A 72,089-nucleotide genomic window follows, 5' to 3' on the forward strand; every position below is an offset into this window, starting at 1 on the left:
GAAGGAGTAACAAAAGTTTGTTTTACAATGATCTTGAACGCTGCCTTCAGGTATGACATGGAAAGGACACATGGTTCAGCACACCTGGGGAAAAACACATTTGGTGAATGTGGAGGTTGGCTTCTCTTGTATTTTCTCTTAACAGACAGTTAAGATAAAATACTGTATGAGTGAAATTTAAGAAAACATGAGGCCCAATTATGTTTCTTATTCCTTTATTGATATTGTGACATTCCATTCAAACCAAGAAAATTAAAGCCAAAATCTAACATCTGAACTTCAAACCATTCATGATCAGTGACGTCAATTGGGTACGGCAAGGTAGGGCAGGTGCCATAACTTGTCTCCAAAAAATAAAAAGATTATTAAAAAATACATATTTATTTATTTTAAAGTGTGAATAGTAGCCTAATGCAGGTGTAAGACCATTGTGTTATATGTATACTACATGTCTGACATGTTCCTCCAATAAAGTGTTTTTAAATAAATGATATAATTCAAAATCTATATTTAATAGAAGCTGATTCCACTTTTAAAACCATTCTCACATACAGTAAACACAATACTTAGTGAAGGTTTTGTTTTTGCCACCCGTATGTCCTGATCATCAACAACTGCCAAATAAATGAGTCCACAAGCTTCATCATCATCATCACTTGTCCACGGAGCTGTTAACTAGGTTAATGAGTGAAGTTCAGCCAATATGAACGGATAGAAACAACAGTGGAGCTGAAAAACGGAAAGATAAACAATGCTGACCAAGGAATATCTAAACTGTCTCAATTAGACACATATTGTGCGTGTGTGTGTGTGTGTGTGTGTGTGTGTGTGTGTGTGTGTGTGTGTGTGTGTGTGTGTGTGTGTGTGTGTGTGTAGTGCTGTGTTGTCTATTTTAACTCATCAACATTAAATCAGATAAACAGACAAACCTAAATGTTGTAAATATCATTAACTCCGTGTGTCCTGACCCCCTGCAGAGGTCATCTGACTGTTTAGTTTAGATGTCTCAAATCATTTGAATTCAAATACATTTATTGGACTGTTTATGTTTAGTTATGCTGCAGGACCACATTGTAAACAAGTGTTTCATTACGCTTCAATGTGTTATCCTGGGTTTAAGTTGTATTGTGATTTTGCTTGTATATCTTTTACCAAAATCTAATCAAATCAAATCTCAAATGATTTGAATTAAGCAAGGGATAATGCATGGGGAGGTGGTCATTATTGAAATTTGAAGCCTGACAGTGCCTAACCACCCTGAAGGGCTTTAAATTTCAATAATGACCACCTCCCCATGCATTATCCCGCTTATTACACGGCTACTTAATAAATACATACATACAGTACATTTACCCAAAAGTAACAACAAAACGAAATATTTCCTTGCTTACAGCAATGACAGTATTCCATAAGTATTGGGCTGGGCGGACAAGTTCGCCTCGGAAAACAAATGACAGTATTCCACAAGGTAACCGGAAAACTCACCCCAAAACACACTCGCCAGTCGCCCCCCATTCTATATACCGGCGATTTGCCTGTAATACTGCCGGATTTTCCCCGGGGCGACTGTGTTTTGGGGTGAGCGTTTTGGTATTCCCCCGTTGTTGTGCCACGATAAACAATGAAGTGGATCAAATAGAATCACTTTTCGGTTATAGCATCGTCTATTTCTCACTTCAAATGTTTTCAAAAGCATTCTTGAGAGCAACGTTTAGTTGTAAATGACATTGGTTGTTTGTTTACATGGCTGTCATGTTGGATAAAGCATAAAACAAAGCAGTGCAGGTTGCCACAAGCAGGTGCTCTGAGTCTCTGATTACACAGCGGTCCTGCTCATGATTACATATAAATCATTACTTAATATACATGATTGCATGTCATCAGTGTTTCCATTAATTTCCTAGACTGTGGCGGCCCGACATTGTCTAATTTAGGTGGACCCAGCCCCTCAGACAACCCTAGGGGGTTTAGGTCCACCCATCACCTCAGACCCCCATAGAGGGTTTAGGTCCACCCATCACCTCAGACCCCCATAGAGGGTTTAGGTCCACCCATCACCTCAGACCACCCTAGAGGGTTTAGGACCTAAACCCTCTAGGGGGGTCTGAGGTGATGGGTGGACCTAAACTTTAGGTCCACCCATCACCTCAGACCCCCCTAGAGGGTTTAGGTCCACCCATCACCTCAGACCCCCATAGAGGGTTTAGGTCCACCCATCACCTCAGACCCCCCATAGAGGGTTTAGGTCCACCCATCACCTCAGACCCATAGAGGGTTTAGGTCCACCCATCACCTCAGACCACCCTAGAGAGTCTAGGTCCACCCATCACCTCAGTCCACCCTAGAGGGTCCAGGTCACCCATCACAGGGAAACTGTGATCATAACACATTGATTATCACACATTATAAATGATTACATAATAAATGACTTATGGTCAATTATAAAATAATAAAAAACCTTTTTCACAAACATGGCTGACTGACTTCCATTCAGATGGATATTAATATTAATGTTATGAAGATCTCTGATTGTGTGTGTGATCATTTATTTAATGTTTCAATATAGTGTAGAACTGAACTATTATATTTGTGTTTTCTGACGACAGAAACTATACAAAGACACTTGATGAACCGCCCACACGAATTGGGACTCCCTCTTCCTTTGGTGTGTCGCCCAGGTGGCGCCTAAACCCTGACCTTTAACCTCACAAACACTATGGCCCATTTATCATCGCGGTGTAGACCAAATAATGGGCGTACGGCGAGATCACAGCAACTTTCAGCATTTATCAATATATCCTGACTTTCATTTCAGCGTACCGCACGCTCAGATCTCACGTCAGGTCGGAGGCAGTTGTTGACTTTGGCTACAACCGTTTGTTCCATTGTAGACATGCGGATCAGCATTGTCTCACCATCTGACAGGCATCTGAACACATGTATCCACTCCAAAATGTATAATCTAACACACTAATAAATAATCCCTGTGAAAATATAACATTTTATAAACGGATTTAAACAAACAGCTTTAACAGTCATTCAGATAAGATTGCAGATCTGGCTGCATTGGCTGTTTGAAAATAGCAGATTTACAAGCTCACGACGCGTCAATGCGACGCGTTGTGAGCTTGTAGATCTGCTATACAAAATATGCAAGCACTTATGCAAGAGCATTTTCTGGAGTTTGGACCTGCGCAGCGGCGCCGCTGTTATCTTTTCATGGCCACCGGGAGATCGGACATTTAACCCACGGTCCAACACACACTAGCCTTCATCCATTAATGTTCTCTCCAGGCTAGCTCTCATTAACGCGGCGCGGCGCGGGACTCTGTATAGGATCACTTCATAAATGTGACTTTGACGTTGGTGTACGGCCAGATTTACGGATTTATTAATTGAGACAGTTTAGATATTCCTTGGTCAGCATTGTTTATCTTTCTGTTGATAAATGAGGGCCTCTGTCTATAAACCTACTGTAACCTTAACCTCAAAACCACGTCAACCTGGGCGAAACACCGGGAAAAGACAGAGTCCGCACACTAATTCTACTAGTTCTAACGGACCGCGAACAGAGAGTAGAGGTAAATGGTGTTTTGTCAGATTCAAGCTTCATGAAATGTGGTGTTCCTCAGGGAAGCATTCTAGGCCCAGCACTGTTTTTGGTATACGTGAATGATATGACAGACGCCTGTAACTGTGATTTATTCTTGTATGCCGACGATTCTGCTCTGCTGATGTCCCATAAGGAACAATCAACACTGGAGAGTTCCCTGAGTGAGGAATTGACAAAGGTTAATTCCTGGCTTATAGACAATAAGTTATCTTTACACACAGGGAAGTCGGAATCTATCCTATTTGGTTCTAAAATCAAATTAGGAAAGAGCCCAGAGTTCAAGGTCAAATTAAATTCTGACTTCATTGAAGCTAAATCATCGGTAAAATACCTGGGTTGTATCTTGGAGGGTAACCTAGATGGCCGAAATATGGCCAGCAAGGTGCTGAGCAAAGTCTCCGGACTGACAAAATTTCTGGCAAGGACAGCAAGGTACTTGGATAGGGAGACAAAACAGGTAGTAGCCAATTCTCTTATTATGTGCCATTTTGATTTCGCTTGTACATCTTGGTTCGAGGGCTTATTGAAATCCCTCAAAACAAAGCTACAGTCAGCTCAGAATAGACTGATCAGGGTCATTCTAGGGTTAGGACCCAGATCCCATATAGGTAGGAACCAGTTTAGAGAACTCAACTGGCTCCCAGTAGAATCCAGGGTAATCATGGCCAGATTGACCATGGTTCATAAGATATTATATGGCGAGGTCCCCATATTTTTAAAGACATGTTTTACTCAGAGAAGCGAAGTACACCATTTTTTCACCAGAGCCAGTGTAGCAGACGTGAGCCTTCCGGCTTTTAAAAGTAAAGTAGGCAGGGAATCATTTACTTACATAGGAGCCACACAGTGGAATGACCTCGAAAACAGTGTCAAACTGACAACAAATCTGAGGACTTTTAAATACAAAACGAAAGCATGTCTATTAGAAAAGGTTCCCCTATAGAGGGTCTTTAGACTAGGAAAGATAAGGTAGCACTTGTTTGTGTACTGTGTATGTTACTTGTGTTCTTGTATTGTTTGTATGTATGTACTGTGACTGTTACTTGTGTTTTGTATTGTTGTGTAATGTGTACTGTGTCTGTACTGTGTATGTCACTTGTGTCTATGTAGTGTTACGTTAGTTACATGTGTTGTAAAGTATTTTAACGTATTGATTGTTAATTGTAAGAGGACCTCAACGGAAATAAGTCTCAGGACTTTCTTGTGTTATCCTCGAACTGCGGTGACCATGTGGTGATGGCTTTTCAAATAAATCAAATCAAAAAAAAATTATCGTTAGCCTTGGCTAGCCAATTAGCATTTCTAAGTTTTTTAAAGGACGCATTTGTGAAAAAGGTTCATGATGTCATCATTGTGCATGCTGTTATGAGTATTTAAAAGGTGAATGGACACACATATATTTCCTCCTCTCTCCACCAGGGGGCAGCGATGACTCTCTGCTTCTCTGAAAACACACCCAGGTGTTCTGTGAAAAGACAATAAACCAATAAGAATCTGAATGTATTAACTGTGTGAACCTGTTAATGATAATGATAATGAATTTATTTATGTAGCACATTTCCAGACAAGTCACAAAGTGCTTTACAGTGCAGAATAAAAAAAGGGCAATCATGATAAAACATTGGATAGAAGCTATTACAGACGATCATAAATCAAGTGGCACAAATACATACAAATATACTCAAATAAAACAAAATGACAGTACAATTTAAGAAAAGGCCTTAGTATAAAGATACGTTTTCAGAAGAGTTTTAAAAGATGAGACTGATTTTGCACGTCTTAGGGTGACAGGTAGTGCGTTCCATAGCTTAGGGGCCCGGACTGAAAAAGCTCTTCCACCTTTAGTGATGAGCTGGGGTGTGGGGGTCTCCACTCTCCAGGAGGGCCTTGTCAGAGGATCGAAGGCTGCGTACAGGCCTATAAGGTTCCAGCATGGCAGAAATATAAAGGGGGGCCTGTCCATTCACAGCTTTAATAGTCATTAAGTAAAATCTTAAAATCAATTCTAAAATTAACAGGTAACCAGTGAAGTGCAGCTAAAATGGGGGTGATATGGTCACGTTTCTTGGTGTTGGTTAAAAGATATGGTCACGTTTCTTGGTGTTGGTTAAAAGCCTAGCAGCTGAGTTTTGCACTAATTGGAGACGCGATATTGCTTTTTTGGAGAGGCCTGAATATATGGAATTACAGTAATCTATACGAGAAGAAATAAAAGCATGAATCACCTTTTCTAGGTCTGCAGGTGACAGGAAGCTTTTTACTCTGGCTATGTTCCTTAGCTGGAAGTAGCAGGTTTGGACTGTTCGTGTCACTTGGGGATTAAAAGTGAGGCCAGAGTCGAAGAGCACACCCAGATTACGGGCCACCTCCTTCACATTCGGGGAAAGGCTACCGAGCTCTGAAACATAATTTTGTGTAGCATTTGGGGGACCAAAGATAATTATTTCTGATTTTGCCTAATTTAGTTCAAGGAAATTATTTGCCATCCAGTCCTTAATATCGGAGAGACAAAGCAAGAGACTGGACAGGTTACCTGAGGCGCCGGGTTGTAATGGTAAATATAATTGTGTGTCGTCTGCATAGCTGTGAAACTGAATCTTATGTTTGCGGATAATATTGCCAAGGGGTAGCATGTAAATAGAGAACAGGAGGGGGCCTAGAATCAATCCTTGCGGTACTCCACAGGTGAGGGGGACTGGAGGGGAAGAGGCTTCCCCGATCACCACTGAAAATGATCTGTCTTTTAGGTAGGAGCGAAACCAGTTTAAGGCTGCTCCTTCAATGCCAACCCAGGATTCTAGGCGGTTTATTAAAATAGAATGGTCGACTGTATCGAAAGCCGAGCTCAGGTCAAGGAGGATTAAAATTGAACAGTTGCCAGTGTCCGCCACAAGCAATAGATCATTTGTAACTTTTAAAAGAGCGGTCTCTGTGCTGTGGAATGACCGAAACCCAGACTGAAAAATCTCAAAGATACTGTTAAAATTCATAAAATCAAGCAGTTGAGTGGACACAATATTTTCTAAATTTTTTGATACAAATGGGAGTTAACACTTTAGAATAACCCTCCCTTATAATAGTACATTGATCATTCATAACTATTGGTTAATGTGTTATTCATAACTTGTTAAACGTTTATAATGGTTAATTTAATGATTTAAAACTATGCTATAAATAGTTAATAGATCATTAACAAGTTATTAGTAAACTAGTTAAAAACCTAACCTCCCAGCAGCCTCCCTGCAACTACAGTAACCATCAAAGTAGAAACAACTCAGTCCATTCAAACAACATTTGACCAATACTTTGTCAATAGTGTATCTTAGTAGGAAGGGCAGCTCAGTTGGTAGAACACTCTCCTTTGGACCACAAGGTTCTGTCTTTGATCCTGCTAGTGATGGAATGATCAGTGTTTTCAATGAACTGAATCATTGGGTTCAGTTCACTGAAATGTTGTGTTCAATGTACTGAATCATTGGTACAGTTCACTGAAATGTTTAGTTCAAATGACTGGTTCAGCAGTTGATTCAGAGTTTGAGTTTGGCTGCATTGTGTCCTCTTCACTGAACTGAATCGCAGGCACTTCATTTCCTGACTGAATCACCCGAACGTCCTCTCTGGCTATGGGATCTAAACTCCTGCACCTGAACGTCCTCTCAGGCTATGGGATCTAAAAACTCCTGTGTCATGTAAAACATGTTTATATTTGATTGATGATGATTGGTCCAAACTACCCCCCCCCCCCATCTGACCACATTGTCATCAGTGTTGTCTGATACAACAAATCATGTGATTATTAAATGTGATTATTAGATTCATTATTAAAAGAAATGAAGCAGAAGACACATGATAATGTGAATTCACACGACCGGGATGGTTTACTAGTTTAGTTGTTTCACTTCTTACACAAGCATGTTGTTTTGTGTATGTTTTATAGTTTTATACACTTTTATACATAAAACAAAAAAACAAAGTTTAATAAAAATAAAGTGAACCTGGGTGTGTGGGAGGAGTCTAAAGATCGTCATTGGTTGTCGGCACCAGAATACGACCTGACAGAAGAAGAAGAGAGACAGTTAAAACAGACACACAAATAAATCCTATGTATGTATTGTGTGTATTTCTCCATAAAATGCATAAATGTACACACACTAATACACAACAACATTAGGGTTCAGTCATCAGGGTCACATGTTGCATCAGAACTAATGTGAACATTTGACTCATTTAGGACTAAATGTAACACTGATGTATTAAAGCTAAACGTGACAACATAGAACACACTTTGACCTCTAACTAGGTCGTCTAAAGTGGTCTAAACCGGTTAAGGTTCTAGACCAATATAAACCAGTTTAGGTTGTGGCTTTACATGTTTGTTTGTTTGTTTGTTTGTTTGTTTGTTTGTTTCTATTTCTGTGAGGATTCCACATGTCATGTGATCCTCTGTTTATCTGACCTCATTTCCTCCACTGGTAGTATAATAATTAATGAAACATGTTAATTAAACATGTTATTTAAACATGTTAACTAAACATGCTAATCACCTCGTTTCTTCCACTGGAAGTAGATGAATCCAGACAAGAACAAGACCAGACCCAGAACCAGACCTGATGCTCCCATGGCCACCTTGTTCTTCACTGACTCTGGCATGGAGAAATCTGACAATACAAATATTATATTAATTATATTATATTATATTAAATTATATTATATTATATTATATTATATTATATTATATTATATTATATTATATTATATTATATTATATCATATCATATCATATCATATCATATTATATTATATTATATTATATCATATCATATCATATCATATTATATTATATTATATTATATCATATCATATCATATCATATCATATTATATTATATTCAGACCTTTATAATCGATGATTATCTGAAGACATTAGTAAACTAAGCTGATCGATGTTTTTACTTTCAGCAAAACAAATATACCTTCAGGTAGGTACAAATAGAGAATAATCCTTTAACCCTTTAAACAGAGTGTGTAACACATTACAGTAGATTACAGTAACTGACCCCAGTCCATCTTGATAGGCGCGGTCAGGCTGGGATGTTCCACCATGCATGTGATCTTCTCTCCTGATCTGTATCACTCACACACACACACACACACACACACACACACACACACACACACACACACACACACACACACACACACGCATAAAGACAAACAAACACTACAATTAGGCACCATAGCATTAGACCGTTATAGAAAATAAGATAGGCTTATACTGATATTTAAAATAATCATGAAGTAGAATGTGTGTCCATGTGGATCTGCTCAGAGCTGAAGCGGCCCCTCCTCCCCGCCCGGTCTGGCAGTGAGTGAGCAGCTGTTAATAAGCACTAACATTAGGACAGATTGTGAAAGTAGCCGATCTACACGCTGAAACGCACAGCGATTCAACACATTGATCTGATGATCTTTGTTAATATTTCATTCTATGGAGAAGAAAAAACTTGTTTGACTATTTTTGTGTAGGAGCGTGAATGCCCCACTGGGCTCTCCTCCACTCTAGTGTTTATTGTGTATTCCATTATTCCCCATTGCAGGAAAAATAGGAAGGCAAGAGGCAGAAGAAACTTAGTAACGAGATACACGCGTAATAGCGTGTTCCTGTGTGTGTTTGTGTGTGTGTGTGTGTGTGTGTGTGTGTGTGTGTGTGTGTGTGTGTGTGTGTGTGTGCGTGCGTGCGTGCGTGCGTGCGTGCGTGCGTGCGTGCGTGCGTGCGTGCGTGTGACTTACTGTAATATTAGCCTACCAATTAATGGGCCATTTTCAGCAAGTGAGTAACACTTGTTTTATTTTTAAAGAAAATATGTATAAGTGTCTATTAAGTGTGTATTTCTATGTACAAATAGAAGACTGGTTCCATTTTTATTTGCATTTAAAATATTTAGCCTACTGCATTAGTTTTACACTGATATTAAATTAATGAAGACTAATTGAACATTTAAATACAGCTAATTGTTTAAAAACCTTTTGGGTGAAATGGCGAAACAATCATGACTGATACACATGAAAGAATACCCTTCACAGCTAATAGAGAATTTTATATTTTGAGAATGGGTTCAGAATGGAATGAGTACGGCCTTAGTTAAATGTGAATCTCTTTCTGCTATAAATATGCATCCACCGCTCTGCGCGCCCCTTCATGCAGTACATTTTTGGTACCGAATTAACCGGATTAAAGAAGCAAAAGACCTGAAATAAAATAAAATAAAACCGCAAATACCGCGGTGCGCTGCCCGCAATACTATCTGCATATCGCGCTTCTGAGCCACTTTATTGTACAGCCGTTTTAATTATGTAACCGTGACAGCCCTATCTGGGTGTGTACTCCAGGTAGGAGTGGTACTGGTAGTAACAGTAGAGGTGTGTATTTATATGTATAGGTGTCTGTTAGGTGTGTACCTGGGTGTGTACTCCAGGTAGGAGTGGTACTGGTAGTACCAGTCTCCATCAGACAGCTCATCGGTAGAGGAGAGACCAGAGGTCAAAGGTTCTTGACCTCTCCACCAGGTCACCAGGATCACTTTAGGATAGAAGTCGTAGCTGCTGCACCTCAGCATGTGAGTGTGTTCACCACGACGAGGGGGAGTCATTGACTTCAGTCTCACTTTGGGCTCCACTCCTAGAAAATATGATTATTATTATTATTATATATCAGTCATAGGAAAATGTCATTATCATTAATAATTGTATATCATCCAAATGAGATCCAAATGATTCAGAAAGACGCAAAACGCTTGGTCTTCAACCAGCCAAAATGTTCACGTTTCCCGGCTCTCACCGTTCTCCTCTCCCTCCATTGGCTCCCAGTTGCTGCCCTCACAGAGTACAAAACATTGATGTTGGCCTACAAAGCAACCAAAGGTATGACAGGTATGACACATCTTCAAGCCTGATCCAACCCTACAACCCCTCCCACTCACTCAGATCAGCTAACACAAAGAAGCTGTCAGAACCTTCTCTAAAACACGCTGGACAACGCTCCACACGTCCTAGACTCTTCTCCCTTCTTTAAAACACCCTGGACAACGCTCCACACGTCCTAGACTCTTCTCCCTTCCCTAATACCTACACTATACCACTACACTATACTGTATATTATCTTAACATTTTTATATTATACCATTATATACTGCATACACATTATTGCTGTACTATAATATATTATCATATACTATCTTACACTATTATATTTGCTACTATTGTTATTGTTACTACTTGCACTGTATCTCTTTCTGTCTCTCCTCTGTCTCTCTCTCTCTCTCTCTCTCTCTCTCTCTCTCTCTCTCTCTCTCTCTCTCTCTCTCTTCTTTCCCCCGACACGGTCGAGGCAGAAGGCCGCCACCCTAGAGCCTAGGGTCTGCCTGACGTTTCTTCCTGTTGAATTAAGAGGGAGTTTTTCGTTGCCACTGTCGCAAAATTGCTTGCTCAGGGTGGGATGTCGGGTCTCTTCTCTACATGTAAAGTGTCTTGAGACAACTTGTGATTTGACACTTTAATAAAATTGAATTGAATTGGATTAAAACACCCTCGACAACGCTCCACACATCCTAGACTCTTCTCCCTTCTCTAAAACACCTTGGACAACGCTCCACACGTCCTAGACGTCTTCACCCTTCTGGCTCCCAAACTGTGGAATACACTCCCCATTGCAGTTAGAACTGCAGACTCACTCCCAATCTTCTGCCATAATCTGAAGACTCACCTCTTCAGACTCCACCTCAACTTGTAGCACTAGACCTAGCCTTGATGTTTTATGCAAAGGTTAGGTAGTTTCAATGTACAGATGTACTGATATTATATTGTTTAGACCGGCAACTGGCGGCCTGGGGGCCACATGCGGCCCCCACCTTCAATTAATGCAGCCCGCGCGTTAATATCGGAACACTGATATATTGATTTCAGCTGTTACAATTCCAAACATGACCTGTTTTAATTACTTCAGTCTATATTAGTAGCTTAATGACTAGTATTAAAATTATATTGTCTTTTTTATGTCCAATGTATTTGTATTTAAGTTAATAAAGTTAACATAAGTATAACTAAATGCATTTGAAATTAAATAAAAATGTTACTTTTCAGGATTCCAATTCAAAAATAGTAAAAGAAAATCACTGGCACTCAGTGCCACGCTATGAGCTTGTAGCTCTGCTATTTTTGAATAGCCAAAGAAATCTAAAATGACAGAGATGCGTCCCCGGATTGAATGGGTTAAGTAATGTTTTATAATCATTATCAGATCAATATTAACACCATTAATCATCTCTGAATATAATGATTTATTATGATGTCATGTTATAGTTTATGAGATGATGAGTGCAAGTGCTGCTCTGAGATCAGCTCACCTCTCTTGTTCAGAACAGAGGAGTAGTAGGTCCCAATGTTGGGTTTGCAGAATCTCTCTCGTTCTGCTCTCAACACAGCCAGTTCTCCAGGATCTTTATTGATGTGCTCTGCGTTCTTCACACCAAACTCAGTGTATCCAACCACCTGATCTACTCTACTGTCCCACCTGATGATCTCATCACCATCGAAATTATTTGACACTATGTACTGTATGTCCTTCAGCTCACTGGAGTTGAACACACAGCGTTGAGCTTGATAGTACACATATCCATCTGCAAATAGACAATTAAAAATGTCATTAATGTTCAGTTTTATTATCATCTGTATAATATCAACACTAGGCCAACTGCCCCCTATCGGCCAAGTATGTCACTACATAGAGTCTAAAACAGGTTCAGGTGTGAAATCTTCCATTAAAATTGTTGTCTAGCGTGGCTGAGTAAACAAGGACTCTGTCTGTCTGTCTGTCTGTCTGTCTGTCTGTCTGTCTGTCTGTCAGGCCCCATCATGTATTTCCAGGATAACAGAGATAACACTCACAGAAAGGTTATTTTGAGAGAGAAATGTCTCACAATATGAATACATTTAGATATGTTTTATTGTGATGGTAACTGTTGTATAATCGTATTATCTTGGATTTTGACATGATTCTTTTTTTTTTTTTATCCCACGATTTTGTAACCCTTATTTTTCACCCGGTGCCAATTTTCTAAGTGATCCTGGTCACGACACTCCCCTCACCAGCAGCACAGGGCCGAGCTCATGCCTCCTTCAGTGCATGAGAGCCAACTGACCTTCTTGTCACCTCACAGGGGGGAATTTTCCTGGTTGGACGTAGCGCGTGGAAGGAACACGTTATTCCAACCAGTTCCCTTCCCCTCCATCAGGCGCCCTGGCTGTCATGGGGGAGGCGTTATAGTGACCAGGATTACTACATGTTTTTGTGAGGGTATTAACTACCCTGATACCCTGATTCATGTCTTTTAATTGAAGAAAGGAAAGTAAAGTGTGTGTGTGTGTGTGTGTGTGTGTGTGTGTGTGTGTGTGTGTGTGTGTGTGTGTGTGTGTGTGTGTGAGATCAACAGAGAGCCATAGAGTAATAGGGGGCGGGGCTACTAGCAGCCCACACACTGACTGTAACTCACTGTGAGAGACGATGGAGCGTCTTCAGGTGAGTGGGACAAGTGATTAAGAACCATTGGAAGCTAATTAAATAACAATAGAATAGAATATATCGTAACACGGTAGAACACACCACTGCATCTACATACTGTAGTTGTACCATCTACATCTCACCTATGCTCAGGTTGTACAGAGCAGATACTAATGCATAGATTTGTAAATTAATAATTAAAGCACCTTGTGAGCACCTTTGTTTACTAAAAATACATATTATTTAGAAAAGATTTCACCATAAAAAACATAAATGCTTAATATACATGTTTAAAGACGCACTGAAGTGACATTTTTGGTCATTTTATTTTGAAGGTTCAGCCTGAAACGTCGGCTCAACGACCCTAAACCAATCAGAAGGTCCCATCCCTTCAGGCTATGGGACGTTGGATCTCAATCACTTCAGCCGTGCGCAACAAGGCTAGTGTTTGTTTACAAGTGAGAGAGAGACGGCCAGTGAAGCACGTTTGCTACTACCTGGCTTATTTCTAACCTATAATGTTTTCAGATACGAATTTTAGTGTGCAGGTGAAGTTTAAAATGAGTAATACACTCATCTTCAATGAGATTCAAAACGGAGTATCTCTGTAATTAAAATCAGCTGTGTTTGAAGAACGTGCAGCTATGGGAATCAAACAGGTGCATGTAATCAAGATTCATTATATTCATGAAGGCTGCGTTATGTCATCACGCAGCACGTTTTCGTTTACAGGAAGTAATTAAGATTGGCTTTTTAGGGACTTTAGATGTAAAAATAACAAAAATTGGTTTTTTTCATTTTTTTTTGGCAACTATTGTTAGGTATGCCCATATGATGACCACGGATATGCTCTAAAAGTGTGAAAAACATATTTTTCATTTCACTACACCTTTAAACGTTTTCATTCATGTTAAATATATTCAACCGTTTTAGATAATAACTATTGTGTTAATAGTATTCATGTACCTTTCACTGGTGGTTTCTTCAAGGCAGTGCGAAAGATGCTCAGCTGGGATTCGCAGAACGCCTGCTGATGCAAAGCTGCTTCATAAGCTGTTGGCCAGGTAATATGATCTACAAACGGAGGCTGAGGCTCCACCCCCTTCCCTATGTTGAAGTCTGTGTAGACCATCACTTCACCATCCAGTGCATACATGTCCTCTTTATATCTTTCTTTAACTGTGTCTGAACAGCCAAAGACATAAATGTCCTCATGAAACACTGGAAATAAAACAAATATGACATTAAATTCAAAAACAAACTTCTTCAGAATGTTTCATCATCATCAATCATCGTCATCATGTTAAACGTGTGTGTGTGTGTGTGTGTGTGTGTGTGTGTGTGTGTGTGTGTGTGTGTGTGTGTGTGTGTGTGTGTGTGTGTGTGCGTGTGCGTGCGTCCGTGCGTGTGTGTGTGTGTGTGTGTGTACACGCGCGCGCACATGTGTGTGTGTGTGTGTGTGTCATATAAATGTATATATTATATAATGACATAAATATAATGTACTTACTTCCTGGGATCGCTTTGACATGAAGTACAGAGGAGAGGACAAGGAGGGTGGCTGTAATCTTCATCATCACTGATCAAAACTGAACTGAATATAACAGATGAGAATAAACAGATGAGAATAAATATATCAGAATAAACAGATGAGAATAAATATATCAGAATAAACAGATCAGAATAAACAGATCAGAATAAACAGATATTTACCTCAAGAGAAGTTCTGGAGTCTGAACGAGAATGAAGGAGGACTCGTTCTGTAGTTTAGAATAATCAGCCAATCAGATTAAAGATACGATGTTACATCATCTGTGTCCAGGAAGACGATGTTCAGGATTATTGCACATTATGAACAGTATGTAGCTGCTGCTTATGCACCTCATATCTATAACCTCTGTACCTTATGCATCTTATGTCTAACCTGAACATACTGTACCTTAAGCACCTTATGTCTCCTCATGTATATATTGTACCTTATGCACCTTATGTCTAACCTCATATACATACTGTACCTTAAGCACCTTATTTCTAACCTCAAGTACATACTGTACCTTATGCACCTTGTGTGTGTGTGTGTGTGTGTGTGTGTGTGTGTGTGTGTGTGTGTGTGTGTGTGTGTGTGTGTGTGTGTGTGTGTGTGTGTGTGTGTGTGTGTGCGTGTGCGTGCTTTTGCGTGTGCGTGTGCGTGTGTGTGTGTGTGTGTGTGTGTGTGTGTGTGTGTGTGTCATTAGTGTGTATTGTTCATAAGTCAGGTTGCACAGTGTAAAATAATTGATCCAAAGCCTGTTGGTTCGGGCCTTGAGGCTGAATAATAACACTATGAATAAACTGTATGTATATTTGATATATCAATAACAATATATATATATATATATATATATATTTAATTTATCAAAAGATACATAGAATGTGTTTATAACAATATAAACACACTGTATGTTTCAATAATATAAATATAACAATATAAGTAATAAATACATAACAATAGAATATTACAGAGGAGAATAAACAGATCAGAATAAACAGATGTTTACCTCAAGAGAAGTTCTGGAGTCTGAAAGAGAATGAAGGAGGACTTGTTTTATAGTTTAGAAGAATCAGCCAATCAGATTAAAGATATGATGTTGCATCATCTGTTTCCAGAAAGACGACAGTCTGGATTATTGCACATAATCATGTATGTAGCTGCTGCTTATGAACCTTATGACTCCTTATGTAACTCCTCATGTACATACTGTACCTTATGCACCTTATGTCTAACCTAATGCACATACCGTACCTTATGCACCTTATATCTGCTCATGTACAAACTGTACTATATATATATACCTTATTGTAAAGTCAAGACTCAGAAAGGGAGCTTTGACTTAGTGGTGAGAGCCTAGGGCAAATCCTCTTCCTACTGGCCCATGTATAGTCAGAACTGAACTACACCCCTGCTCTACTACTGCCCTGCTCCACACTACATTTCCCAGAATGCAACAGCAAAATGGCCGCTCATTACCTGATCAGAAACACCTGAAAAGGGATGGAGGTGCTCAGTCAGTATACAAACACACTTCAAAGAGGAGAGAAGGAACTCCAAGTTCTACAAGAAGTTCAGCCCAAAGATGCCAATGGTTGGTGAACTGGTTTTATTGACTTTGTTTTGCAATACTGCTTATGTGTTTGAAATGTGGCTTATAATGTGTTCATGGTTAACTGGCTAAGTTTAAATGAAGGAACACATTGCAGCATTGCACACACATTAAGTAGCATTGTCCTCCTTTTGTGTCTGGAAAGAAAAGTGTGAAATGCAAAATAATACAAAGTTAAAAAGGTTAAAATTCTGTATGATTTTAAAACTACTAAAATGTAGAACATTCATGAAATTACCATGTTATGGTTTATTGAGTTGAGACTACTAAAATGTGGAATTCATGAATTTGCCATGTTTAAAAAATGCTTACAATGCTAAGTGAAAAATAGCCGATCTACAAGCTTGTGGGTCTGCTATTTCCTAAAATGTGTCTTTATTCCATTTAAAGGACTTAAAATGGTTTATTCATTTTAAATGTTTAATTCATTTAAAATGTTTAAAATAATTTACTTTAAATAACTTGTTTTAAGGCATTGATTGGTTAAAGACACTTTTGTTTGCCTAAGGGCTGTAATTGTTTTAAAGCATTTATTGTTTTAAAGCATTTATTGTTTTAGAGCATTTATTGTTTTAAGGCATTTATTGTTTTGGAGCATAATTGTTTTAAAGCATTTATTGTTTTGGGACATTTATTGTTTTAAAACATTTAATGTTTGAAACCCTAAGTTTTGAAAACCCTAAGTTGTTTAAAAAACACCCTCATTTTGTTGTATAACGGCAATGTTGTTAAACCTTGTTTCTTTCTGTCTTTAAGGTTTACAACCTGTCTGTCTGTCTGTCTGTCTGTCTGACTGACTATGATTGACCAATCAACAAAAAGAAACCAACAAAAGTGAAATATAAGAGTTGGAAAAATAAAGAAGTTGATTGAGTTTAAGACTGAGTTGTGTCCTTGTATTGGGTTTGGAGCTGAACTGTGATGAACTTGACAGTTGTAAACCAGCAGCCCAGCAACAGGACAAGAAGATAAAAGGCTTCAGAAAGTCTAGCAAAGGGAGCTGATGAAAAGTGTTGCGGAAACAACGAAGAAACCTGTGAAAGTCAATACTCAACTTCCAGGATAAAGATAAAGAAAAGGAAGGAAACCTCTCACTGATCAAAAATGGCGGAGGATGCTCTTGGCAAAACAATGGATCAGTTAAAGAAGGAGAGGACTGTCGCAAAAAGCTGCTTCACCAGGCAGGCCAACTACCTCAGCAGGAAAGCAGACAGTTTAAATGAGTTGGAGCTCAGAGAAGAATATGCAAGACTATCTGCTGATGCACGGAGGGTCATTGGAGCTAATGATGATTTCAGGTCTGGGCTACTAGCAGAGGTTGAAGCCAAGGCAAAGGAGGGTGAAGTGGCAGAACTTGATGAAGATCAGGAAGAATGCCTTGAGAAGGTCACCAGCGACTGTGAGAAAAGGTTGGATGAAGTAAAAAGGCTTGTCCAAACCAACATCTGGACCAAGTACGGACTAGATGAGATGGACGCTGCATTCAGAGAAGCTGACAAGGCGTGTGCACATGCATTCACAATACCAGTGGAAAGCATGAACTGTGAAAACTTTGAAGTCTATCTACTTTTAATAGAGAGACTAATCAAACAGGCATCTAAAACTTTGTCAGACTGGGAGCCATGGATCCCCACAGTGGGAGGCAGTGACTTCAGGAAGAATATCAGAGACCTGAAAAGGGCCAGCAATGATCTCGAAGCTAGAAAAGCTGAGTTTGCCAGAGCGCGGACGGTGGAAAGGCAGGCTGCAGCAGCTGTGAAGACAGAACCAACCGCACATTTTATGCCGCTTGTGAAAATGAAGCCAACTAAACTGCCCACCTTTAGTGGCTGCAAAAGAGATTTCCACCGCTGGAAGAAAGACTGGGAGAGCCTGCAAAGACAGGGAGAGCCGACAGGTTCACAAGAGGTCAAAAAGGTCCAGCTCCTTGACAGCATGGATGAGAAGATGGCCAAAGACCTCAGACTGTCGACCTACAACACAGCTGAAGACATATTCAGAGTGCTGGAAAACAGGTATGGAAATAAGTCTACCATCGCTGTGGAAATCATTGAAGAGCTGGAGAAAATCCCACCTGTGAAAGGAAACCAGCCAAGGAGAGTGGTAGACCTAATCCAGACAGTAGAGAAAGCCCTCTCAGACCTTACTGATCTTGGAAATACTGGTGCCCTCAAGAACCCACTTATGGTAAAGTCCATTGAGAGCAAGCTTCCTGAATTCGTGAAGAGAGACTGGCTTGTCTTCATGGTTGATGCCAACAATAATGTCACTCAAGATAACCATTTTGATATGTTGCTCACATTCCTCAAGAAGCAGGAGGATATCTTTGAGAGACTGGATCACCTGAGGATAGTGGACAAGTCCGAGAAATATGATAAAGCAGAATGGAAAGGTAACAGGAAATATGCCTCCACCAAAACCACAAAGAAAGATGACACTGAAGATGGGTGTATTATCTGTGGAGAAGAGAAGCACAAAGACAGGATTTTCTTCTGCAAGAAATTCAAAGGACTGAAGCTGTCAGAAAAGGAGACGGTTCTGAAGAAGATTGGTGCATGCAGGAAATGCTTGGGGTGCCACAAGAGGAATGATGACGGCTGTAAAGATTATTACCTTTGCAAAAACAAAGACTGCAGAAGGGATGGCTCCTCAGATCACCACTTCTTTCTCTGCCCAAACCCAAGAGGAGAAGCTAAGAGAGGCGACAATGAGAAGCCATGGAAAGACAGCAGGAACAAGTACCTAACTGAGGAACAGGAAAGGTTCTTGAGCGAACTCTCCCCGGAGGTAGCAGAGAGGTGCAGGAAGGCGTTCACCAACAAGACCTCCAAGGGAAGCTCTACAAAGGACCAGATGGGTCTTCTAAAGGAAAGTGGACTGCGAGAGCTCCCTGTTTTGATGATGTTGATGGAAGTGACTGCTAATGCAGGCCAGAAGATTGGAACCCTGGTGGACCTGGCGTCAGACACCAACTACATAACGCATCAAGCAGCCGACAGGTTGAAGCTGAGGAGTGAAAAGGTCACACTAGTTGTGCATGGAGTCGGTGGCATGACGAATAAAGTAGCCACAAGGAGATATCTTCTCAGGATTCGAGTCAAAACCTCCAAGGGAACAGAGAGGGCTCATGAACTTGTGTGCTATGGCCTGAATGAGATTGCGAAAGTTCACCGGGTAGTCGGACCTGAGCAGCTTAAAAGATTCTTCCCAGAAGTCGCACTTGAGGAGCTGAAGAGACCTGAGAAAATTGAGTTGCTCATCAGTCACAGAGAAGGAAGACTTGCCCCACAGAGGGTGAGAGCTGTGGGGGACCTTGTCTTGTGGGAAAGCCCTCTAGGAAAAACTGTGGGCGGAGCACACCCTGATCTTTTTGAAGAAATAAATGTGGCTGGAGATAAGTCAGAGACTCATTTTGCTCGTTCTATGAGAACAGCTGCTGTCAAGTATGAGGAGATCCCTGCTAAAGGCCCCTTCAAAATGGAGACAGTTCACCTAGATGACGCCATGGTTGAGGCCAGGTACACAGCTGCCAGTCACAGAGACTTCCTAGAGTGGTGGAAGAGGGACAGCATCAATAAGCTGCAGAGAAAAGCTTTTTCAGCAGTGGTGACGAGAGCCCAGGGAAAAAAAGGCCGTGGAGTCGCCCCTCAGGATCATCCCAAAGTTGAAGAGGAGCCTGAGGCAAGAAAGATTGCTGACCTGAGTCACTCTGTTCTCCGCTCAGACACATCTGAAGAATCTGATGAGACCTTACAGGGAAGAGTGCGAACTGGCTCCGTTGCCAAAAGCCTTCTGGATGTGAAGAAGTTCAGCAGTTTGTCCAGACTGGTTGGAGTCATAGCCTGGGTCCAGCGAGCTGCTTACAAATGGTTGGACCTGAAGAGCCAGGCCACAAAGCAGGCAAAGTGGGAGGCAAAACCTTCAAATGAAGAGACCAGAGCGCAAGATGTCACATTCCCTGACACAACCCTCAACCGACTAGTTGTATTCAAAGACAAAGAGTCTGGACTTCTCGTCTGTGGAGGCAGGATCCAGTCCTTCAGGGAAGATAAAACGGCAGTGCCTGTTCTTCCGTGTGAAGCGTGGATATCTACACTGCTAGCTCAAGAGGCCCACGAAGTGAATCATGAAGGAGTGGCAGGAACTCTCTTGAGGATGGAAAGGAAAGCCTGGGTGATGAATGGTCGAAGAATAGCCAAGAGAGTAATAGATGGCTGTGTGACATGTCAGAAAGCAAGGGCGAAGCAATGTCAACAGATAATGAGTGACCTCCCACCAGAGCGGGCAGAACCAGCTCCATTTGAGTTCACCGCCATGGACCTGTTTGGACCCTTCAAAGACAAGGTGAAGAAAAAAGCGAAGCTCAAAGTCTGGGGAATTATATTCAGCTGCATGGCGTCCAGAGCCATCCATGCTGATATTGTCAGAAGCAAGTGGCACACAAGAGAGAGGAATGTTGCTGTTGGGGACATTGTTTGGCTAGCTGATCAAAATGCCTTGAGAAGTCAGTTCAAGTTGGCCAGAGTGATCAGTGTGAATCCTGACAAGGGAGGCATTGTTCAGGACAGGACATTTCCAAGCTACCCGGTTATGACGAAGAAGCAGGCTAACGAGGAAGTCATGAGCAAGAGGACCAAAGCTGAGAAGAAGACCACTAAGATTCCTGCCACGATTCTCCACAGAGATGTCAGGCGTCTCGTTGTCCTGATTCCAGTGGACGAGCAACATGGAGGAAAGGTGACAGTCTCAGGGGAAGGATGAGGTGACCTCCTTGGGTTCAGTAACCAGGAGCTCAAGTGGGAGGTGTAAAGTCAAGACTCAGAAAGGGAGCTTTGACTTAGTGGTGAGAGCCTAGGGCAAATCCTCTTCCTACTGGCCCATGTATAGTCAGAACTGAACTACACCCCTGCTCTACTACTGCCCTGCTCCACACTACATTTCCCAGAATGCAACAGCAAAATGGCCGCTCATTACCTGATCAGAAACACCTGAAAAGGGATGGAGGTGCTCAGTCAGTATACAAACACACTTCAAAGAGGAGAGAAGGAACTCCAAGTTCTACAAGAAGTTCAGCCCAAAGATGCCAATGGTTGGTGAACTGGTTTTATTGACTTTGTTTTGCAATACTGCTTATGTGTTTGAAATGTGGCTTATAATGTGTTCATGGTTAACTGGCTAAGTTTAAATGAAGGAACACATTGCAGCATTGCACACACATTAAGTAGCATTGTCCTCCTTTTGTGTCTGGAAAGAAAAGTGTGAAATGCAAAATAATACAAAGTTAAAAAGGTTAAAATTCTGTATGATTTTAAAACTACTAAAATGTAGAACATTCATGAAATTACCATGTTATGGTTTATTGAGTTGAGACTACTAAAATGTGGAATTCATGAATTTGCCATGTTTAAAAAATGCTTACAATGCTAAGTGAAAAATAGCCGATCTACAAGCTTGTGGGTCTGCTATTTCCTAAAATGTGTCTTTATTCCATTTAAAGGACTTAAAATGGTTTATTCATTTTAAATGTTTAATTCATTTAAAATGTTTAAAATAATTTACTTTAAATAACTTGTTTTAAGGCATTGATTGGTTAAAGACACTTTTGTTTGCCTAAGGGCTGTAATTGTTTTAAAGCATTTATTGTTTTAAAGCATTTATTGTTTTAGAGCATTTATTGTTTTAAGGCATTTATTGTTTTGGAGCATAATTGTTTTAAAGCATTTATTGTTTTGGGACATTTATTGTTTTAAAACATTTAATGTTTGAAACCCTAAGTTTTGAAAACCCTAAGTTGTTTAAAAAACACCCTCATTTTGTTGTATAACGGCAATGTTGTTAAACCTTGTTTCTTTCTGTCTTTAAGGTTTACAACCTGTCTGTCTGTCTGTCTGTCTGACTGACTATGATTGACCAATCAACAAAAAGAAACCAACAAAAGTGAAATATAAGAGTTGGAAAAATAAAGAAGTTGATTGAGTTTAAGACTGAGTTGTGTCCTTGTATTGGGTTTGGAGCTGAACTGTGATGAACTTGACACTTATGTCTCCTCATGTACACACTGTACCTTATGTCTCCTTATGCACATACTGTACCTTATGCACCTTATGTCTAACCTCATGTACATACTGTACCTTATGCACCGTATGTCTCCTCATGTACACACTGTACCTTATGCACCTTATATCTAACCCAGGGGTCATCAATATGTCCGTACACGGACAAAATGTGTACACACCATTATAATGTTATTATTTTAATCATAAGACCCAATTACTGAATGTCAAGTCTCTGGGTTTACTTCAGAATATGTATGGCTCTGATTTACTACGACACTATGACACATTAGGAGTCCTACTAGTGGTTCTCAAGTGTACACTACAAATGGAATCAAATGGACCCGTAAATATCTGGTCACTTCAGAAGTAGCCTGAAAGAGCGAGCCCTATCGATGGTCTTGAAGGGCGGATCCAAACCCAGGCGGTTGGATTCCTGTGCCGCTTCCTATTGCTTCACCAATCTATATATATATATATATACCATATAAATATAAGGTATATTTTACCACTATAGACCATAGTATGTTTAGCATGAATGTTATGTTTAGCAAAATGTCATGATTCCCAAATTTAATAATGGAAAATGATATTGAGCATTGGAACACACAATGTATTTATTTTTTAATATGTCCATATGATTTCACATACTATATTCAGAATCTCAGTTTATCAGCTTTTAGAGCATCTTATGGGGACATAGCATAGAGTTAAAATCTAATATAATAATACAATAATATATTATGAGGAACAGAGCCCTCTATGTCTCGTCCGTCAGATTGCAGATGGACCGAGATGGACCCTCCAGATGTCTTCCCAAATCTCGCGAGAGTGTGTTGCTGGGATAGAGAAAGGTTGATAACAAAGTTGATTTTCTCTTCATTTGTGTCACCAAAAAAAAGCCATTTTTGTATGAAAACCTTGTACATATTGTGTGTCTTGTGACGATTCGGTCCGATATTTAGTTCAGTAACCATGGAGCTAAAGAATGGTTCAGAAGCTGTGTTCACGTTCATGCTTCCATTGGAATCAATATACTCCAAGCTGCTTCCTGTCTCCTAAAAAGGCGTCCACCTACGTCACGCAGAAACGGGAAGTAAACCGGAGAATGCAACTCTTGCTATTTCCCTCTTGGACTGAAGCTTCTGACTGGAAACCCAAACTTGAATTTCACTTCCTGATTCACTCAGCAGCCAATCAGAATTATTATTTTATTAAACAGACTGTGTATTTATTTATTTGATTCTTGTTGGTAATGTCAACGTGTTTCTCATGTCAATAGACCCCTTAACAGACGACGTCACACTGATAAGAACCAGTATGCGTGCAACAATCACCTGTGCGTCCAGTCTCAATGTTAGTAAACAAATAATTGGTCTATTAGGACACTTTAAAAGTTCAGACAGACAGGCAGGCAGGCAGGCAGGCAGGCAGACAGACAGACAGACAGACAGACAGTTTGTTGTCACATGATCTAGAAGCTTCTATTACTTAAAGGTAGGGTAAGTGATTTTCATTGGTTAAAATTAGTGTTAAATAGCTCTATATTCTGATAGTAATTGCTATAGAGTGTTTGTTCAGTAACAGGAGTCTCCTTGTCTCTCCAGCTCTTTATGAAACAAAAAATGCATTTTCGTTTCAGTTTCATTTCCAATGTTATCCAATCAGGATAGAGAACTCAATCAGGATATAGATTAAACAAGTGACATTGGAAGTGATGACACTAAGAGATGAGCAGGCAGAATTGGAACTGAAACACTATGAAGCTTAAAAATGGGTACTTTCTCATGATTGGCTGAGATTTTGACACCTACCGGAAAATGTATTTTCTGTTTATTAAAGAGCGACGGGGAGACTCCTGTTACAGAACAAACACTCTATAGCAATGATTACTATCAGAATATAGTGCTTTAACCTTTTAACAAAATACTTTTTGTTTTAACCAAAACATATCACTTACCCTACCTTTAAACCACTCTCTGGAATAGCCTAAAAGGTAAACTAATACAGCCACCTACTGGACCGATGAGCACATATCATCCTTACTTTAACGTCCATTAAAAATATATATTATCCAAGATAAGTGTAATTACTACTTTTTATGACACTGGGTGTGTGTGTTTGTGTGTGTGTGTGTGTGTGTGTGTGTGTGTGTGTGTGTGTGTGTGTGTGTGTGTGTGTGTGTGTGTGTGTGTGTGTGTGTGTGTGTGTGTGTGTGTGTGTGTGTGTGTACTTCTGTTCATAATATAAATACATATTTATATAATGTGTGGATTGTTTTGAAAGCTGAACTCAGCACCATGATTACATCCTGACTTATATGACCTACCTTATATGACCTATCTCATCTATGTCCCCCTACATGCAAACAGACGGTCCATGTGGTTCCATGTCTCACTGTCAGAGTTATGGTGGTCCTAGCCTGGGCAGCATATCTTTTCGTGTCTATGATCCGGTCGGGAGCGGAAGTAAAAAAAAAAAAAGTAGCCGGATGGGCAGAACCGGAAAGACGTCTCACCCCAAAATAGGTCCGTCCTCATAAAATCCTTGATGCGGCATAGTTTAGCTTATTTTTTAAATGTAAATGTGCGTGCACTATCCGGAGACTATTTAGCGTCTGTATTATCCCACGGGGAAATTCTATTCCATTTAAATAGGGATTGGGGAACCAAAACAAAGCGGCACCGCAAAACCGGATGGGCAGAATCCGGAAAGAGGATTCTTTTTTTTTTTTTTTTTTTAGCAGGCGTGGCCTAGACCGGATCATATGGGTCTTTAGTAACGCATACCAGGCTTTCCTCCGAGGTGGAAAGACTGGTGACGCGAGGTTATGGTGGTCCATGTGGTTCCACTAGGCTACTCAATATGCAAAATGTCAATGACAAAAAGTTTTCAAATGTATAAAACGTACAACAATCTTTTGAAAATAGCAGATCTACAAGCTCACTCTTGTAGATCTGCTATTTTCAAATGGCCGAAACGTATATAGGGCCGGGCTGAAGTGGTTAATGTGTGTTTTGTAATGATAATGATAATCAAAATCTAAAAGTAACTAGTAACTAAAGTTTTCAAATAATTGTAGTGGAGTAAAAGTATAATATTTGCCTCTAAGATGTAGTGTGGAGTAGAAGTAAAATTACTGAAAATTGGAAATACTCCATTGAGGTCCTTATAATCAATTCATAAACATATAGCGGCACAATATCGTCACAATAATACAGAAGAAGTAAAACAAAGAGACAATAAACACTATGTACAACTTAAGTACAGTACTTGAGTAAATGTACTTAGTTACTTTACACCTACTGATAATAATATGTATGTGATTGTTTGTGTCACCAACACCTCCCATCAACAACCCCGCAGCGAACACAATTCCACAAGTCACCAGTTCCAGCGTAACATCGATAGGAGGAGGAGGCGGTCACCCCCTTGGTGCACGGCCTATTGGCTGCAGCGCGGTGACGCACCCTTCTGGGCGCGCTCCCATTGGCCGGCAGTGAAGGTCACGTGACACAGAGCTCTCCACGTGGGTTGCCAGTTCCACTGCTGCGGTGCAGTTTTTGCAGGATCAAGATGGCAGCCTCCTTGTGTCGCTGTTATGAGGTGAGATGACACTCAGAATGCAGTGTGTATAACGACAGATCGAGGTTTATACACATGTACAGCTGTTTGATTGGTTCTATGTCCAGGTTATGGATTAAATACTGTTATGGTTTATTGTTTTAATCAACAAGCAAGCAGAGTTGAGCTGTCAGATGCAATACATTAGCCTGCTTGCAGCATCCATTCATTCTAAACCATGGTTCACATGACTGCTCGTCTGTCACATGCGTCATGGCGCTACTCGTTCCTGTTCTTTGACAATGTTACATTTACAACCAGCACAGCTACATAAACGTTCAGATTTCAAATATAAAGTGCCGACCCCACGGCCACGGATGTTACAAGTTAAAGCGCCGGGGTCTAAGTACCCGTATCTTTTGTATTGTTCAATGAAAAGCTTTTTTTAACCGATTGACGGCCATTAACTATTTTTTTGGGATGTATCAGGGTGCAATACACCCCCCGACCGATAGGCGCGCGCAGTTGAAAGCATATGAAGACAATTCGAAGAAAATGGCTGGCGATCGGATTAAAAAGCTTTTTATTGAACAATACGGAAGATACGGGTACTTAGACCCATGCGCTTTAACTTGTAACATCCGTGGCCGTGGGGTCAGCACTTTATATTTGACATTTGAACGTTTATGTAGATGTGCTGGTTGTAAATGTAAACTTTTCAAAAAACGGGAACAAGTAGCACCGTGACTGTCATGGTATGACATGTTTCAGGGCTACATTACATTACATTCATTCATGTACTGCTGTTGTTGTTGTGGGTCTCAACATTTTTTTATGCCATCTACCCCCCCAAATTAATGTATTTAGGCAGTGGTGTAAAGTAACCAAGTATATCTATTCAAGTATTGTACAATTTTGAGGTATTTTTTACTTCTACTCCACTACAGCTCAAAGGCAAATATTGTACTTTTACTCCACTACAATTATTTGACATCTTACTTTGTAGATTTCGATTATGATTACAAAACATACATTGACCACTTCAGCCCTATACAAGGACCACCCAAATTGATAGAAGAGAAAATGTATGTTAAAAACAATTCAAGACTATGAAAAATGTTCCAAATATTTTTGATATTTTTCTGAATATCAGAATATCGCGCTGCACGCTTGTTCATTTGCTATTTTTGAATAGTCAACTTGTACATGGATACCGTGGTTAAAATGATTGTGATGCTATCTTAACGTCCCTGAAACCTCCCCCCCAAAGGACCACTTTAACAACCACTGTAGTAGGCCACGGAAATATTTGGTGACACAGACCCCCATAAGAGAGTTGTTAGATCACATTTATAACAGAAACCTATGATCGGAATAGTCATTCTCTCATTGCATTATTATGAGAGATAGGTGTGAGCTTGCGTTGTGAGCTTAGATCGGCTATTTTTGTGAATTTTGAAATGGGGCTTGAAGGGATATTTCACTTTTATGTTCATTGGGTAATTTTAACGTCTACTCAGGCCTTTGTGTTTCACCCCAGACAGCTTTTAAGTTGATTGATTCAGTGTTTAGATATTTGATATTCATTTAATCAGACACGCCCCCTTCCTATACAAACCCATTATAACTTCAAACTCCATTTTCACCATGATTGATTCATCGGAAACACCCGTCCTTGGTTCTGGTGACTCATACTGCCCTCCAAATATGTGAGAGGCCTTTTTCGATTAATTTCCTTATTTTTTTTTATTGTACATATGCTCTCTTTTTTCGTTTTATTTAAAAAATAAATGAATCAAGTAATTGAAATAACACGGCCCCCTCACGCATTAGAAGGACAATATCAGTCACCAGAACCAAGGACGGGTGTTAATCTATCATGATTAAATGGATGGATGGATGCCAGAGCAGAACCTCTATCCCAATGTGTCCACATGGGCCTGTTATAGCGCCACCAGGAGGCAGATTTTTGCAAAACACATTTTTTGACAGTACTCTGACAGATTTTGTCTAAACATCACACAAATTGGTACACAGTAGCTCTATAGTCGTTACACAAAAAGGGTCTTTCATATTGCATCCTGATTGGCTAAAAATGGCTGCCAAAGTTTGCAGGAGTGCTCCGTTTTGAACAAAAAGGCCTCAAATCATGAACACAGCGTGCGATTGCCGTGAAACTTCGCACGCCCATTGCCACTAGGCCGAGGACGAAATACCACCCTTTTCACATTATTATCCTCTTATAGCGCCACCAGGAGGCCAATTTTTGCTGAACAAATCTTTTGATATTACTCCTACAGATTTTGTCCAAACATCACGCACGTCGTGGCACATTATCTCTATAGTCATGTGATCAAGACGGATCTGTCAGATTTCTCATATTCTATCCTGATTGGCGACTTTCGATCATTGCTGGCCCACAATAACCTATACCTGACCTGGTCGGAGACCTGTTTCTAGTTTGTATTCATATGTTCCAGTGTTCCAACGACAAAAACGCGATTTACATCGTTAATAATCACAATTATTCGTGTGTCAATTATCGCAAAAGGTTATAATTGTGACAGCCCTGACTGTGTGTGATTGTGTCCTTTTTTCAGCTGGTGGGCAGACGTGTGTTGCGCGTGTCGTCCGTCCGTCCAGCGGTGTCATCGCTGGGGAGAGGAGATGGAAACAGGATACACCCCTCTGTACCTGCTCAGGTGAGCTGCCGTCACTGTCCAGCCACTCTTTGGCTTTCATTTTAAGATATCTTTGACTGTAACAAAATAGCAGATATACAAGCTCATAGCGCGGCACCGAGTGCTGCGCTATGAGCTTGTAGATCTGCTATTTTTGTACATATTCTACAAATATTCTACAGATGTCTTCTAAATCCTAACCTTTAAAAAAAACAAAAACATGTTGCTATATCAGTGGTGCAACTAATCAACTTAATAAAGTATACAAACCATAATAATGCTGTAATAAAATAATCTATGCCTATTTTGGGCCCTAACCCTTCATTATAGGCAGAAATCTTAAAAACGTTCAAAGATAGTGAAAATAGCAGAACGACAAGCTCACAATGCGTTGCACAGACCAAAACCTATTTTTTAAATATTTTGATCATATTTATAAGACTTGTGAGCTTGTAGATCAGCTATTTTTGTAGTGTGACACACGCCCGCAACCAAGCATAAAATGACTTGTCTTTTAGTTCTGCTGGATCTCTTCTCCACTAGTCCCTCCCCAACATTTTACTCTAGTTTCAATGTATTTAGTCATAGTTTATATCGATGATTTGGTTATTCACAAAAATGATCGATAGAATACCGGTAATTGCTAAGAAACTAATCTGCAACCAAGCATTGCACAGTGTTTCAGGGAACTGTCTTTATGTCTACCTCTGGAAAAAAAATTACGAATACTCTCAAGGACAAACAAGAGTTGTTTCAAGAGGCGTGGGGTCGTTTTATACAATATATTGTAAATAATAATCAAGTCATATTTAATGGAAGAACATGGAGAGGAGTAATGCTAATGTTATTGTCATTATGTGTTCTATTATTTTGTGTGATTGTCTTGTCATGTTTAAATGTAATTGTCCATTTTGTTTTCGTTTTTGTTATGTAATGTAACGTAATGTTGTTTGGAAAAAGAAAAAATCAATAGATATATTTTTGTTGGGAAAAAAAAGAAACTAATCTGCCGTCTGTACGTCCGTCCATCCGTCTGTCTGTCTCTCTGTCTGTCTGTCTTTCTAATCCATACATGGGCAATTGGCGGCCCGGGGCCACATGCGGCCCCCATCTTCAGTTAATGCGGCCCGCAGGTTAATATCGGACCCGATTTAATTATTTCAGTCTATATTAGTAGCTTAATGACTAGTATTAAAATGTTATTGTCTTTTTTATGTCCATTGCACTTGTATTTAAGTTCATAAAGTTAACATAAGTATAACTAAATGCATTTGAAATTAAATAGAAATGTTACTTTTCAGGATTACAATAAAAAAATAGCAAAAAAAGCAGATCTGCAGTGCGACACGTTTTGATCTTGTAGATCGGCTATTTTTGTTTGTGACATAGAACATTGGTTCTCAAAGTGGGGTCCCGGGACCCCCAGGGGTACTTGAGGGGGTTCCAGGGGGTCCCTAGCTAAATGATGGATAGGAACCAAATGGACCCTTATGGGTCTGTAACTTTGAGAGTGTCCAGTGGTTCCATTTGGACACTCTCAGAGTTAAATTACCATTGATTTTACAATTTGAATTGGGGTCCCAGAGATATGAATTCCATTAAATGGGGGTCCGTAGCCTAATGCATGTCAAACTGGGGGTCCTTGACATTAAAATGGTTGAGAATCACTGCTAGAGAGCCGTAAAAATCTTCTCTTATGGGGGTCCCTGGCTTATCTTTTCAAATGGGGGTCCGCATGTTAAGTGTTATTTTTGGGGGTCCTTGACATGAAAAAGTTTGAGAACCACTGACATAGTAGAGTGACGAAGTAGGGCATTAATTATGAAAAAATCACACCCAGTGTGAAGTGAGCGGTGTGGTCATCACAGTGATGGAAGCTCACAAAAAAAGTGTTTCTTTTGAAGTGCATAGTCCTATTTATAGGTTATTAATTTCATCATGTGTCTCGCTAGCCAATCACAGTGCTGAATAGAGTCAGCCAATAGAGTCAGCCAATCACAGTACAGCTAGGGGTGTACTAATGTAGAGGGGTGTGCTATTATGAGCCAATCACAGTACAGCTAGGGGTGTACTAGTGTAGAGGGGTGTGCTATTATGAGCCAATCACAGTACAGCGAAGGGTGTACTAATGAGGTGTCCGAAACCCACTTATAGGGGCGCCTACACCGCCCAACCAAACCCACTTATAGCGGCGGCTACACCGCCCAAAAAGTTAAGATGCGGAGATTATAGGTTTCTGGAGTGAGTGGGGAAATACCGTAAATTTCGGACTATAAGCCGCGACTTTTTTTTCCCATTTTTCGACCCTTCGGCTTATATAACGGTGCGGCTTATCTATGGATTTTTATAGCTAACGGCCACTAGGGGACTTCCTAAATCTAGGGATTTTACACCCGCGGCTTATAGTCCAGTGCGGCTTGTATATGTACAAATCATTCAATTTAGCTGCTGCGGCTTATATTCAGGTGCGGCTTATAGTGCGAAAATTACGGTATATAGTGGCCCTCTCCACCATCAAAGTTGCATCACCCCTTGTCTAATCTGTCTCTCTGTCTGGCTGTCTCTCTGTCTGTCTGGCTGTCTCTCTGTCTGTCTGTCTGTCTGTCTGTCTGTCCGTCCGTCCATCAGGTGAGGTGCTCCTCGGGGCGGGGTCGGGGGGGGTTCCTGGGGGAGCTGGTGGAGAACATCCGCCAGGAGTTCGGCAAGAACCAGCAGATGAAGGAGAACCTGACCAAGTTCCGAGAGGAGGCGCGGAGGCTGGAGGAGTCCGACGCTCTGCAACAGGCCCGCAGGAAATACGTAAGACCACCAGCCACCACTATAGACTAGAGCAGGGGGTCTTCAGCTGTTTGCAGGCCAAGGACCCCCCCTTAGCAGAGAGAGAGAGAGATGAAGCAGGGACCTCCCACTATAAAATGGTGTTGCACATTCAGCTTCATAGAAAGCTTCATAGACTTGTCTGAGTGTCATCAGTGTTGTGTCAATTCATTTTTTTTTTCTTGGTTTGTTCTCTAATATTATGTTCTCTATGTTGGATTCATGTTAAAGGGATAGTTCACCCCCCAAACATTTTTTTTTTCTATCGATTAGTCACCCCATAGAGACTTGAAATTATTGGCTCAAATATCCATTAATTCAAGTCTCCATGGGGTGACAAATCGATAGAAAAAAAATGTAATTTGTGGGTGAACTATCCATTTTTAAGGTGTTTTCAGACATTTAACCACTTTAACCCTTCAATAACTAGTAAACTTGAGCGTTGACCCTGTACTTGGTCTGCTCTTTTTCCCCTTCTACCCCAAACCCCTTTGCAGAAAATAGCCGATCTACAAGCTCACAACGCCTCGCAGCGCGAGACGTTGTGAGCTTGTAGATCGGCTATTTTCGGCTAACGTTCTCTCAGGATAGGAATGCTAAGGTTCAAGTGGTAAATGTAAAAAAAAAAGAAAAACTCCTATCACACAATTGGCGGACCCCCTATAGTAACTCTGAGGACCCCCTAGGGGTCGCGGACCCCCTGTTGAAGACCCACAATTAGCCCGCAGGAAATAATATGTAAGAGCACGAGCAATTCTATCATCTCTTGTCAGGGGGAAACGTACAAAACTGTTACTTTTCAGGAAATGTTAAAAAATGGATGCAATGTAGTTATATCAGGGGATATCAATTTCATCCTATCAGGAGGAGGGAGAACTCGTACTTGAACAAGTTAAACAGGAAGTGAGGAAACAAACAAACAAGCAATGAGCAGACAAACTTGGAATTTCTCCTGATTGGATGCAATTGGTATCCCGACCCGTCCTGAACATCTATTTTATTTTCACTAAAGAACTTGAGAGACAGGGAGAGCCCTGTTACTGAACAAACACTATAGCCTGTGTAGATGATTACTATCACAATATGGAGCTTTAACCTTTTAACAATAACACTTTTGTTTTAACCAAAGAACATCACTTACACTACCTTTAACCTTGATTAACCCATTAACTCATTCAGTGCCCAGCTTATTTATGGAATTTTGGCTCTGAGTTCCACAGCCAAAATTCATTGTAAAAGAAAAGTGCTTAGGAGCCGAGATACAGCCTTTTTCAGTAAGAAGTTAAACAAAGAGTGAATGGAGCAGCAAATCTTCAAATCATCATATCGTGGGTTCTGAACATGTTTTTTGGACGTCTTAGACGTCCAATGGCACTGAATGAGTTAAGACCTGAGGCCGATTCAAAAATCAGTTTTTTGAAAAAAAAAAAAAAAAAGAAAATGTTTTCAAGATTTTTCAAAAATATCAGATCTAGAAGCTCATAGCGCGGCACTCTGTGCCGCTCTATGAGCTTGTAGATCTGCTATTTTTGAATAGCCAAAGAAATCTAAAGTGACACAGATGCGTTCCAGGTCTTAATGCGTTAAGACCTGAGGCTGATTCTAAAAACACTGTCTAAATCCTGACCTGAAAAGCTTCAAATATATATTCAAAAATGACAACAAATGTATGTTGTTATATACTGTACATAGCAACAAGAACCCCAAATGGAGTTCCCGTCCTGAAAGGTGTAGTTACAAATAGGGGTTCCCGCCCAATATGGGTCAATCCATTAAGACCGGGGGAAAACATCTGTATCATTTTAGATTTCTTTGGCTATTAAAATAGCAGCTATACAAGCTCATAGATCTGATGATTTTTAACTCAAATCTTTGATTCTGGCGGATTCTACAAATGTCTTCTAAAAACAGTTTTTTTAAAAACAGTTTTGTGTGTGTGTGTGTGTGTGTGTGTGTGTGTGTGTGTGAGTGTCCTAAGACATGAAATATACTGTAAACTGCATGTGATGTGTGTGTGTCTCGTTAGAAATCCATTGAGTCGGAGACAGTGAGGACGTCGGAGGTGTTTAAGAAGACGTTGGGCTCTCTGTCTGATACCGTCAAGGAGGTGAGCTTACTGCGGTTTCTCTGACCCACACTTCAAAAGAGAAGAATCTGCACAACAACAGCTGTGCTCCGCAAAGGTCCGAGCAAAGCTGGATTGTGGTTACTATTGTAAACCAATTCAGCCGAATAGCGGAATAGCCAATCTAGAAGCTCACTGCTCGTTGAGACGCGCTGTGAGCTTGTAGATCGGCTATGCGTTTTCACTACTTGCGAAACTTATTTTTGCTTATAACGACATGGCCAAACTAGGGAGGCCAGGTTGAAGGTGTCTCATGTGCTTGCAGGTGTGAGTGAGGGCTGTGAATCGTCTGCTATCTCACGATTCGATTCCGATTCTTGGGGTCATGAATCCGATTTGTTTTTCAAAACAAACGATTCTCGATTTAAAAACATTCTTTTCCGATTCAAAAAAGTTTTTTTCCCGATTGTAGTGAATAAAGTGTGTTATGTTGCGTTGAGATGTGTGCCATTGTCGTGCCCTGGAAATAGCAGATCTGCAAGCCCACAACGTGTCGCATTGCGACGTGTTGCGAGCTTGTAGATCGGCTATTTTCAGCCTGAGAATTAGGGTTAAAAATAAGTAAATAAAGCAATTCATAAAATCTGCATACTAAAATGTTAATGTACTCACAAGTATAGTAATACAAACTGTGTGTGTGTGTGTGTATTTGTGTGTGCGTGCGTAGGGCCTGGAGGAGGTGGGTCGCTCAGACCTGGGGAAGAAGTTCAGAGAGGGGGTGGAGGGGGTCAGACACTCTGCCGAGTCCGTCTCCAAAGGAGGAGAGAAACTGGGCCGGACCGGAGCCTTCAGAGCCATCTCACAGGTCAGTGGGTCAGTGGGACAACGCTCCACGCGTCCCAAACTCTTCTCCCTCCCCCTAAAAACAGTGAAATAGCAGGTCTACAAGCTCACAACGCCTCGCAACGCGAGGCGTTGTGAGCTTGTAGATCTGCTATTTTCAAATGGCCAAAACGATTGAAGGGAAGTTGAACTCGTTAATGTATGTTTTGTAATAATAATCACAATCTACAAAGTAACTAGTAACTAAAGTTTTCATATACTTGTAGTGGAGTAAAATTACAATATTTGCCTCTGAGATGTAATGGAGTAGAAGTAAAATTACTGAAAATTGGAAATACTCAAGTAAAGTACAAATACCTCAAAATTGTACTTAAGTACAGTACTGGAGTAAATGTTACTTTACACCACTGCCTAACACCGTGCCAAAAATCTAAAACTTTTCACCAAGTGCCGAGTCTCTGCATGAATTCCTTGTCAGCTATGTTCAACTAGTACTGACCACATGACCACACTGCCACCTGGTGCTTCCACTGGACAATGCTCTGTTGGTATCCTCTATATAGGCTCTGTGCATAACTGCAGTGGTGTTAAAGGGCAAGACCATTTTGGTAGAGGTTTGGGTTGTGTAGTTACCTTGCAATGATGTAACTCCAAAGGTGGGCAAGAAATCAAAAATAATTGCTCCATGGATTAGAAATTGATAATTCAAAATATGCTCCTCATTGACTTACATTGTACGGTAAAACAGCTCTCAAAGTCACTCTTTTAGCACATAAACGAACGCAAACAAAGTTGATTCAGACAATATAGAACATCACCAAACCCAGTACTGTTTGTTTTTTTAATAAAAATGTCAACTTCCTGTTGATTTTGCCATTTTTAATAAGTAGAAAACCTGGACTGGATCCGCGGATCCGGATCCAGATCTTCAAATAGTAAAATCACCAGGAAGTTGACATTTCTATTAAAACAAAAAACAGTACCGGGTTTGGTGATGCTCTATATTGTCTGAATCAGCTATGTTTTGGTTCATTTATGGGCTAAAAGAGTGACTTTGAGAGCTGTTTTACCGTACAATGTAAGTCAATGAGGAGCATATTTTGAATTATCAATTTCTAATCAATGGAGCAATTATTTTTGATTTCTTGCCCACCTTTGGAGTTACATCATGGCAAGGTAACTACACAACCCAAACCTCTACCAAAGTGGTCTTACCTTAAGTAACTAAGTACATTTACTCAAGTACTGTACTTAAGGATAATTATTAGGTTTCGAGAGCCTATCAGGCTTCGAACCCTATTACATCTGTAAGAGTTCATTATTCTTCTGCCGGTTTTGCCAGTTCTGGCCTAACCGCGTGGTCACTTTTTATGAAATTCGGCAATATGGTAGAGGGCTATGCCAAACGGCGAAAACCCGAAACTCACAAACATTGGCCAAAGGGTGGCGCTGTAGCACTCAATTGAAATATGCCAACTTTGAACAGGTACAACTCATGCCCTGTTTGACCCACAGCCATGAAACTTCGATGCACACATGCGTCTCCTCATGCCTAACAACTTTCACACTCTGACTTTTGACCTCTGACCTTTAGATCTCCCACCATTTCGAATTCTATGAAAAGCAGTAAAAAAGACTCTTCCTTCGTACAGATTGAGCAATCTGTACGAAACTGTATACACATGAACTTTGGACCAATGCCGACAGACGTGAGCAAGCAGATTTTCCATAAGTGAAAACGTTAAGCTTTTATAAGCCAATGAAAATTGCAGTTTTATGACAATTATTCATCTGCCCCTAAAACATACATGCAGACTCGCATTTGTTTGACACTTTGCAATATTGTAGAAGGTCATTCCAAGTATCACTGAAACCAATCTTACTCCAATTGGTCAAAGGGGGGCACTATAGCAATTTTTTGAAAATGCAAACTTTAAACAGGCAAAAGTCATGCCTCGTTTGGCCGACAGCCGTTAAACCTGCTTACACATGTGCCTTGACTCATGAGGAACACATGTATCACTTTGACCAGTAAGCTCTGCCCTTAGATTGTCTGCAATTTTGAGCAGTTTGAAAAACATTTAAATCCAGGATTTCTGAGCAATTTGCGTGAAAGTGTGTCATGTGTTTGAACTCCCTTTTCACTAGTTCAGGTGTGTAGGTTCAATAGCTTGATAGCTTAATCATCTGCCTTGAAACCACAGGGTTGCTGGTTCGAATCCCACCTCAGGTAGACTTCATTATAATTGCATTGCACACAACATGACTGTATCAATGAGGAACATATCTATCACTTTGACCAGTAAGCTCCGCCCTTAGATTGTCTGCAATTTTGAGCAGTTTGAAAAACATTTAAATCCAGCATTTCTGAGCAATTTGCGTGAAAGTGTGTCATGTGTGTGAACTCCTTTTTCATCAGTTCGGGTCTGTTGGCCCAATGGCTTTATCATCTGCCTTGATACCACAGGGTCGCTGGTTCAAATCTCACCTCATGCAGACCTCAACTCAATTGCATTGCACACAACATGACTGTATCAATGCATGTGCAATTGTTAAAGATAACGAGAAATGCATACTTGAAAGTAGTTATTTTCAATGTATGACGTAATTCATTTGCCCTTTTGTTTTGTGTTGTTGGATTCTCCTTTCTCACTATCTGATGCTGTCGATTCAATAGCTCCACCAGTAGAGTGTGAGCCTCATGTGCCGAAGGTCCCTGGTTCAAATCCCACTGATTACAGTTTACATTTATATTGCATTATACAAAACATGACCCTGTTAATTCAGACATGTGCAATTTTTAAACAATAACATGAAATGCTTTTTTGAGAGTAGTTGTTTTTTATGTATGACATACTTTCTTGTGAAAATAGCCGATCTACAATCTCACAACTTTTCAGATAGCAACGCGTTGTGAGCTTGTAGGTCGACTATTTTCACTAGTTTCCAGTCCGAGGAGACAAAAAAAAAAACTTTATTGGTAAATGTTTTGTGAACCAGTGATCTACAGTAGTTAGCGAAATAGAGGCTTGGTTCATAATGGACGGAAAAACCTATAGATATCAACAGACACCATCAGGGAGGCCATATCTCTAGCTCAATGAGAAGAGAGGCAGCCTGTGAATCCATAGGTCGCTGGTTCGATCCCTGTCCCCAACAATGCGTTGAGGTGATTATCATTTGGAATTCCCCCTATTCCCATGGATTGGATCCACCCCTCTCACTCATCACCAATCACACCTGCCACATGCACAGTACAATTTTTAGGTACTTTTACTTTACTACTCTACTCTACTACAATTACAGCAGATGACAGCTTTAGTTACTTGTTACTTTGCAGATGTAATTATTAATACAACACCTACAGTAACCACATACAGCCGATCTACAATGTGACGCGTTATGAGCTTGTATGTATATAATAAGCAACCCATGCTGTATGATAACTTACCACATATGAAATCCAATTCTGTCTATCCAATGGCTCAGTCTGTACTGTGGCCATAGCTGAGTGGTTAGTGAGCCCACCTAGGGAGCCAGAGGCCCTGGTTGCCCCAGGTACGATTCCAGGCCAGGCCAGCAAATGTGTCGATGAAATGAAATTTGTCCCTAAGCAAGACTCTTAACCCCTAATTGCTCACAGGCCCTCATTGGAAACAAGACCGCAAGGACTTTCATGAACGGACCTGGAATTATCCTTATCCTTTACACTGTCTACCCACAAGTCTATAGGTCCCTGGTTCAAACCTCAATTTAACCGGTCCAAATATAATTTACTGAACAAAAATCATGACTTTGTTAATTAATGCATGTTCACTTCTTCTCTCTCGCTCTCTCTCTTACTGCCTCTCTTTCTCACTGCCTCTCTCTCTCTCTCTCTCCCTCTCTCTCTCTCTCTCTCTCTCTCTCTCTCTCTTTCTTTTCTCTCTCTCTCTCTCTCTCTCTCTCTCTCTCTCTCTCTCTCTCTCTCTCTCTCTCTCTCTCTCTCTCTCTCTCTCTCTCTCTCTCTCTCTCTCTCTCCCCTTCTCTCTCTCTCTCCCTCTCCCTCTCTCTCTCTCTCTCTCTCTGTCACTGTCTGTCTGTCTGCCAGTCTGCCACTCTGTCACTGTCTGTCTGTCTGTCTGTCTGTCTGCCAGTCTGCCAGTCTGCCACTCTGTCACTCTGTCACAGTCTGTCTGTCTGTCTGCCAGTCTGCCACTCTGTCACTGTCTGTCTGTCTGCCAGTCTGCCACTCTGTCACTGTCTGTCTGTCTGCCAGTCTGCCACTCTGTCACTGTCTGTCTGTCTGCCAGTCTGCCAGTCTGCCACAGTCTGTCTGTCTGCCAGTCTGCCACTCTGTCACTGTCTGTCTGTCTGCCAGTCTGCCACTCTGTCACAGTCTGTCTGTTTGTCTGTCTGCCACTCTGTCACAGTCTGCCAGTCTGCCAGTCTGTCACAGTCTGCCAGTCTGCCACTCTGTCACTGTCTGTCTGTCTGCCAGTCTGCCACAGTCTGTCTGTCTGCCAGTCTGCCAGTCTGCCACAGTCTGTCACAGTCTGCCAGTCTGCCAGTCTGCCACTCTGTCACAGTCTGCCAGTCTGCCACTCTGTCAAAGTCTGCCAGTCTGCCAGTCTGCCACTCTGTCACAGTCTGCCAGTCTGCCATTATTCTCGAAACCGCTCATTGCTGCTTGCAGCTATATTTATTATTATTATTATTATTATTATTATTATTCTTTTTTTTTAGTTATTTTTTACTTAACTGGAGTATTTCCAATTTTCAGTACTTTTACTTCTACTCCACTACATCTCAGAGGCAAATATTATGTTTAGACTTCTCTACAATTCTTTGAAAACTTTAGTTACTACGGTAGTTACTTTGCAGGTTTAGATTATTATTACAAAACATACATTAACAACTTCAGCCCTATATACATTTTGTCCGTTTGAAAATATCTGCTATTTTCAAAATATTTTTTGGACATTTTATACATTGTGAAATGGGACAATCTGCATAATGAGTACTTTCTACTTTCTCCTCCTGTGTCCTCCTGTCCAGTGTTAATTGTGTGGACTAAAACTATGACGAAAAAAGTTTTTTCACTGACGAAAAACTTAAATAAAAACTAAGCCATGATGAGTAAAACTAGGACTAAATGTATTGACAATTTCATCAACAAATAAAAACTAGACTAAAATGTTAGTGAGGAACTAGTGGAGAAGAGATGTAGTAGAACTAAAAGCAGTGGCGTTCCCAGAAATTACATTTAGGGCAGGCGAGATTTTTTTCTCTACCTAACCCCCCCCCCCCTCGGGGAAAAATGTTGGGGGGAAACAAGTTCACAACAACACTACACTGACTACAGAAATGAAAAAGGTTAATGAAAACAATATGCAAGTATGGTCTCTTCATGTTGTAGTTTAATGGCTCAAGCTGCTCTCAGACTCAGAGAGCCCCTTTTATGCCAGGTGAGTGCAGGTGATGGCCCAGACCCCCACACCTGGCACTCCTGGCACCCCACGAAGATAAAGGCATACATTTGCATCACTATAGGCGACGTCGCTCTGCTAAATGGATACGGTAGTGATCGGCTGCCTGCCCGCGTGAATGGACGAGGAGGTCCGACGGCCACTGTTCTCTTTGGATTTTTTTCACTGCCTGTTTTTCAGTCTTTTACTTTATTTTCTAGGGGAAGGCTAGATTTTAGTTGGGCAGGCGGCCGCCTGCCCTGCCTCTATGGTGGGTACGCCACTGACTAAAAGACACGTCATTGTATGTTTGGTTGCGCTCGGGTGTTGCTTTCTGAAAATAGCAGATCTACAAGCTCACAACGCGTCGCGTTGTGAGCTTGTAGATCTGCTATTTTCCACATGCATTGATTGATTGATGTACTTTATTTAGTAAGACATGAGAACAGTACATGACAGTACATAACAGTACATGGAAGTACAAATTCACAATACAAGGTCTACTAAACTGGATAGCTCATTAAGCACTAAGCTTGTTTAAGATAAGATCCCCATGCACACACATCATGATGACATATAAGAGACAGACAGATATACACACTACTATACAGAATGTCATACAATCAGTTTACAGGTTACTGGTATGCAGAGTGAAAGATATGTGCAAAATAAGAAAGAGAGAGGGGGGGGGGGTGGGGTAGGTTAGGACTTGGACAGGTGGCCATTTTTGAATTGCAGCCTCCTGAAGGATTATCTTTAGGGCAGTTTTGAAAGTGAGTAGGGTTTTACAGTCCTTTACTACTTTTGGTAGGGCATTCCACACTTTTGATGAATAGCATGAGAACGAGTTCATTCCCTTTGTTGTGCCAAATCTGGGTTGAACATGATTTGTTCAAGCGTAAAATCGCCATCAAGGCACCGCCAAAATACTTTTCTGTCGACAAAGTCAACTTGTAGATTTAGTCGACTATAATCTTATGATACTTGGTCGACTAAAACTAAACTAAAACCACAACTTTTCAGATGACTAAAATATAAGTAAAACATGAAAATGTATTCAAAATATGACTAAAAACGACATGAAAATGTATTCAAAATATGACTAAAAACAACATGAAAATGTATTCAAAATATGACTAAAAACAACATGAAAATGTATTCAAAAGATGACTAAACAAAACCAAAATTTGCTGTCAAAATGAACACTGCTCCTGTCTCCTCCTCCTCCTCCTTCCCCTTTCAGAGCGTGGAGAGCATGAAGAAGGAGATCGACGTAGGAGACGCGGGCCCCTACAGGGCACCTCCTAACCTGAGGAAGAGGAGCGAGTCGTCCTCCAAGGAAGCCGACAGCGCCACCAGAGTGTTTGAAGCCAATGAGTGAGTTGAAAAATGGGAAAGAAATTGTGCAAATCTTTGAATATACTGTGTATTTTTTAAATTGAACATTTTTTACTCTAAATCTTTGATTCAGGAGGTCCCTGGAACAACATATTTTGAGCTGGGGGTCATATCATTTTGGGGGTCCTTGACATGAAAAAGTTAGAGCACCGCTGATATAGAAATATTCGTTTTTCAGAAAACTGTTAGGATTTAGAAGTCATTTTGTAGAATCGGCCTCAGGTCTTAATGGGTTAAAACAGGGGTCTTCAACAGGGGGTCCGGGACCCCTAGGGGGTCCTCAGAGCTACCATAGGGGGTCCGCCAAATCTTTGTGTGATAGGATTGAGTTTTTTTACATTAACCAGTGAACCCTAGAATTCCTTTTCTGATGGGAACATAAGCCGAAAATAGCAGATCTACAAGCTCTCTACGCCTCGCGCTGCGAGGCGTTGAGAGCTTGTAGATCGGCTATTTTTGGCAAAGAGGCTATAGGTGTAGAGTGGAAAAAAGAGCAGACTAAGTAAAAAAAAAACTTTTAATCTGAAACACAATTTTATACAATATAGAGTAGGGGGTCCCTGCTTCATCTCTCTCTCAGCTAGGGGGTCCTTGGCCTGAAAACGTTGAAGACCCCTGGGTTAAAACAAGAATTTTAGGCTCACATTTACAATTCAGAAAAGATTCAGGTTAGAGTTAGGCATTTGGAGGTTATGTCTAGCTCACAACGCGTCACAATTGAGCTTGTACTGTAGATCTGCTATTTTCACATGGGTTAGGGTAAAAAAATGGCAACACATTTACAAAATGGCATTCATAAAACGAGTTCCTAAAATGCTGGATTGTTAAGAAATACAAAACTCTGTGCGTGTTTGTATTACTATACTTGCGAAGTATAGTATAGTAGAATTTGAGAAATAGACAATTTTCCTGGTCCTCAAAAGAAGAAATGTTGGGCAGTGGCTCTCACACTTTTTCACGTCAAGGACCCCCACATTGATAAATATTTGGCCGCGGACCCCCATCTCAAAATATGTTGTGCCAGGGACCCCCAGAAGCAAAGATTTGTGTTAAAATGTTTTGAAAAAATAGCAGATCCACAACAGTGCCACGCTGTGAGCTTGTAGATCTGTTATTTTTGAATAGCCAACGTGTAAAAGGGTAAAGTGGTTAAAATGACTGTGATGCTATATTAAGTACTTTTGCTGGGGACCCCCTGGAACCCCCCCAAGGACCCCTGGGGGTCCCCGGACCCCACTTTGAGAACCTTGGGGTTAGGGTCGGAGTTGAGCCAGATCTGCTATTTTTGGTTTAGGGTTAAAAAAGTTTCTAAAATATTGATTTCCTCACACATATAGAAATTCAAACGTGTGTGTGTGTGTGTGTGTGTGTGTGTGTGTGTGTGTGTGTGTGTGTGTGTGTGTGTGTGTGTGTGTGTGTGTGTGTGTGTGTGTGTGTGTGTGTGTGTGTGTGTGTGCGCGTGCGCGTGCGTGTCACACAGGGAGGCTATGGGCGTGGTCCTCCATAAGGACTCCAAGTGGTTCCAGCAGTGGAAGGACTTCAAGGACAACAACATGGTGTTCAACCGTAAGGAAGCATCCTTCACCTGAAACATCATTGTTTCATTACATCACATTCACTGTCCCAGTTTGTTTGTTTTCACCACCTAGAGCAAGGGGTCCCTAACTTTTTGAACCGGGGGACCCCCCCCAAATAATCATATTTAAACTGGGGACCCCCCACCCTGACAAACACTTGGAATTGTAGGCGTTGCATTTAGTTTGACTCGGTTCGACGGACACATATTGTGAAAATAGCCGAACTACAAGCTATTTTCACAATGTTTGCACCGTTCTTTATTTCTTTCTTTGACAATTTGGCCTTAAAAAGGTCTTAAAAGTCATTAAATTGTAACTTTAGAAGTGTGCAGATAATCCTGTATAGATGAGTACCGCGTTTTGAGCTTGTAGATCTGCTATTTTTTACTAATTTCTCTTGAGTTTTGAGCTAAAGGAACCACTGGCTCAAGTCACTCCTGTGAATAACTTATTTCATCCATGGCACCCCTGAATAAATCTTTAGAACAATAAAATAACATTGTACTTTAACCACTTGCACCCCAGCATCCCTATTCAGGGGTGAACAATTGCCGATCAGTGTTGGTGACTAAAACTAGATAAAAACTAAATAAAAACTAAGCTACGACGACTAAAACTATGACTAGATATACGGACAATTTCGTCAACAAGTGGGAGTGACTAGTGGAGAAGAGATCCAGTAGAACTAAAAGACAGGTCGTTTTATGCTTGGTTGCGCTCAGGTGTTGCGCTCTGAAAATAGCCGATCTACAAGCTCACAACGCGTCGCAGCGCGACGCGTTGTGAGCTTGTAGATCGGCTATTTTCAGCACGCAACCAAGTGTAAAATCAGCCATTACGATGCCATCACGGCACTGCCAAAATGCATTTTAGTCGACTAAATCAACTGTGATATTTTAGTCGACTTAAACTATACTAAAAGTAAAACATTTCAGGTGACTAAAATATGACTAAAGCTAAACAGAATTTTATTCAAAAGACTGTGACTAAAACTAAATCAAAATGTGCTGTCAAAATCAACACTGCGATCCACAAGCTCACGGCGCATCACGGTGCGGTAACACGTTGTGTGTGTCTTCTCCTCCGCGTCATCAGCGCCCATACCCAGGGTGGGGTTGGCGAAAGGGCCTACTCTGTGTGGAGTTGTGCATGTTCTCCCCGTGTCTCCTAGGGTAATACCCTCACAAAAACATGTAGTAATCCTGGTCGCTATACCGCCTCCCCCATGACAGCCGGGGCGCCTGATGGAGGGGAAGGGAACTGGTTGGAATAACAAGTTCCTTCCACGCGCTACGTCCAACCAGGGAAACTCCCCCCTGTCAGGTGACAATAAGGTCAGTTGGCTCTCATGCACTGAAGGAAGCATGAGCTCGGCCCTGGCCTCCCTGGCTGTGGGGGACTGGTGTAGCGCTGGTGTAGGGCTGGTGTAGCGCCCAGGATCACTTAGGAAATTGGCACCGGGTGAAAAAAATGGGTTACAAAAATCGCGGGATAAAAATTATTTTAAAAATAAAGAAAAATAACTCACAAGTACAGTGCAACTTGGATCCATTTAGAGGTGGTTAAACTGAACAAGTGATATTGATACATTTCCAAATATAAAGTATTTTGTGGCACCCCTGGACTTGCGCCACGGCACCCACTTTGACAAACCCTGGCCTAGTTGACATAGAAACACGTGCAAAAGTGTAGAAATAGCATACGGATAAAGATAATTGTATGACCAAAACCGTTTCTACTTTTCAGGAAACAGAACTAGTGAAAATAGCCGATCTACAAGCTCACAGTGCGTCTTCTACTGAATATGTTCACTACTTTTTCTTTACCCTCTTGCATGATGAAAGTAGGGCATTAAGTGATGAAAAAAACATAAATAAGTTAAAATTTGGAGATGCAAGGTTTCAGAGGTTAAATCAGTCGTACTTCCTAGACCTAGAACAGTGGTTCCTCACACAATTGGTCGCGATCCATTTTTGGGTCACAGGACCTTAAAAAATCTGGTGGGGAAAAATATAATTTCTGATAAAAAAAATTATACATACATACATTCAAACTGGAAAGGTTTACGAAACCCTGTTCTAGAACATGTCAGCAAGGTAGTCTGTTTAATTCTGCAAGGTCCGAGTGAACATTTGTTTTTCTTTTACAACTGTGAAGTCCTATACCTACAAGTATATTGAGATGCTTATAGGCTCTATGCACAGCAGCCATATTATCACTTCCTTCACAGGTGTTACCAATGATACTAATGAAGGCTCTGTTCCATTTAGTGTAGCACAGTGGTTTCCACGACCCCCATAACTCTGAGAGTGTACAAATGGAACCAAATGGACCCTTACGGGTCCATTTGGTTCCATTTCTACACTCTCAGAGTTACACACCTGTAAGGGGCCATTTGGAAGCCCATGACCCCAACTGTAGACCCACTGGTGTAACAGAGTGTTTCCAGTGAGCCAACATGCACAGTATCAGCACCCTGACCTGACTCTGTTTGACCAGAATGGAACAGAGCCTTCATTAGTATCATTGGTAACACCTGTGAATGTCTTCATAATATGGCTGCTGTGAATAGAGCCTATTCGTTATGTTATGGATAACAGCGTGTGAGTCACTTTTTAGGCAGCAGGTGGCACTAGACTCATGAAAACAACACAGGCCGTTCATACTGAATGTGTTTTTAGCGGTGCCAGCCGCTCTACACTTGACTATGTCCGTCCGTATGTCCGTTTGAGCCTGGATGTCCGTTTGTCCGTTTGAGCCTGGATGTCCGTTTGTCCGTTTGAGCCTGGATGTCCGTTTGAGCACGGGCTTTAAACAGCTATAACTCCAGTTCGCAGCATGCCAGCAAGTCCAAATTTGGTATGTGGACTTAGACCACCAATAGGGACGAGCATTGACTGCTGAAGCCCCGCCCCGCCCTATTATAGCGCCACCAGGAGGCCACTGGCTTTAAACAGCTATAACTCCAGTTTGCAGCATGCCACCAAGTCCAAATTTGGTATGTGGACTTAGACCACCAATAGGGACGAGCATTAATTGCTGAAGCCCCGCCCCGCCCTATTATGGCGCCACCAGGAGGCCACTCACCAAAGGCACCGCTTCCTTCACACAGGGTGCGATTTTATCATGAGTAGGGGTGGGGAGAGAAGGCAGAAACTGTACTCAAGTAAAAATGTCACTTTAAAATAATAACACAAGTAGAAGTAAAAGTAGTATAACTACTTACATTGAATATGGAAAACAACTCAAGTACCAAGTTAACTTCATACGATTTGAAGTGATTGGAATGTAATTGAATTACAAATCATTGTTGAATAGTAATAAACAAAATAGAAAATAGCCATTTGCAAATTCATATATGGCCTAAATCTTTGGCTCTCAAAATGGGGTCCTTGGGAGGGGGGGTCCAGGGGGTCACCATCCATATTTTATACTTTGGCTATTCAGAAATAGCAGATCTACAAGCTCATAGCGTGTTTTTAAGATAAATAGTGTAGTTCCAGACGTAGTTCCAGACTCTATGGCCCCGTTTAGACTGCAGTCAAATCCGATTTATTTGAGATCTGTGTGTGTTCAGACTGATTTAAACAACGTCAACCCAAAGCCGCCCTGCGTCGACATGATCTGCTTTGGTTATGTGTTCTTCAAATTCTTTATTTTCCTCTGACACTGCAGATAGGACCTTGTGAACCCATTTTTCTGCCATGCCGCGAGATATGTCTTCATATATTGCCTTGTTCCTATACATTCCTACAAGTTTTGCTTGTACCGAGTCATCTCCCCAAAGTGGTAAATGGTGCATTTATATAGTGCTTTTATCCAAAGCGCTTTACATAGATTTTGCATTACATTCACCCATTCATACAACGATGGCGGACCTGCTCATCGGGAGCAATTACTCAAGGACACTTCAACACTAACTCTTCTGGGGAAGCCCGGAATCGAACTGGCCCTACCGGCCACTCTACCCCTGAGCCACTGCCGCCCCAGTGCTAGGAGACATTTTATATCTCCGTCTGTCCACTGAATGCTGTTCGCCATTTCTTCTGTAAAACTCTATTATGCTGCACTATTGTTTTGTTTTCATTACACCCCTTGCGCTCTCGTAAATCAAAATCAATTCCCGCGCTCTGTAATGATTCAGTGGCGCTCGGGTCGTGCTGCAAGTGACGTTTTTGGACAGTTTGATATGCGACTTGGGTGGTTAGATCAGGTTACTGCGTTCAGACTGAGACGCATCTTTATTTTACACTTTGGCTATTCAAAAATAGCAGATATACAAGCTCATAGCGCGGCACCGAGTGCCGCGCTACGAGCTTGTAGATCTGCTATTTTTGAAAAATCGTGAAAATGTGTGCAAATCTTTGAATATGTATTGTTTAAAGCGAACATTTTTAACTCTATTCTTTGCTTCTGGGGGGTCCCTGGAACAAAGCATTTTGAGATGGGGGGGTCGGCGGCCAAATACATATCATTTTGGGGGTCCTTGACATGAAAAAGTTGCTGGTTTCTTTGTTTGTGTCACCTCTTGTTAAACGTCTCTGTGGTGTGCTGTCCCCTCATGCAGGGTTCTTTGACATGAAGATGAAGTATGATGAGAGTGACAACGCCCTGGTCCGAGCTTCCAGAGCGGTCACAGACAGAGTCACTGACATGATAGGTGAGTACAGCACCCGAGTGGCCTGCTCCACTTTGTCTAAATGTTTACTACTGGAAGGGGTATGGAAAGCCTTTTTTGGGATTTTTTTTCAAGTTCAGGTAAAAATAAATTACAGCAGGTTGGTCGCTCAACACGAAAAAAAAATCACTTTTGAAACTACAACAGGGTAGTTCAGAGTAGCAGAATACATTGTGAGAATCTGCTCATTTCAGAGTGCTCTGCTATCTACGTTGCCATTTTCTTGTTTTGAAAAGTATTCAAACTAGACCCTTGGTTCTCAAAGTGGGGTCCGGGGACCCCCAGGGGTCCCTGAGGGAGTCCCATGGGGTCCCCAGCTAAATGATGGGGGTCAATTTGGGGGTCCTTGACATGAAAAAGTTTGAGAACCACTGAACTAGACCATACCCGTTGGGGGATATGAGCACCCAAAGTATGATTTTTGTGGACGCCCGCGCTTGTTTCACGCCAGCGACCACAAACGTGCATGCGCATGCATGGGCACTTGGCCACGCATCAATTGCTCTATTGCTCCAGGCACTGAGGAGAACCGGGCAGAAGAGATTTTGGGGGCTGGGGAGGTCCCCAGATGACAGTGAAGTGACAAAGTGATTACATAGTCACTTCTAAGACCTTTTTAATACATAAACAAAAATAACTATACAAAAATAAACTATAAAAACTGGTCAAACATTGGCCAAATTGTCAAATAATATAAGAAAGAGGCAAAAAATGAAATATTGAATTGAAAATAGCTGATCTACAAGCTCACAATGCAGAGAGATAGGCTATTTTCACAATAATACAGGGTTAACAATTATTCAGTGTAACATTTTGTATTTAATTTCAAATCCATTTAGCAATACTCATATTCATTTTATGAACTTAAATACAAATACATTGGGCATAAACAAATGCGATAATTGTATTGGGTTGCCAATTTCAGCCAATCAGGAGAGAGTACCCATTTTATCAGCTTCAGTGTTATAGTGTTCCAGTTCCAATTTTGCCTGCTCATTTCTTCAAAACTAAACAAAATCTAAGTAAAAAGTAAGATGTGATGACAATAACTATGACTAAATATACTGACAATTTCGTCGACAAATAAAAACTACACTAAAATGTGAGGAAGGGGACTAGTGGAGAAGAGATCCAGTAGAACTAAGACAAGTCATTTTATATTTTCGTATAAATCAGGCATTGCGACGCCATCACGGCCCGTCAGCATACATTTGTGTCGACTAAATCAACTGTAGATTTAGTTGACTAAAATCCTATGATATTAAAGCTGCACTATGTAACGTTTCTACCCCGGATTTGAACCCAGTTACCTGTGCAAGTGCTGACATTTTTACCATTGAGCTAATAGAGCCTGCCTGCTTGCTCAGGGGATACATTGAATCTTGACCGAGAAATTCATGTCAGATCCTGTGTCTAGGTGAGACATGACCTTTGACACGATCTAAATGTCTCAATAGAAGAGCAGGGAGACAAAATACAACCACCCCCATTGTATAATACAAAAAATGACTTATTTTCTATGAATTACACACCCCATGAAACATTGAATTCATGGAGATTTTTTTGTTGTCGTCTCATTCCTGAGCCAATAATTTGATGACCGGTGGAAAGATGCTAATGTATCCGGTAGGAGACTCAAATGAGTCTCTTTGAGTCTCCTACCGGAAATACACCCGGTCATCAAATTATTGGCTCAGGAATGCGTCAAAAACGAAAAAATGAAAAAATGAATTCAAGGCTTCATGGGGTGTGTAATTCATAGAAAATAAGATTTTTGAGCGGTGTAGTCGCTCCTATAAGTGGGTTCGGGACCCATCCGTGGCGAAAGTTTTTCTTTCCGTCGTGAAAATGTGTCTTTCGCTAAAAAACGACATAAAAAAATAGACGCTGTCAAAATGAACACCTGCCTGTGTGACTCCCGATTTTGTGTCTGTACAGGCGGTCTCTTCTCTAAGACGGAGATGTCCGAGGTGCTGACGGAGATCGTGAAGGCGGATCCCAACTTCGACAAGGACCGCTTCCTCCAGCAGTGTGAGAAGGACATTATCCCCAACATCCTGGAGGTCGGTCTGTCTGTCTGTCTGTCCTTTTTCTAACTTGTTGTGTTTTTTCCGTAAGTCAACACCCTGCTTGATCATACTTAATCATCCACAAGTGCATAATATATGCCTACCACTAAATACTCAAGAGTACTAGTCAAAGATATTATGACAAACACCAATTAACATTCATTATTACAGGGCTTGGTTGAATGCTCGATTCTGATTGGTCAGTCATCAGTCATTATTTCTGGATAATGACCGATGAGCTCTATAACGGACCGCTGTGTAATCAGAGACTCAGAACACCTGCTCGTACCAACCTGCGCTGCTTGGTTTTATGCTTTATCCAACATGACAGCCATGTAAACAAACAACCAATGTCATACAACTAAACGTTGCTCTCAAGAATGTTTTTGAAAACATTTTAAGTGAGAAATAGACGATGCAATGACCGAAAAGTGATTCTATTTGATCCACTGCACTTCCTTGTTTATCGTGGCTCAACAACGGGGGAATACCAAAACACTCGCCCCAAAACACAGTCGCCCCGAGGCAAATCCGGCGGTATTACAGGAAAATCGGCGGTATATATGGAATGGGGGGGCGAGTGTGTTTTGGGGCGAGTTTTCCAGTTACCTTGTGTAATAAAGTCATTTGTTTTCCGAGGCGAACTTGTCCGCCCAGCCCAATACTTATGGAATACTTTCATTGTTGTAAGCAAGGAAATACTTCGTTTTGTTGTTACTTTTGGGTACATTTATTTATGTATTTATTAAGTAGCCGTGTAATAAGCGGGATCATGCATGGGGAGGTGGTCATTATTGAAATTTAAAGCCCGACAGGGTGATTATGCACCGAGGCGGAGCCGAGGTGCATAATCACCCTGTCGGGCTTCAAATATTATGCATATTATTGCATATTATCAATAGGTTAGCGATTACTGCATTTCCCTAAATACTACGATAAGTAGGGTTGTCACGATACACACATTTCACGATACACGATATTGGGCTCATGATACAATACAATATTTTTTTTAAATATTTTTTCCCCCAATTATCATCAACATTGGCCTTCATCTTCTGCTTAAAGGTGCTTTATTTATGAAGCACATAAAAAAGGTACAAAGTGTTTTACACACAAAATGAAATCAATATAAAGTCATATTCTTATTAAAGCATCTCCCCCGTTCGATCTATCTCGGCGCAGCAAGTGGACATACATCGATATGTTTCACAAATTTGCTCTGTGCTGCTACTGCCGCCCCAAAAAATATCAGATCTCCAAGCTAAAATCGGTCGCTGCGTGACGCTTTGTAACCTTGTAAATCAGATATGTTCGCGCAGCATAAGTGTTGATTACTTTTGAGGCAGTAATGGTGTTTTTTCATGTAATGTCTTTCCAAAGGTTTTTTTATTTCATCTGGGGACCCCCACAAAATCACGTGGGGATTCCCCCCGGGGGCTCCGACCCACAGGTTGAGAACCACTGAGCTAAGGGGTCCTTTGCCTGGAAAAAAAAACCTTTGAAGATTATAGTCTTATGTTCTTTAACCTAACCCTGAAAGGTCCTGTATATATTATGGATTTCCTACCTGACACTTTGCCCTGTATCTCTTCCTCTCTCAATGTCTCTCTCGCGCTCTCTCGCACTCACTCACTCACTCACTCACTCACACACACACACACACACACACACACACACTCACACTCACACTCACACTCACACTCACACACTCACACACTCACACACTCACACTCACACACTCACACTCACACTCACACACACACACACACTCACACACACACACACACACACACACACACACACACACACACAGGAACCATCATTACCAACCATGTGTCTTCTCTCTGCAGGCTATGATCCGTGGAGAGTTGGATGTTCTTAAAGACTGGTGCTACGAAGCTGTAAGTACACAAAGCCTTGTGATCAGCTTCTTTTCTTTTTGTTTTACCCCAATTTAGTCGCCATTACGATTAATTCCTCCCCACACTATTTTTACAGCTTGACAAAGCTCTCAATAAACAGACCCTGCTACTAGTCGTCACTTTCTCACTTTCTCCCTATTGGCTAAAGGCCAGGCAGTGAGGGGTCGCCAATGGCAAATCTTTGCTTCTCGGGGTCCCTGGAACAACATATTTTTTTTAGATGGGGGTCCGCGGCCAAATACATATAATTTTGCGGGTCCTTGGCATGAAGAAGTTTGAGAACCACTCGCACGCACGCACGCACACACACACACACACAAAATACAGACAGACGGTCACGGCATTCATTTTTCTTTTAAAGGTTCTATGACATTCATTTTCACTTTTTTTATTTTGTATGTTTTTTGGGGGGTTTTATGACCTCAATTACACCCAAAAAATCTGAACTGTGAACATTCAGTGGATTTTCTGTGGTCTGGGGTTTTCTGAATAATTAGGCTGAAAAGTAATCTGAGCTTGGCCCTTCGGCAGTGAAGTCACAGCCGATTAATCCCGCCCACTCTCCTCCTCGCCCCTCCCCTCCCTTATTCTTTCCTTTGGGGGGGGGGCAGAGCAGAGGCGATGATTGACAGGCAAAATCCCTCAACAGCGACACCCGCAGGCAAAGATTTAACTTTGAGAACCACTGTTTTAAATCATAAGTTTTCCGGAAAAACGTTGTTTGTAAAATGTTGCTGTACATATTGCTAAAATCTAAAATGACTCGGATGCTTCCCCGATTGTAATGTGTTAATAATAGGTGTGTTAGACAGGTGTGTCGATGTGCATGTGTGTGTGTTGACTACTCTCTATGCACAGCCAAATCTAACACACCCATGAATTTAATTAATTTGAACCTAACTGCAAAATCGGCCTTTCATCCCCCGTTTAAGGTGTACTTTATGCTTCATCATACAAGAGTGTTATGGGAAAATGATAGATCTACAAGCTCCTGGCGCATTGCGCGATTTTTGGAAGAAACAAAGAAACACATTGCCTGTAATGACATGACCAAAAACATGGACGCCAGGTTGAAAGTGTCATTTTAAGACACATTTTAGATTTGAGCTAAAACCATTGTTTTATACTTTGGCTCTACAAAAAGGTGCAGCGCTATGAGCTTGTAGATCTGCTATTTTTGAAAAGTCTCGGAACATTTATGCAAATCTTTGAATACGTATATTTTTAAACACAATTTTTAACTCAAACCTTTGCTCCTGGGGAGGGGGAGGGGGGGGGGGGGGGTGAGGGGGCGTCCATGGAACAAAACATTTTACAAATGTTCGCTTAAAAAAAACGTTATTCAAAGATTTGCACACATTTTCAAGATTTTTCAAAACATAGCAGATCTACAAGCTCATAGCACGGCACTCATGTAAGCAGATATACTCGCGCTATGAGCTTTTTTTTTTTAAAGCTATTTTTGAATAGCCAAAGAAATCTTAAAATAACACAGATGTGTTCCCAGTCTAAATGGGTGAAGTATACAACGTGTGTGTGTGTGTGTGTGTGTGTGTGTGTGTGTGTGTGTGTGTGTGTGTGTGTGTGTGTGTGTGTGTGTGTGTGTGTGTGTGTGTGTGTGTGTGTGTGTGTGTGTGTGTGTGTGTGTGTGTGTGTGTTTTCAGACATACAGTCGGCTGGCTCATCCCATCCAGCAGGCCCGAACTCTGGGCTTGCTGTTCCAGTCCAAAGTCCTGGACATCGACAACATAGATGTGAGTACTGTCACTGACACACCCCCACCCATATGACAACATCACCACTTTAATAGATGATGTCAATGCATAATGAAGATTCACCTCTTCAGACTGCGGAGAAGCATTGTCTGACCATCTGACAGGCATCTAGACATTATGTATTCACCCCAAAAACGCTACAAAACTAATAATACTTCATAATACTCGATATTTCCAAGTGTACAAGCAATGAAAATCGAGCAATAGGCTCTATTCACAGCAGCCATATTATCACTTCCTTCAGGTGTTACCAATGATACTAATGAAGGCTCTGTTCCATTTAGTGTAGCACAGTGGTTTCCACGACCCCCATAACTCTGAGAGTGTACAAATGGAACCAAATGGACCCTTGTTGCTTTCACTGCCTGATGACGACAGACCCCGGAATTGACGTCATTTAAAAAAATAAAGGCGTATTTACTTCCTGTTTATTTCCTGTGGGGAAATCGCTATATCTCCGCGTTCCTCTTGCTTTATGGCTAAAACGAGGCAGATTTCAAATGGCCACGCTGTACATTCCTGAGCCATTCACTGGACGTCAAGCTCCAGTCTGTGCATAGTGTGTGTGTGTCTATTACAGTGTGTGTGTGTGTGTGTGTGTGTGTGTGTGTGTGTGTGTGTGTGTGTGTGTGTGTGTGTGTGTGTGTGTGTGTGTGTGTGTGTGTGTGTGTGTGTGTGTATATATTGTATGTATTGTGCATTACAGTTGGCGATGGGCAAGATGATGGATCAGGGGCCAGTTCTCATCATCACCTTCCAGGCTCAGGTTGTCATGGTGATGCGGAATCCCAAGGGAGACCTGGTGGACGGAGATCCGGTCAGTCCACTACTACACCACTGATACATGGCAACATATCAACAGGATTTAGAAGACATTTTGTAGAATCCCCCAGAAGCAAAGATTTGAGTTACAATGCAAAGATTTGCAAAAATGTCCAAAAAAAATGCAGATCTACAAGCTTATACCGTGGCACTCAATTTCGTGTGTGTGTGTGTGTGTGTGTGTGTGTGTGTGTGTGTGTGTGTGTGTGTGTGTGTGTGTGTGTGTGTGTGTGTGTGTGTGTGTGTGTGTGTGTGTGTGTGTGTGTGTGTGTGTGTGTGTGTGTGTGTGTGTGTGTGTGTGCGCCTTGGCCTCCCAGGAGAAGGTGTTGAGGATGATGTACGTGTGGGCGTTGTGTCGCGACCAGGAGGAGCTCAACCCCAACGCCGCCTGGAGACTGCTGGACATCTCTGCATCCACCACAGAACAAGTCCTCTAGAGACACACACACACACACACACACACACACACACACACACACACACACACACTCATAGAGCAGTGGTTCTCAAACTTTTTCATGTCAAGGACCCCCAAATTGACACTTATTAGCCCGCGGACCCCCATTTGAAAAGATATTCCAGGGTCCCCCATAAGAGAAGGTTTTTACGGCTCTCTAGCAGTGATTCTCAACCATTTTAATTTCAAGGACCCCCAGTTTGACATGCATTAGGGCTACGGACCCCCATTTAATGGCATTTATACATCTGGGTCCCCAATTCATATTGTAAAATTAATGTCAATGTAACTCTGAGAGTGTACAAATGGAACCAAACGGACCCGTCAGGGTCCGTTTGGTTCCATTTGTACACTCTCAGAGTTAGACACCCATAAGGGTCCATTTGGTTCCTAATCTATCATTTAGCTGGGGACCCCCTGGAACTCCCTCAAGGACCCCTGGGGGTCCCCGGACCCCACTTTGAGAACCAATGCTCTAGAGAGAGAGACACACACACACACACACACACACACTGTAAAAACCAGAGTCACTCTGTGACCATGTACAGTAACATATATATGTGTTGAAGAATAAATCTGTTGTATGTGTATATGAACATAAAGTGTAAATAGATACTGTACATCTACTGTAAGCCATAGGGATGATACCACAGCCGTGCTGAGGGCTCGCCAACACAGTAAAACCTCATTTAACTCTTCAGACAGTGTTCATTTTGTCCGCTAAAACTATGACAATTATTTTCACTGATAAACAAAATCTAAACTAAGCTACGATGACAATAACTGTGACTAAATATATCGACAATTTTGTCAACAAATTAAAAAACAAGATTAATGGAGAAGAGATCCAGTAGAACTAAGTCATTCTGAATTTCATTCAAAGGTCACAAACTAAAGTTTTTTTATCTACTATTTACGCTGAGCTTGAAGAAACCACCACTGACCTCAATTTACAATAGGCATTTAGCAGACACTCTTAATGCAGAGTGACTTAACAGCAGTGCAGAGTCCTGCACGGGTCCAATTTTGAGAACCCGCTTCCCCCCCGCCCGTCAATAATCAGATCCGTAGACCGACCCGTCACCCGTGATTATTTCAAAATACGAACCAGACCCGCCCCGCCCGTCAAATAAACGACCCGTTGTCCGCCCGTTTACCCGTCCCGTGATTACATGCAGAGTAAAATGTAAATCCTATTGAAAAGTGTGTTGAAAAAGATAGCAGCCTTCAACAACAGCGCACATACATTCAGTGGTCAGGTTCGTACAGAAATCAAGTGAAGACGGAGGAGCGACCTTAAGCCACTCGCGCGAACGCGCATCTACGCAGCACACATGTGTCGTTGTTTACGTCGTCAGATGGTTTTAATTTGAAGGTTTAACAGGATGTTCAATGTGTTTTTGTGAGTTAAGATAACTGACCAGCGTGCTCCATGCAGTTGTGCTGTGTTAAGTTACACAAGTGACGTTGTTTGGGCGGAAACAGTGCGCTCTGATTTTCACAATAAAATGATACCCGCCCGCGATTAGTTCAGTACCGCCCGTCCCCGTACCCGTGATCTTATCAAAGTAAAATCTTCACCCGTTTTCACCCGTCAAACGTGGGTACCCGTCGGGTATCCGCGGGTACCCGGCCCGTTGCAGGACTCTGCAGCAGTGGTGGGAAAAGTACTCAAATGTTTTACTGTGAAAGTAAAAGTTTCAATACTGCAACGCAGAATACTGTTACAAGTAAAAGTCCGGTAATCAAAATTGACTTGAGTAAAAGTACATAAGTATTGGCATCAAAATATACTTAAAGTACCAACAGTAATACCCTCATTCAGCAAATATGTTGTTGCTGTCGGCAAAAACCATGTGTCAACTTCATTTATATATATCTTTTTATAAATCAGTGCTATAGAGCAGTGGTTCTCAAACTTTTCAAGGGACCCCCAAATTGACACTTATTAGCCCACGGACCTCCATTTGAAAAGATTTTTACGGCTCTAGCAGTGATTCTCAACCATTTTAATTTCAAGGACCCCCAGTTTGACATGCATTAGGGCTACGGGCCCCCATTTAATGGCATCTCTATCTATGGGACCCCGATTTATATTGTAATGTTAATTTAACTCTGACCCACAAGGGTCCATTTGGTTCCTAACTACCGGGTATCTATCATTTAGCTTTGAGAACCACTGCTATAGAACACCCTTTACGTCTGTGTGTGGATTTTACAAATATTGAACCAGTGAAAAGTATTAAAAAGGGCTTCTGACTAAAACTCCATTGGATCCTCAAACTGTCGGTCAAACCACCTAACTTTGGAGATAGTTGTCTTCATGATTAGAATAGGCTCTATTCACACCAGCCATATTATGAAGACATTCACAGGTGTTACCAATGATACTAATGAAGGCTCCGTTCCATTCATGGTCAAACAGAGTCAGGGTGCTGGTATTGTGCATGTTGGCTCACTGGAAACACTGCTACACCAGTGGGTCTACAGTTGGGGTCCAGGGACCCTCATGGGCTTCCAAATGTCCCCTTACAGGTGTGTAACTCTGAGAGTGTACAAATGGAACCAAATGGACCCGTAAGGGTCCATTTGGTTCCATTTGTACACTCTCAGAGTTATGGGGGTCGTGGAAACCACTGTGCTAGACTAAATGGAACAGAGCCTTCATTAGTATCATTGGTAACACCTGGGAAGGAAGTGATAATATGGCTGCTGTGCATAGAGCCTATTACGAAAATCTCCACATTAATGGTCAAAAACCTCCTAACTCCACTTGAGCTGTATCTGGGTAAAGTGATGATAATATAAGGACACATTTAAGTATCTGACAATGTACATATAAAGTCACCGAACCAACTTTGATGAGGCAGTGTTGTGGTGTTCTAAAAACATGTTTCTTTTTTTTTTCATTTCCTGAAAAGTTTATATTTTCGGCTGGTTTCTGCCCGACATGTACTAAAAACAAGAATGCATGAGTTATTTAAAACAATGCATTACACTTTAACAAACCTGTCACATTTCAGTCGACTAAATCAACTGTAGATTTAATTCACTAAAATGTATTAAGTCAACTAAAACTAAAACATTTCAAATGACAAAAATATGACTAATTAGAATTTTATTCAAAAGCCTATGACAGAACTAAATCAAAGTTAACACTGCTCTGAGTTAAAGGAGTTTACTGTGAAGCCATTCCATTTGTTGCACTTGTTATTTTCTTTGCAGTATTGTACAAATAGTGTGTAATGTATTTTACCAGATGAGGATAAAGGTATACCGAGCAGTCTTGAAATAGCATAAACTTTATGAAGCAGTATCCTTCTTTAACCATCACCATTTTTCTGAATGTTTGCGTCGGTCAACCCCGTTGCTGTGTAAATATCAATGGGCAGCAGCAATATTGCAAAGAAATTGGACCCCTTCCTTACTTCCTTCAAAGGTGTTGCGAAGGATTCCAATGGAGGCCATTACGGGTCCATTTGGTTCCATTTGTACGCTCTCAGAGTTACACACCCGTAAGGGACCGTTTGGAACCCACTGGTGTAGCAGTGTTTCCAGTGAGCCGCCATGCACAATGTCAGCACCCTGACTCTGTTTGACCAGAATGGAACAGAGCCTTCATTAGTATCATTGGTAACACCTGTGAAGGAAGTCAGGAAAGAGGCCCAATTTATTTCCAATATGGCTGCTGTGCATAGAGCCTCTTTATGCTTTTGAGCGACACGTTATATACAAATATTCAAACAAAAAATGTTAGAATATTTAATTATATTAAATACTATATTTAATAGTAATAATGAATACTTATTTTTTGCGGCAGTTTTCAAGTATTTTTTGACACAGAATCAATCAAGATATTAAACATAGTTTTTTATCCCCATGCCAGCGTAATTACCTTAAATAGACGATCTTTGAAATGCTGTGGAAGCCACGTTGTGTACAAAAAAAAAAAAAAAAGTCCCAGTGGGTAGGCGGAGGGATCCGTGTATCCACTGGAACGATAACATTCCGACCGCGAGCAGCCATTTTGGGGCTATGGCCCGTTGAAAACGGGTGGTTTTCATCAACAAAAAAAGAAACTGAGTTAGGAGTGTTTTTCTAAAAATCATATAGTTGGGGCGGACGGATGTCTTGTTTTTTGGAATAGGCTCTATGCACAGCAGCCATATTATCACTTCCTTCACAGGTGTTACAAATGATACTAATGAAGGCTCTGTTCCATTTAGTGTGGCACAGTGGTTCTAAGACTTCAATTTCCACGACCACCATAACTCTGAGAGTGTACAAATGGAACCAAATGGACCCGTACTCTCAGAGTTACACACCCGTAAGAGGCCATTTGGAATCCCCTCAATAAACCATGAGGGTCCCTGAACCCCAATGTTAGACCCACTGGTGTAGCAGAGTGTTTCCAGTGAGCCAACATGCACAATATAAGCACCCTGACTCTGTTTGACCAGGTGCCAGAATGGAACAGAGCCTTAATTAGTATTATTGGCAACACCTGTGAATTTCTTCACAATATGGCTGCTGTGAATAGAGCCTATGACGTCACATACGTCTACTGCTTCTCTGAGTGACCAGGGATCATTCCAAAGCTGTGTTAGGGCGCCCTCGTGGAATTTTCATTTTTTGGAAAGAACGCATATTTGTGTTCTTGGCAGGCAATGTGTTAAGAGCTGGGAAGGATGGTTGCATTTATAGTCTTATTGTTATTCGTTTATACTCATGTTTATGTGGAGTGAACCAACAGAATGGAACTCGGTATGTCTGTATTGTACATTAAAGTGTCATAAAATGACAATGACTTGTGAATTGTGTACATTTACAGGCAAGGGTCCATTTGGTTCCATGGGTACACTCTTCAGAGTGACAGACCCCTAAGGGTAATTTGGTGACCCCACATTGAGTTTTTATATGTGATAAAGGCCCCATGAAATAACTATCAGAATGACATTTCATTCCTCATATCGAAGTGTTTTCTGTAAAAAACTGTGGTGGAAAAAGTACTCAAATGTGTTACTTAATAATAATATCAATACTGCAATATAGAAATACTCCGGTACAAGTTAAAGTCCAGACTTCAAAATGTAGTTGAGTAAAAGTACAAAAGTATTGGCATCAAAATGTATTTAAAATACCAAAAGTAAAAGTAATCATTATGCAGAATGTCCCATTTCAAGTATTCAAATGTATCTTTTGAAAATAGCAGATCTACAAGCTCAGTAGAGATTGTAGATCATTTGCATTTGACAACTGAGAGACTTTGTAGAAATGGTGGCCGGGGGACATAGAAATTCTATTTAGTCAAAACCAGGATTTCCAGGAAAATAACAGACCTTTACAACTACTGACTAAACTATTTGTGTTTGGTCATAGTTGGGACAGATATTGGCATATGTCAGTTAGCACTAGACAAATAACTTAAAACATGGATTTTGATTTCATGGGGCCTTTTAAAATCAGAGTGGTTCTCAATGTGAACTCGGTATGTGGGGTGCTTGAGGGTCCTTGAGGGAATTCCAGGGGGTCCCCAGCTAAACGATTGACGGTTAAGAGGCAAATATACCCTTACCGTTCTGCAACTCCGAGAGTGAAACTATGGATTTGAACATAATAGGCTCTATGCACAGCAGCCATATTGGGTATGAATTGGGCCCCTTCCTTACTTCCTTCACAGGTGTTACCAATAATACTAATTAAGGCTCTGTTCCATTTAGTGTGGCATAGTGGTTGTCTTATTTTCAAGGACCCCCATAACTCTGAGTGTACAAATGGAACCAAATGGACCCTTACGGGTCCATTTGGTTCCATTTGTACACTCTCAGAGTTACACACCCACCATATGGGGCCATTTGGGAACCAAATGGGAACCAAATGGAGTGTTTCTAGTGAGCCAACATGCACAATATCAGCACCCTGACCAGAATGGAACAGAGCCTTCATTAGTATCATTGGTAACACCTGTGAAGGAAGTAAGAAGAGGCCCAATTTCTTTCCAATATGGCTGCTGTGCATAGAGCCTATTGTGAAAAGACATAGCTGATATGCACAGTGAGTGTATGCTTATGTATGCTTCATGAAGTGATGCAAACTTGTACAGATTTTTTTATTTTATAACCTGTATGTCCGTCCTGTTGTCTTTGAGTTGACCAAAACAAATATTCGATATATTTTATTTACAGTCAATAAAAAAACACTAATATTAAGAATCTGAATCAACGTCAACACTAATATTAAGAATCTGAATCGACGTCATTGTCATATCACATAATCACAGGCGTATAACAGTGGGGTGATATTTTTTTGTCAAAATCATCTTCTTGTGAGAGAGAGAGAGAGAGCTGAAAATTGCATACAACGATAAGTTCTTGAGTGTGGAAGACGCATGCAGAAGCGACGCGTTTTGAGCTTGTAGATCTGCTACTTTTGCTATTTTTGAATTTGAATCTTGAAAATTAACAATTTTGGACATAATGAGGTTTCCACCAGACAGAGACGACATATGGATAAGCTGACAACATTTAATTTTTAATGGTCAGCATTTCTTTCACAAAATCGCTCTGAAAGTGATCCAAACCATATCGCTCACGGCTATTGTCTTTAAAGTTGCGTGGACTCTACCACCCAGTTCAGTTTATGATTCCTAAAACATTTATACAGCTCCATCAGTTCCATATGCAGTGGTGGAAAGTAACTAAGTACATGTACTCAAGTACTGTACTTAAGTACAATTTTGAGGTACTTTTACTTTACTGGAGTATTTACAATGTTCAATACTTTAACTTCTGCTCCACTACATCTCAGAGGCAAATATTGGACTTCATACTCCACTACAATTATTTGAAAACTTTAGTACCTAGTTACTGTAGATTTTGATTATTGTTACAAAACATACATTAACCACTTCAGCCCTATATACAGTACATTTCGGCCATTTGAAAATAGCCGATCTACAAGCTCACAATGCGTCGCAACGCATTGTGAGCTTGTAGATCTGCTATTTTCAAAAGATTTGTATACATCTTATACATTTGAAAAGTTGTGAAATGGGACATTCGGCATCATACTTAACTACATTTTGATACTAATATTTTTGTGCTTTTACTCAAGTAAATTTAGAATTCCGGACTTTTACTTGTGACGGAGTGTTTCTACATTGCAGTATTGATACATTTAGTAGTAAAAAAATAGTACTTTTTCCAACACTGTCCATATTTCCAATCCAATAGTCACAGCACTGTTCCACTCCACATATGGACAAAATAACCACCAGAGCTCATCATTTCATACAGACTGACAGTTTACGCAACACAACTTGGCCCTCAATAGAAAAGTAACATCAGGACTCCTATAATAATGCTTGTGTTGTTGTATGTCAGCAAATCATTTCAATGGCAGCTAACAGGCAAATAATGCAATGCGACCAGAGTAAACCGCATTGTAAGTACTGTACTTAAGTACAGTTTTGAGGTATGTTTATTTTGCTGGAGTATTTCCAATTGTCTATACCTTTACTTCTACTCCACTACATCTCAGAGGCAAACTCCACAACAATGAATTGAAAACTTGAGTTACTAGTTACTTTGTAGATTTTTATTTTTATTATAAAATATGCACTTACCACTTCAGCCCTATATATATTTTGAAAATAGCCGATCTAAAAGCTCACAATGCGTCACAAGCTTGTAGATCTGCTATGTTTTTTGTTTTGTTTTTAACTTGTGAAATGGGACATTCTGCATAATGACTACTTTTACTTTTGGTACTTTAAGTACATTTGTATGCCAATACTTTTGTACTTTTACCGAAGTCAATTTTGAATTCCGGACTTTAACTTGTAATGGAGTATTTCTACATTGCAGTATTGATACTTTTACTTAAGTACAACATTTGAGTACTTTTTCCACCACTGGTGATCTTATTTCAGAAACATTAGACATGGACAAAGTCATCTCGACTACACTGGTTCACTAGACAATGGTTCTTAAACTTTTTCATGTCAAGGACCCCCAAATGTATATGTATTTTGCCGCGGACCCCCCCATCTGAGAGTGTTTAGTGCCAGGGACGTCCATACAAGATGTTTTCTGTTAAATAGTTTTTTAAAAGGGTTAGCTTTTATGTTTTGCTGGGAGACATAACAATACCACAGCAAACCACTGCAAATCTACTCAAACTTAAAGGACGACTTCGCCCATTTTCAACCTATCTTCATATAATTGGTCCTCACTAATGCTCATGATAAAATGGGACCATTTTTGTCTATTCAGAGGGCTGTGGACTGTTCAGAAACCCAAGCTAATAGGAACTGCAAGCTTTATATTCCTGGAAAGTTAGCATGTTATAATGGAAGCCATTGTTCTCGTGTAAAAAAAAACATGGGTTTCTGAACTGTCCACAGCCCACCTATGAGACACAGAGTATAACAAATGGTAGGATTTTATCATGAGCATTAGAGGACCAATTATACGAAGATGGGTTGAAAATGGGTGAAGTTGTCCTTTAATGGTATAAAGCTTTGACTCTAACAAGTAGTGTCATGTGTGTGTGCGGGCGTGCATTTGTCTGCATGTGAGAATGTGTCCTTGTATTGTGTGTGTGTGTGTGTGTGTGTGTGTGTGTGTGTGTGTGTGTGTGTGTGTGTGTGTGTGTGTGTGTGTGTGCACACACACACAAGCAGTTTCTCCCCCCACATGACTTAAAAGGTAGTTGCTCTGTATGTACAGTGGTTCTATGTCGGGGTCACCTCGTTGCATACAGCGCAGGATTCTCTCTCTCTATCTCTCTAATCCAGACCAGACCGAATCATACCAGACTCTGAGGCCTTTCGGAAGGTACGCTTGCATTATGTATTAGGATACTAAACACACACACACACACACACACACACACACACACACACACACCCAAAAGCTCTCTTCCAAGCTAGGCTCCTTTTTGACACCCCTCCCCTGGTAAACAAAAAGAAAAAAAGCAATATATTCTGCCTTCACTAACCAATCAATGTTAGGCCCAAACATACTCCCCCATACCTCCTCTTAATAAAAACAAGACAACACGCCTGTTGTTTGCATTAGAATATCTACAGAGATGGTTTGAGAATGAAGAGTTGCGGTGCGTTGTTTGTTTTTCTGTTCTGTCTCTCTGAGGCTCAGTTGAGACACCTCATGGGGAACTATGGAGTCAACAACCATGAATGGTTAGAGTCTCCAATGGCATCCTGATAGAGCTGGAGCATGGAGACACCGTGGACATGCGTTAGGCTCTATGCACCCCCAAAATGACTCGATTACATCGAGACACTAATTTGATGACCGGCGGAAAGATGCTAATGTCTCCTACTGGAGACATTAGCATCTTTCCGCCGGTCATCAAATTATTGGCTCAGGAATGCGCCAAAAACTAAAATATCTCCATGAATTCAAGGCTTCATGGGGTGTGTAATCGATAGAAAATAAGTCATTTTGGGGTGAACTATCCCTTTAATACAAAACATTACATTAACCGTTGGCTCTTCCAAAATAGCAGATCTACAAGCCCACAGCAATGTGCCACGTTGTGATCTTGTAGATCTGCTCTCTTTTTTTAGCGGTGCCAACCGCTCTATACGTGGCTTTGACTCGGTGTCTGTGTGTCTGTGTGTCCGTCTGTGTGTCCGTCTGTGTGTCCGTATGAGCCCGGGATGAGCACGGCAAAGAAGCAACACATACAAACACACGCACACACACACACACACACACACACACACACACACACACGGACTTGGAGATTGCCTATGCCATCTCTCCTCTCATTTGCCACACGTGCCACCGGTTATCAAAGAGGGGTCCAGGGACCCCCAGGGACGTCCGCCCGTATGAGCATGGGATGAGCACGGGATTTTAAACAGCTATAACTCCAGTTTGCAGCATGCCACCAAGTCCAAATTTGGTTTTTGGACTTACACCACCAATACGGGCCGAGCATGAATTGCTCCAGCCCCGCCCCTCTGTCTTCCCATTGGCTGGCCTTTAAACAGCCATAACTCAAGTTCGCAGCATGCTACGGAGTACAAATTTAGGACATGGACTAAAACCACCAATAGGGACAAACTGTAATTAGTTAAGCCCCGCCCCCTCTGTCTGCCCATTGGCTGGGCTTTAAACAGCTATTATTCCAGTTTGCAGCATGCTACCAAGTACAAATTTGGTAAGTGGACTCAGACCACCAATAGGGACGAACTGAAATGAGTTAAGCCCCGCCCCAAAGGCACCGCTTCCTTCACACAGGGTGTGATTTTTTTTTTTTTAAGTAATACAAAAATCTATAAATAATGTGTCTTCTGTGTGTGGGTTTTATAAATATTGAAACAATTAAAAGTATTAACAAGAGCTTGTGACTAAATAATAACTACATTTGGACCCATTGGAACATTTCCTGAAAAGTAACAGTTTTGGACTGTTGGGCTACAGTATGAGGTTTCCACCAGACAGTGAGGATATGATCAAAAACAACATGCACGTGTATGACAGAATGTTAATATGCAGAATATAGGTGTCTGAACTGTCTACAACAGTGGTTCTCAAACCTTTTCGTGTCAAGGACCCCCAAATAGACACGTATTAGCCCGCGGACCCCCATTTGAAAAGATATGCCAAAGACCCCCATAAGAGAAGATTCTTTACGGCTCTAGCAGTGATTCTCAACCATTTTTATTTCAAGGACCCCCAGTTTGACATGCATTAGGGCTACGGACCCCCATTTAATGGCATGTACTAGGGCTTTCACCAACTAGTCGACTAGTCGACTAGTATAACCACTAGTCGACCTTGTTGGTACTAGTCGAATAATTGAAAAAAAAAACTTTTTTTTTTTTTTTTTTAATGCTATAGTAATGGCCCATCTTACTATTATTATTATCCTCCTGACTTTATTTTTTATCAAAAGGGGGTCAAAAGCATGCCCAATAAAAGCCTATTATTGGGCAATGGGGATCCTTGGAGACGCTGCTGTGGTGCTGTGCTGCTGTGCCAGAAGCGCTTCCCTTAAAACGCCATAAAAATAAGGGCAGGAGGATAATAATAATAGTAATATAGCTGCAAGCAGCGATAATATGGGGCCAGGAGAGAGAAAGAGAAATGATAATTCCTTTAACAGGTCAGTTCATGAAAGTCCTTGCGGTCTTGTTTCCAATGAGGGCCTGTGAGCAATTAGGGGTTAAGAGTCTTGCTCAGGGACAAATTTCATTGACACATTTGCTGACCTGGCCTGGAATCGTACCTGGGTCAACCAGAGCCTCTGGCTCCCTAACCACTCAGCTTTGGCCGACCGAGAGAGAGAGAGAGAGAGAGAGAGAGAGAGAGAGAGAGAGAGAGAGAGAGAGAGAGAGAGAGAGAGAGAGAGAGAGAGAGAGAGAGAGAGAGAGAGAGAGAGAGAGAGAGAGAGAGAGAGAGAGAGAGAGAGAGAGAGAGAGAGAGAGAGAGACGGAATAGATTGAAGATAGAAACGGAATAGATTGAAGAGACAGAGACATGGAAACGGAATAGATTGAAGATAGAAACGGAATAGATTGAAGAGAGAGAGAGAGCCATGGAAACGGAATAGATTGAGTCATGTTTTTTGCAATTCAACTTAAATGAGTCTGCATCAAGTGAGGCTTGAACCGGCAACCTTGCGATCGTGAGGCACTCTTAGGTAGCTGCAACACTACCTATAGTGCTATAGCTTTGTCCAGGCTGATATTGTCTGTTGAGGATCACAAACTCATGCCTTCTGTCATGACCCAAGCCCCTGTTTCACTAACACAAAGATCACTCGTTCACAAACCATTTACCAATGAAGAAATTGTACATCTCCTCAGAAGCAAAACTAGTGCAAGTAGCCGATCTACAAGCTCACAAACCATTAAAAGTTGTCAGATTGTACATCGGCTATTTTCACAATGAAGTATGTTATACATTGAAAAAACATACTCTCATTGCCATCTGAAAAGTTGTGAGATTGTAGATCAGCTATTTTCACAATGAAGTATGTAAAAAACACTCAATTAAGTATTTCATGTTATCTTTAACAATTGCAAATGTATTCATTGATAGTCATGTTGTGTGAAATGCAACTTAGATGAAGTCTGCACCAAGTGAGGCTTGAACCTGTGACCTTGAGGTTGTGAGACATACACTTAAGCGGGACGCTATTGGACCAACAGACAAACCTCTGAAAAAAGAGATCACACTGATCATACAGTTTCTCGCAAATAGCTGAAAAATCCTGGGTTTAAGTGTTTTTCAAACTGCTCAAGATTGCGGACAATCTAAGGGCGGTGCTTACTGGTCAACGTGATAGATGTGTTCCTCATTAGTCAAGGCACATGTGTAAGCAGGTCTAATGGCTGTCGGCCAAACGAGGCATGACTTTTGCCTGTTTAAAGTTTCAATTTTCAAAAAAATTGCTATAGCGCCCCCGTTTGACCAATTGGAGTAAGATTGGTTTCAGTGATATTTGGAATGGCCCTTTACATTTCTGCAAAGTTTCAAAGAATGGTAAGTCTGCATGTATGTGTTAGGGGCAGATGAATAATTGTCATAAAACTGCAATATTCATTGGCTCATTAAAGCTTCATTTTTTCACTTATGGAAGATATTTTGCAAACGTTTTTTGGTATAGGTCCAAAGTTCATGTGTAAAAAGTTTCGTGCAGATTACTCAAAAATCCCAGGAGGAGATAGGTTTTAACTGTTTTTCATATAATTCAAAATGGTGGGAGGTCTAAAGGTCAGAGGTCAAAGGTCAGAGTGTGAAAGTTGTTCAGCATGAGGAGACGCATGTGTGCATCGAAGTTTCATGGCTGTAGGTGAAACAGGGCATGAGTTGTACCTGTTCAAAGTTGTCATTTTCAACTGAGTGCTATAGCGCCACCTTTTGACGAAAGATTGTGAGATTTATTTTTTGATCGTTTTTCATGACCATCTATCATATGGCCGGGTTTCATAAAAAGCGACTGCACGGTTCAGCCAGAACTGGCAAAAACGGCAGAAGAAGAAACGGAATAATGCCAATAACAATATGGGTCCATGCTGGAAGCCTGGCCCCATAAATATAGTAGTAGGATGGTATTAAAACAGTGCCACCCAAAAAAAAAAAAAAACACTGGTTAAAGCGTCATTGATGTGCACGACTGGTCGTTTGTCGTCTCATTTTGTTGTCGTCGGGTAGAAACCTTGAATCTCGATGTAGGGCTACATAGAGCCTATTTTACATTAAGCCTGAACAAGCCGAGGTTCAAACCCGGGGACCTTTTGACTCACACAGATAAGACACTCTTAACTCAGGGGTCTGCAACATTGCTCAGGCCAATAGGCTCTATGCACAGCAGCCATATTATCACTTCCTTCACAGGTGTTACCAATGATACTAATGAAGGCTCTGTTCCATTTAGTGTAGCACAGTGGTTTCCATGACCCCCATAACTCTGAGAGTGTAGGGTCCATTTGGTTCCATTTGTACACTCTCAGAGTTACACACCTGTAAGGGGCCAATTGGAAGCCCATGAGGGTCCCTGGACCCCAACTGTAGACCCACTGGTGTAACAGAATGTTTCCAGTGGGCCAACATGCACAATATCAGCACCCTGACTCTGTTTGACCAGAATGGAACAGAGCCTTCATTAGTATCATTGGTAACACCTGTGAATGTCTTCATAATATGGCTGCTGTGAATAGAGCCTATTCAGAATCAGAATCGGCTTTATTGTCACAGGTTTGTCAGTTGTCACAGGTTAACAGAAGTAAAACAGTGGGTGAAATTCGTTTTCGTGCGTAGTTCCCATCGTGTCGTTATTTCCATAGAAAAACAAGAAAGAATGACATAGATGTCATGATGGACGGCGCAGGCCCCCCCCCCCAAAAAGAAAATAGTTTTGGGGGTCCAAAAGCATGGGATGAAAAAAAAAAAAAAAAAAAAAGGAGGTCCCCCCCCCCCCCCCCCCCTTAGGGGTCCCTGGAGACCCTTGGGGGTCCCTGGGGGTGACCTACAGACACGGCGAAGGAAAACTGTAAAGCCACAGCCATGCATGCAAGATGTTGCACCTCTGCAGCCGCACTGAGCAGAGATGCTCATAGGCCTGCGTCCTGCGTCGCTGACGCACAATATTGTGAAAGGACGCATTCATGACACCGTCGTGGCGTCCATGGGACGCACTAGAGTTGTCACCAACAACAGAGAAAAATATAAAAATAATTTGCGATAAAATTATTAGTGCACGATAAGTATCGGCCCGATAATTATCGGTTCGATATCAGGAATTATGACGTCATCCCGATGGTGCACCTGATTCGGATGCTATCAATGCATAGAATGGGAGATTATCACGTTCTATCAGACCATTGAATGGGCGAAGTAGGCGACCTACCGTCTACCCCGCGATTTATCAGACCATTCAGTGGGCGTAATCAGGAGCTACTGACCTACCGACGGAGATGACTTAAATACTTTAGTTTCGGTTTTGGTTTTGGTTGTTTCGGTTTCGGACCATGACGGAGGCGCGCAGTCTCAGGCGAGGTGGAGCCCCGCGACGGGCCACCGAAGGAGCTAAGGCGACTGAGTTGCCGTCCGGAGCGGTGCGACCCTCGCCTGTGCCTACTCAGCGCCGTTCGAGTTATGTACCGATATGGACAGAATCGTAAATATTGTTGTGGGGACTGCTCCGCCTCCGTCGGTAGGTCAGTAGCTCCTGATTACGCCCAATGAATGGTCTGACAAATCGCGGGGTAGACGGTAGCTCGCCTACTTCGCCCATTCAATGGTCTGATAAAACGTGATAATCTCCCATTCAATGCATTGATAGCATTCGAAGCCGGTGGATAAAACCGATAACATTAATAATAGCTCTGATAATATATAATATTTGTCAACTGTGATCTGCATGGACTCTCGGTTAGACACCGTTGTACTGGAGAAGTATAACTCTCGGTTAGACACCGTTGTACTGGAGAAGTATAACTCTCGGTTAGACACCGTTGTACTGGAGAAGTATAACTCTCGGTTAGACACCGTTGTAGTGTTGTGCTAGTGTTGTGCTAGTTACTGAAAACCAGTGACCAGTTACCATTACTAGTTACTTCATTTAAAAGTAACTCAGTTACTTTACTAGTTACTTACACCAAAAAGTAATGCGTTACTGTGAAAAGTAACTTTGAAGTTACTTTTAAAAAAAAGGACTCCCATTATTGCCCTTATAGCCTTCATTTCAGTACTGTTATTGCATTGGAGAATAATACAATCTGTTGATCAACTTGACATGCATTTGCATCACTGAACTCTGCTAAGCAATGTGGTATACCAGGGGTTGCGATATAGGATTGTAACCTGCTGGTCCCAATGTCCGGAATGAATCAAATTTATCAGACATCTGATAAAAAATACCGGTCATAATTATGTTGAAGCATTAATTACAATTAAGCAGGTGCGTAAATACAGCCTAACACTTAGGCCTACAGCATTATATTTTGGATTGAGCTATTTGAACATGAACCATGATGAACGAGTAATATACACATTTTATATACAGTAGCAGGGTCATCTTGCACAAATACATTAATTACCTACACTACCATTTGTGCCTGGCAATCTCCTTCTCACCCATTGACTTGCATGTTAAATGATGGCGTTTCCCCTTAAAAATAATCGATCATTTCAGGAGCAAGAGCTTAAAAATCTCTTCTAAATCTAGTCAACAAGGCCTGCAGTAGGCTATGCACTGGACAAATATGCATGACATTATTTCAATACACTAAAAAGTAAAAACATGGGAAATGTTAGAGGGAGTAATAGCCATGGATACACGACGGTCGACTGTCACGACCGTCATGGATGAACTTCAACCTAGTGTTTGCACTTTCTCCATTTATGGCCCGTACATCTACATAAACGTTCATATTTCAAAGATAAAGTGCTTATCCCATGGCTACGGAGGTTACATGTATATATGGGCTCTCAAAGTACCTGTATCATCCGTATTGTTCAATAAAAAGCATTTTAATCTGATCGGTGGCCATTTTCTTCATATGCTTTTAACAGAGTGACCCTATCGGTTGGTAGATGTATTGCACTCGAGTTATCGTGGTATTCCTTCTCTCTCTCTCTCTCTCTCTCTCACTCACTCACTCACTCACTCACACACACACACAACTTCGTCTTTCCGTAGCGTAGCGGTACATGAGACTCGGGCGGAATGCAGTGATTCCGTGCCGCCACGTTAATATTGGAGCGTCGGGTTTATATCCTTAACCCAGCCAGGTTGTGTAGCCTACATAACTCTCTATGACATAACTCCATAACATAGGACAAGCTACTGTAAGTTTGTAGACCTCACTGTCCATGAAAAGAATGTCGGGCTCCCGAAAATTATCTCGCAGAATCACTGCTGCGCTGAAAATAGCAGATCTACAAGCTCACAATGCGTCGCGATGGGACCTGTTGTGAGCTTGTAGATCTGCTATTTTCAAATAGCCAACGCAGCCATGCAGATCTGCAAGCTTAACCGAATGACTGTTAAAGCAGTTTGTTTAAATTACTTTATAAAATGTTATATTTTCACAGGGATTATTTATTAGTGTAGATATACATTTTGGAGTGGATATATGTGTCCAGATGCCTGTCAGACCGTCTGCTCCGCAGGTCTAGAATGGAATAAACGGGCGCAGCCAACGTCAAGAACTGGTCTCGACCAGACGTGAGATCTCAGCGTAAAGTAGGATGAAGCCCACGTCAGGATATATTGATATAAATGCCGAAAGGTGCGTTGATATCGCCGTACGTTCATTATTCGGGCTGCACCGCGTTGATAAATGAGGGCCACTGTGCCTTCCTTCCGCCAGACAGCTTTTTGTGTATTTACTATGAATATGGCCCCTATACTTAAGGCTGACAAATAACGTAATACACATCCATTCTCTCTCTACGTCCTGCGTGTCTGGAGGATGTTGGATCTTTTGAGCAATTGAGCCAATGTGTTTTCTCAGAATCCCATTTCACACTCGAGTGTGAAATGTGTCTGTCTGTGTTCCTCATTCACAGAACCGGTTTTCTACGTCATGACATAAGCGCACAATATAAACACCACACACATGTCCTGGCCTCGTTCTCTTCATTTTTGATTCTTGAGACAGCAGAGAGGCAGCAATGGCACCAGCGTAAAAAAAAAAGTTTGTCGACAGCAAACTCATCGACGCGAGGACGCCTAAACGAACGGTAGCCACCGCGACCGCCTAAACCACTTTCAGGACAAGCTGCTTCAGGCTGCAGCATCAGTCCTGCTTGGTAAAATAAAGGCTGAACTCAGTGGACATTGGACAATATTTTGCAATAGGCCTACTCGCGTATAAAGATTTCCCGCTTTCCAAACGGGAACTAGTTGCAGTTTGTATTCGATTCATGGAGGATGGAGGACTCATCAAAGAGCGGGCAGTGGAATTTATTGACACCGCGGATTTAACTGCACGGTGCATCACAAAGCGCTCCTAAAAGAAACCAATCATCTACCAACTATTGTAGGCTACCCGTGTCTAAGCTAAAACATAAACATGTAGGTCGCCTACATAGGCTACTTTGGTAAATAAATCTGGTTATTTGAAGA

The 72,089-nt window shown here is 41.3% G+C and overlaps 2 protein-coding genes across 3 annotated transcripts; one reads left to right on the forward strand and one right to left on the reverse strand.

Annotated features, from left to right (window-relative positions):
• Positions 1-4,058: 4,058 nt before the first annotated feature.
• LOC311045703 (H-2 class II histocompatibility antigen, E-S beta chain-like) lies at positions 4,059-15,806 on the reverse strand. 2 transcript variants are annotated; one of them, XM_084057664.1, is made up of 10 exons: positions 15,706-15,806; positions 14,882-14,980; positions 14,679-14,762; positions 14,135-14,389; positions 12,015-12,287; positions 10,072-10,288; positions 8,670-8,737; positions 8,158-8,271; positions 7,609-7,665; positions 4,059-5,078 (listed from the first exon to the last, which is right to left on the reverse strand). In XM_084057664.1, exons 3-9 carry the CDS (start codon positions 14,743-14,745, stop codon positions 7,628-7,630), a joined length of 1,032 nt encoding a protein of 343 aa, XP_083913790.1. In that variant the 5' UTR covers positions 14,746-14,762; positions 14,882-14,980; positions 15,706-15,806; the 3' UTR covers positions 4,059-5,078; positions 7,609-7,627. The 2 variants fall into 2 exon arrangements, with proteins under 2 accessions (XP_083913790.1, XP_083913789.1); XM_084057663.1 differs by having other exon boundaries at positions 4,083-5,078; positions 10,072-10,291; positions 15,706-15,797.
• A 10,131-nt stretch (positions 15,807-25,937) lies between these two features.
• Positions 25,938-54,744, forward strand: LOC311045601 (mitochondrial import inner membrane translocase subunit TIM44-like; the record flags this gene model as incomplete). The annotated part of the gene is made up of 13 exons (XM_084057548.1): positions 25,938-25,967; positions 28,526-28,627; positions 31,235-31,405; positions 33,450-33,530; positions 34,216-34,353; positions 41,022-41,155; positions 42,657-42,742; positions 47,321-47,413; positions 49,370-49,494; positions 51,351-51,401; positions 53,087-53,176; positions 53,904-54,014; positions 54,337-54,744. 13 exons carry the CDS (start codon positions 25,938-25,940, stop codon positions 54,454-54,456), a joined length of 1,332 nt encoding a protein of 443 aa, XP_083913674.1. The 3' UTR covers positions 54,457-54,744.
• Positions 54,745-72,089: the final 17,345 nt, after the last annotated feature.

The sequence above is a fragment of the Gymnoscopelus microlampas genome, assembly GCF_963454915.1.
Source record: "Gymnoscopelus microlampas genome assembly, chromosome: 5".
Classification (NCBI taxonomy): Eukaryota; Metazoa; Chordata; class Actinopteri; order Myctophiformes; family Myctophidae; genus Gymnoscopelus; species Gymnoscopelus microlampas.

Excerpts from the sequence above, each read along its gene's own strand:
- LOC311045703 (XM_084057663.1), bottom strand. The coding sequence starts at position 14,745 with ATGATGAAGATTACAGCCACCCTCCTTGTCCTCTCCTCTGTACTTCAT. Across the intron at positions 10,292-12,014 it reads CTCTGTTCTGAACAAGAGAG|GAGTGGAGCCCAAAGTGAGA; the intron begins GTGAGCTGATCT and ends CATATTTTCTAG. Across the intron at positions 7,666-8,157 it reads CTTCCAGTGGAAGAAACGAG|GTCGTATTCTGGTGCCGACA; the intron begins GTGATTAGCATG and ends TTCTTCTGTCAG.